This window comes from Cannabis sativa, chromosome 4 (assembly GCF_029168945.1).
Source record: "Cannabis sativa cultivar Pink pepper isolate KNU-18-1 chromosome 4, ASM2916894v1, whole genome shotgun sequence".
In the NCBI taxonomy this organism is placed as follows: domain Eukaryota; kingdom Viridiplantae; phylum Streptophyta; class Magnoliopsida; order Rosales; family Cannabaceae; genus Cannabis; species Cannabis sativa.
The window spans coordinates 40,956,543-41,028,631 of record NC_083604.1 but is presented as its reverse complement, the minus strand read 5'-3'; the positions used below and the strand labels follow the sequence as shown (position 1 = coordinate 41,028,631).

At 33.5% G+C, this 72,089-nt stretch overlaps 3 protein-coding genes and 1 non-coding gene across 5 annotated transcripts; 3 read left to right on the top strand and 1 right to left on the bottom strand.

Annotated features, from left to right (window-relative positions):
• The first annotated feature begins 37,917 nt into the window (after positions 1–37,917).
• TRNAL-AAG (transfer RNA leucine (anticodon AAG)) lies at positions 37,918–37,998 on the top strand. The gene has a single exon. It is a non-coding gene; the product is annotated as a tRNA-Leu (tRNA).
• Positions 37,999–38,022: 24 nt separating this feature from the next.
• LOC115713039 (uncharacterized) lies at positions 38,023–41,252 on the top strand. Of its 2 annotated transcripts, none has more exons than XM_030641513.2 (10): positions 38,023–38,316; positions 38,669–38,764; positions 38,969–39,043; positions 39,399–39,467; positions 39,635–39,711; positions 39,875–39,963; positions 40,133–40,262; positions 40,450–40,540; positions 40,731–40,796; positions 40,942–41,252. In XM_030641513.2, the coding sequence occupies exons 1-10, from the start codon at positions 38,131–38,133 to the stop codon at positions 41,059–41,061; spliced, it is 999 nt and encodes a 332-aa protein (XP_030497373.1). In that variant the 5' UTR covers positions 38,023–38,130; the 3' UTR covers positions 41,062–41,252. The 2 variants fall into 2 exon arrangements, with proteins under 2 accessions (XP_030497373.1, XP_030497374.1); XM_030641514.2 differs by having other exon boundaries at positions 38,062–38,316; positions 40,175–40,262.
• A 108-nt stretch (positions 41,253–41,360) lies between these two features.
• LOC115713038 (4-alpha-glucanotransferase, chloroplastic/amyloplastic) lies at positions 41,361–51,177 on the bottom strand. Its single transcript, XM_030641512.2, has 16 exons — positions 50,602–51,177; positions 50,151–50,213; positions 49,834–49,922; positions 49,676–49,736; positions 48,877–48,955; positions 48,591–48,727; positions 48,327–48,485; positions 48,138–48,214; positions 47,624–47,763; positions 47,511–47,542; positions 47,358–47,432; positions 42,889–42,961; positions 42,703–42,791; positions 42,370–42,414; positions 42,143–42,295; positions 41,361–41,735 (listed from the first exon to the last, which is right to left on the bottom strand). Exons 1-16 carry the CDS (start codon positions 50,962–50,964, stop codon positions 41,631–41,633), a joined length of 1,740 nt encoding a protein of 579 aa, XP_030497372.2. The 5' UTR covers positions 50,965–51,177; the 3' UTR covers positions 41,361–41,630.
• Positions 51,178–60,353: 9,176 nt separating this feature from the next.
• On the top strand, positions 60,354–61,943 carry LOC115713465 (uncharacterized). Its single transcript, XM_061113039.1, has 2 exons — positions 60,354–61,676; positions 61,784–61,943. The coding sequence occupies exon 1, from the start codon at positions 60,978–60,980 to the stop codon at positions 61,620–61,622; it is 645 nt and encodes a 214-aa protein (XP_060969022.1). The 5' UTR covers positions 60,354–60,977; the 3' UTR covers positions 61,623–61,676; positions 61,784–61,943.
• The last annotated feature ends 10,146 nt before the right edge of the window (positions 61,944–72,089 follow it).

The following is a 72,089-nucleotide window of genomic DNA, read 5'->3' as shown; positions in this document are numbered from 1 at the left end:
CCACTTAATGATTAGAGTAGTGCCCACACACAGAAAGTGATACCTCAATCATAGTGAGGAAGATCGTGAAAAAAGACATTCAACAAGAAGGAGTTTCAGCACTAAAGAAGGAGAGAAAGAGATCCAGGTTCAGATCTTGATAATACTCTGCGACAGAAAAGATACAAGGGTTAGAGATTTGAATGGAATGAGTCATATTATTCTGCTGTACCCAATGTAAGGTTTCTCATACTTTATATGTGTTTATTTCATAATCGTTTTAGAAGTTCATATTTAGGGTGTTAATCAACATACTTGTGAGTAGATCTAAGATCCTGGTAAAATAATTTCCAACATTCTATTTATATGAGGAAATCTCATATATTTCTAATGCGACTAGGAAGCCATTGAAAAATCATCTTCTTTTTGATTTTTTTTTTTGGAAAACTCCCAGATCATAGAAAATCTCAACGAGAAGGAAAAAATGAAGGTCTCGTGTGAAAAAGTGATGCCAAAATGGTGGTTTTGCATGAAACGAGTTTTGTTTGTGTTGGAAAGTCAGCATGACACTTGTGTTTTACTAACTTGGGGGGAGGGGGGCAAATGTTTACTCGTTAATTTGGCTCGGTTACATAAAAAACCACTTTTCACACGTGGCACGAAGGAAACAACCCTGGGGCCTTACCTCCTAAGACTAGGATGGTCAGCTTGGCTAAATGAAACTGTATCGGTACGCGCTGGTTGACATCACGGGGTTCCTAGGTAGCCACCAACATCTAGTGAAGTCGTTTCTGATAAGCCACGATTTTGATAAGCCATGAATTTGAGGATGTCACGTGGAAATACTATAGCTTAACCTAGGTCCAGTGCTCATGCTAGGCGCCCAGGTTGACATAATGCACCATCTCGCATCAGTTTTGGTTCTTAGCAACCTCTTATGGGCGATATGATTAGCCATTTCCCTTTGATACATGAGAGATATGCCCTAATGGGGGCCCTGAGCACTTTGAAGCCCTAATGGGGGCCCTAGTTGACATCTAGTCGATATGGGCACACAACAGCTAGGGTTTAGGTTTCCAGGGAACTCCTTGGACCCCGATTCCTCAAATCCATGAAGGAATTATGCCAAGACATGATATTTCATCAACGACAGCCAAAAAGAGCCCATTCCCAACTATGGGCGCCTAGGTTGACATATCAACTTGGGAACTGATTTCATTTCACCAAGTAACACACGTGGAAATTTGACATTAAACCTAGGGCTTAGTCCTCTGTCCATCAAATGCTAATTTCGTCCTGGGCATCTACCTTATTTTGCCATAAAAATAAGATTTGGATGCTTCCATGTTAGGTTATTTTTAGTATTAAATTTAGGTTAACTTTAGCATATTTTTTTTATTTAGTTTAAATCATGTTTGGAGCATTTTCACGCTTTTTATCTTTTAATTTTGCAGATTTAAAATAGATGAAGAGTTGAAAAATATCAATAGAAAAAGATAGAATATCGCATAAAAGATATCCCGGTGGAAAAATATCAAATTCAAACCCAGAAGAGACACGGGCCGCGGAATATGGATGCAGAGGAGACACGGGCCGCGACATGGCTTTAGCATGCCACTGCCCGCCTACGTGAAAAATCAAAAGGAAGTATCCCAAAAGGCCACACGGGCCGCGGCATGGCTTTAGCATGCCGCTGTTGGATATATTTTACCAGGATCTAGATTTACTAACAAGTATGTTTCATTAACATCCTAATATGAATTCTAAAACAATGAAATAGACACATATAAAGTTTAGGAAACCTTACATTGGGTGCAGCAGAATATAATGACTCCTTCCGTTCAGATATCTAGCCCTTGATTCCTTTCTGTAGCAGAGCATTATCAATATCTGAACCTGGATCTCTTTCTCTCCTTCCTTTGATACTGATTCTCCTTCTTGTTGGTTGATTTTCCATAGTCTTACACACTATGATTGAGATACCACTTGATGTGTGTGGGCACTCACTCATTCACTCAAGGATTTCGAAAATTTTGAGAAGAAAAGAGAAGGGAAGAGGTTCGGTCTATAGAGAAAAGATAGAGGCTCAGTTTTCATCTGACAAAAGTTCAAGTGTGAATGAGAGCCATCACTATCTATTTATAGGTAACCACCTAGGTTTAGGTTAGAATTATTTGGCATTAAAATAATGAAAAAATAAATGATAAAACCCATAAAGTGTGGCCGGCCATGGGCTTGGATAATGGGCCTCACTTATGTAATTTTGCTGTTTTATCATTTCTGCATCTCATTTTCTCAAAAATGCCAATTTTCAAATTCAACCATTTAAATGTCAATTCTAATTATTTAATAACTAAAAATTAATTATTAAATAATATTGTCATTTAATATATTTATTAATTAGACATATAAAGTCTCTTAATTAATAAATAAACCTAGAATCTCTTTTCTTTACAATTTCGCCCTTGCTTAGTGAAAATTCATAAAGTAGACATAGTCTAACTTTAGAATTATAATTGATTAATCAAAATCAATTAACTGAGTCTTACAAGCAGTATGGTCTCAACTAGTATGGGGACCATGGGTCTATATATCCGAGCTTCCAATAAGCAGATCAAGAATTTATATCTTAAATTCACTGACTTATTAATTCTTCGTTGAATCCACGCATAGAACTTAGAATTGCACTCTCAGTATATAGAACGCTCTATATGTTCCACGATATAGACACGTCATTAGTTATCCATTGTTATAACCCTAATGTGATCAATAATCCTCTATATAGATGATTTACACTGTAAAAGGATTAAATTACCGTGACACCCTACAATGTATTTTATCCTTAAAACACTTAACTCTCTATAAATGATATTTCAGCTAAGTGAAATGAGATCTCCACCATTTATTTTCGTTTGGTTAAGCTCGAAGGAAATCATCCTTTACTTTCTATTCGCCAGATAGAAGCTATAGATTCCATATTTATGTTAGCGCGCCCACTCAATTGCACTACCGTGTTCCCAAAATGTACGTATCACCCTGACCCAAAAGTAGGCTTAACTAACAAATCAAAGAACACGAATAACACTCTTGAGATTGAACCTAATCATATCAGGATTAAGATCATTTGATCTAGGATCAACAAGTGATATTGAATTGAATAGATATTACGGTAAATTCTAATATATCTAATCAAAGTTCAATATCGGTCCCTTCCGATGTATACTCCATACATCCGATGCTGGTAAACCTTGCCAATGTCCTGGAAAGGACATAACACTTATCCAAGGTGTAAGAATACCTATCGCTGATTATACCATGTCAGTCTAAATCCAGTGTTCTGACAAATTAGGGAATAAACTTTCGAACATATAATTAAGATTATATTCCACTGAGTTGACAACACTATAATCATTAACAAATTGATATGTTCTGCAATTAAATAGAATTCATACATTATGTACATATAATCATGAAATAAATCATGTGAACCATGCCACATTAAATGTTATTAATGATCTATATTAATAAGTAAATCTAATTATATTGAAATGAGTTTTATTTATGGCATAAAACCCAACAAACTCCCACTTGCACTAATATAAAACAAAATGTGCATTTCAAATAATCTCAACACCTTGATATATAAATCAAGTGTAGTAGTAGTAAACTCCTCGTAATAGGATCTGAAAGGTTGAATTAAACACAACCTTTTCTCCACCATTACTCTTCCTTAATCACAAAATCATTGATAATGTGAAATTCCTCTCTATATGTCGACTCTTTTGGGATACTGGATTCTATACCTTTGGCAACTACTTTTGGTTATTCAGGAAGTAACCCTAGTAGTTAAGGCAGGTTGGAACGGTGCCACAGTTGTATAGAACTTTCCTTAGACTGAATAAGTACCTTTGCTGCAACTTTAACATTCAGTCCCTTTCTGGTAGACCTAGAGACTTCAGATAGGTTTTTACACTTCTCCAAAATCACTATTCCACCCCCAGAGTAATCACCATCTTATCAGCAGACTTTCTAACACAAAGGCAATTCTTGAAATCTGATGTGGTGTAGTCTAAGAGTTTTAAACACACCCTTATAGACTAACATATAGTTCCTCTTCTTAATCTTAAGATTTACTTGATTGTCTTCCAATGTTTTTCTCCTGGATTAATCTGATACCTACTCATTACTCCCACTCAACAGCAGGTGTCTGGTCTAAGGCATACTAAAGCATATCTGAGACCTCTCACTGTTGATTTAAGATATTCTTTCATGGCTTTATCTTTTCTGGAATAGTTGATACTTTTCCTTAAATAAATAAAATCTATGCCTAGAAGTCGAGAGGCTTCTATAGATTGCCATTAGAAAGAAAATGCTTCAGCATCTTACTAAAGTAAGTTGCTTGCATTGGAGTAAGTAATTACCAGGTTTACCATAAGCCCTAGGTTTAGATAAACTCAAACCTATAATACTAGGAACAGGAAGTTTTGTTAAGTCCATTGAATAGACTTATTAACAAAATTTCCTTTTATGTTCTTGTAATAGAAAAATTTAGGTTACTCCATGTGAATGGATTAAACCATAGTTCTATTGGCTTTTCTTCTTAGTTTCTTATCTTGGCAATCCATTACTTGTTTAAACTCACAATGGATTTTAATCACTAGTGTCTTCCAAGAAGGTGAGTTCCTAGAAACTCTCCCACTACGACAAGGTACTGTGAATTATGTCTAAGAAAACTAAATGGTATTAACCTCTTCGGTTGTTACAAGACAACAAAGGCAGTGGGATCATCATATGTCAAATAAAATGATAGAACACTTTTGGAATCAAGAAAAATATCTCCTTTATTTTCTACTTTATTTTCAGACTTAATCATTTTCTTAGAAAAGTAGTATTTGTTTAAACAAACACTTTCTTATCTATTGACTATGGGATGGTCCACCCCTAATCACTTAGAATAGCTAACAAACCATGGTTAACAGTTCTAGCTTTTCTTAAGATTTTGATTAGTGTTGGAATTTATTTTACCAGGATCTTAAATCTACTCACAAGTATGTTTATTAACATCCTAAATATGAACTTTCTAAAACGATTTAATAAACACGTATAAAGTTTAAGAAACCTTACATTGGGTGCAGCGGAATTAAATGACTCCTTCCGTTCAGATCTCTAACCCTTGTATCCTTTCTGTAGCAGAGTATTATCAAGATCTGAACCTGGATCTCTTTCTCTGAATCCTTGATGCTGAAACTCATTTGCTGATGATCTTTCTTAACGATCTTCCTCACTATGATTGAGGTATTGCTTGCTGTGTGTGGGCACTACTCTAATCACTAAGGTAATTTCGAAATATGAAGGAAGAAGAGAGAGAGAGAGTGGCGGCCAAGGTAGAGAGAGAAAGGCTCAGGTTTTCTGATTCAGAAGTGTAATTTTCCTGAAGCCTTCACTACCTATTTATAGCATTCCACTAGGGTTAGGTTTGAATTATTTTGGCATTAAAATAATGAAAATATCAGTTTGAAATACCTACAAAAGTGGCCGGCCATGGTTGATGGATTTGGGCCTTGCTTTTTTGCAATTTTGCAATTTTAACACTTTTGTATCTGATTTTCTCAAAAATGCCAATTTTCTAATTCAACCATTTAAATACCAATTCTAACTATTTAATAACTATAAATAATTATTAAATAATATTGTCATTTATCATATTTATTAATTGAACCATACAAAGTATCATAATTAACAAATATGCCCCTAATAACTCTTTCTTTACAATTTCGCCCTTACTTAGTGAAAATTTCACAAATAGACATAGTCTAATTTGAGAATTATAATTGATTAATCAAAACCAATTACATGAGTCTTACAAACAATATTATCTCAACTAGTGCGGGCACCATGGGTCTATATAACCGAGCTTCCAATAAGTAGATCAAGAATTTAGCACTAAAATTCACTAACTTATTAATTCTTCGTTGAATCCACGCATAGAACTTAGAATTGCACTCTCAGTATATAGAATGCTCTATATGTTCCACCATATAGACGCATCATTAGTTATCCATTGTTATAATCCTAATTTGATCAATGATCCTCTATATGGATGATCTACACTGTAAAGGGATTAGATTACCGTAACACCCTACTATGTATTTTATCCTTAAAACACTTGACCCCGTATAAATGATATTTCAGCTTATGTGAAATGAGTACTCCACCATTTATGTTCGTTTGGTCAAGCTCGAAGGAGATCATCCTTTGCTTACTATTCGCCAGATAGAAGCTATAGATTCCATGTTTATGCTAGCGCTCCCACTCAATTGCACTACCGTGTTCCCAAAATGTACGTATCACCCTGACCTAAAAGTGGGCTTAACTAACAAATCAAAGAACACGAATAGCCTTTCAAGATTGAGCCTAATCATAACAGGATTAAGAACATTTGATCTAGGATCAACTTAGCGATATTGACTTGAATAGATTTTACGGTAAGTTTAATTAAATCTAAGTCAAAGTTCAATATCGGTCCCTTCCGATGCATACTCCATGCATCCAACCTGAGCTTTACTTTAACCAATGTTCTGGAAAGAACATAGAATTTCTCCAAATGTAAGTAAACTCTTGTTGTAGATTATCATATCAGTAAAACCCTGTGTCTGATAAATCTAGGAAACTTTATTCACATAGTCATGTTTACTTTCCAATGTGATGACAACACAATAAACAGGATCAAGTATGTGAAAAGGGTTTAAGATGAATTTATAAATCAAATAGACAAGCAATTGATAAAGTGAACCAAAACATACACAAATGAATGAAAAATACTTCTGTTTCTTTATTGATGTTGAATAAAATAGATTACATTGAAATGGAGTTTTATTTAGGGCATAAAACCTAACAATTAGGTCATCCATGAATCTAGTAATGATTTACATTAAGTATACAACCATTACATCATTCTGAAATTGTATTACCATAGAAGGACTTAGGCAACGACTAGTAACTAATCATCAATATGCAAAACGAAATTTCTGGGGAGGTAAGTTTGGATATAATTCAAAAATCAAATTAATGATCTTTGAACTGCATATCTACTAACTATTTCTCCACCCCTATCAGTTCGCAAGATCTTTAACCAATTACCATTGCTAGAAATTCATGAAATTTTTCAAACATTTCAAATTCTTTTGCATAAGGTAAAATCTAGAGTGATCGTTTTAAGAATACAACGAAAACTCATATCCACTCCTCAATGTACATCCATCTGCGAATGAGATGAACTTACTTTCAGTGAATAGAGGCATATTAACTCTCTGCAGAGAATGATCTTGTCAAAACCACTATGAACAAGATACAAATGCCATAGACTAATAAAAATGTGCTTGTGTCTTTTGATGACTTAGATTTAGTTACATCAAAGAGTTCTTAGAATATTGCAAGTGGATCCTGGTCACAAAATACTAAACCCATATTCCATACAGTTTGAATCCATTGATAGAAAATGGTTATTAAACACTTGTGAAAGTATAACTGTATTGTATCCTGGAATTAGAAATATAAGAAAATTTCTGTTTGGAATCTAAAATTAAAGTCAAAGACTTAAATTTATACCAAATATAATGATTAATTCTTTCTTGGACCACCACTATTAATTTAAACTCTAAGTCAGATTTGCCCATACAAGTAGGAGATTTCTAAGATTGAGGACTTATATCATTGTGGAATAGAATTTCGGGATTATAATCAAATGCGTCATTTAATTTCTGAAGAGAAAAAATAGAATGACATGAAATGATATATAGACCATTCATCCAATGATATGTTATTGAGCTAATTCGAAATGAATAAGCTAAGAGGAATTAGGATAATTTCGTTTATAAATAAGAATTCAACGATGCTTCGATTAGCGAGAGTCAAAGTAATCTTATTTATACAATCTTCTTATTTCATATTGTAAAAATACTACTCTAAGGTGTCATCAATTGATGAACAGCTAGATGTTGCATATACAATATTTATCTTTCGAGATCTAACACTATTATGTATGTCTAATGGTGAAAATCCATTAGGGATTTATCTCATTAGATAAACAAACCAAGTTAGACCAACAATGAAGATTCGAAATTAAACTACAATTTAATAACAGAAAATAACATGGTTCAATATAAATTCATACACAATTCAGAAATTATTAAACATATAGCAAGTAGGAATGACAAGTGAAAATACTAAAACATACAATCCTAAATAATTTTCAAGGTCTTCAACAAACTGATATCAGTGTCCCGTTTAGGCGAGAGTCAAAGCTACCATCCATTGAATAGAGTTGTCAGCTCATCTAAAATGTTAAACATTCTAGCAACCTTTTATTCGATCAAGATTGGAATCCAGCGTTGTCCCGTTTAGGCGAGAGTCAAGGCTATTCTATCTTATGAGCTTCCACCATTGTTTCATATTTTGTAAAGTCAAATACAGTCGCCACCATTAGGGTGATCCATACCATATAAAACACTTACAAAGCTACTTATCTTTCGAGATTAAACGGTGCGAACTTGCTAATGAACATTCCTCCATTAAGGAGGATTACTCACTAAAACAAACGCTATGTAAAACCAACAATGGAGATCGAATGTCCTAATAATAAAGCTCATTATTTAAAGTGTATTTTCTTCTAATATTTACTTTAATCTATTTATTTTAAATAAATATATTTATTTAATTAAAATTTCCAATTTAGAATGAAAAATTCTAAATATAAATTTTGATTTAATATTTATAAATTTTACTTAGATGGATATGAAAATAACATGAATTATTTCCATCTTAGTAATAAATTCCAATAAATATTTAGAAAAATATTCAATTTAAGTTGTTACAAAATTAATTTAAATTAATTTACCACTCAAATTTAATTTTCTATAAAAATATATATTGCATTTCGAAAAATTGAAGTATTTAAGAATACAATTTTCGAAATTACTTGTTAAAATAAAATAAAAAATAAAAATGGAAAAATTATTCTAATTTAATATTGGCCCAAAATTAATTAATAAAATTAATTTACAACAAAAAATATAATTTTCCTATTTAATTGAATATATAAAAAAAAAATCAAATATTTAAGTATGATGATGAAAATCAATTAAATATTAATTTTCTATTTAATTAAATACACTAGAAAAATACTTCAAGCAAAAACAGATAATATCTATCTAGACTTTCATGGACTAATTAATTCATTTTCTAATTAAATATATATTTTATTTCATTTATTTTTATTAACCATTAAATGAAAAAATCATTGATTTAAGGTGGTCCAAAATTAAAATAAATAATTTAAAACTTTAATCTATTTTTCAAATAAAATTCGAAATTAATGCATTTAAGAAATGCAATTTCGAAATTGTGGAAAAAGATTAATAAAATAAAATAAAATATATTTTGAAAATTATTCAAATTTAAGTTATATGAAATAAGATTTCAAACTTAAAATAATTTTCAATTTTAATTAAATAACATGAAAATAATAATATTTAAGTATCATGGTGAAAATCAACTTAAATATTTAAATTTTCAATTTAATTAAATATATTAAATTCAAGAAATAAATAATTAAGTATAGCGAAGACTTAATTATTAATTCTAATTTAATACTAGGAAAAATATACTTAACTTAGATTGTACCAAAATTAATTATTAAACAATTAATTTCACAATCTATGATATTTTCCTAATTAAATATTAGAAAAAATAACTAGTACTAGAAATAACTATCTAGAATAATTTCATTTACTAAGTGTTTTTCTAAAATTAACTTTAAAATATTAAATGAAAAAATAAATTTCATATATTTTAAAAGTTAATTATGTTGCTAATTCAATTTTAATTAGGTTAGACTAATATAATAAACCTAATACAATTATTTAAATAAGGCAAATGAGCCTTCACAATTGGGGTAGTTCATGTGAGGGGGAGCTGGGTTCAGTATGTCGTACCCACTTCTATTGGCCCCCAACTCTCACACAAGGCCCAAAAGAGAGGAATTTAACCTTTAAATAAACAATTGTTATTCATTGAATAAGCCCAAATCTAATTGAGCCTAAATAAATTTACTTATGTCAAAATTTATTTTAGCAACCTAGTCCATTTACTTAGTAAAACTTAAATGGACTTCCTATATGCATCTAAGCCCAATAGCAAACATATAGGCTCACACAGGTCAAAAGATTTGGATGGGCCCTATCATGTTACTAGGTTTACACAGATGAAAGAAATTGCAAAATTTACCTGTTACAAATTATTTATAAGATGTATATTGGACTATGATTAAAATCAGATCATTGGATCTGTCAACAAGTTAATCATAACAATTTAGATCAAATAAATAATAGGTTTGTAAAAAACAATTTGAATACATAATAATATAATCAAACAATACAAACAATTAACTGATCTGGAATATCTGGAAAGTAAGCTAAAATATCTCAATTTTAAAATTTAAAATTAAATTTTAAAATAAATATCTTAACTAGAATTCAAATTTAGGTTGTTAGAGAATATTTGAAAAAATTCAAAATTCAACAAACTCCTAAATTTCTTAAATTCTAACTAAAAATAAAAAATATCTAACCAATTTTTTAAATATCAAGTTTATTCAAAATTTAAATTTATTTAAAATTTCTAATAAGATAATATAATAAAATATCTTGAATTTTAAATTTAGATATTCCATTATTATATTTTGAGTCTTATAATTTAATAAATTTAAATATTACATAAATAAACTAATTGAAAAATAAGATATTTTATATGGTTAGAATATTTAAAAAATAATAAAATAATAAGTTTGAAAAATTTATGATTTGAAACCCTAAAATATCTATTCAAACTAAACTAACCAATTTTTCAAATCTTTATGTTATTTTTGCCAAAATATAATTTTATTAAAAAATGTCTAATAAGATAAAATATTAAACCTAACCTTATAATTTTAATTAATAAAATATATTTTGAAAATAACAAATTTGAAAAACATATGATATGGTTAGCAAAATTTTGAAATTAGAACAAGATTATTTTTAAAAGATAATATTTTAATATCAAAGTAAGATCATTTAAAATTTAATAAAAAAAATATATGATCTTATAATTAAAATAAATAAAATAATCTAAAATTTCAAAAATAACCATAAGGCTACTTTGTGAGAAATCAAATTTTCAAAATTCAAAGCCTACTAATATCAGAAACTAATTTTAATTAATTAAAAAATTAATAAAAATTAATTTTATTCTGAAAATTAGATTTTTAATTGAAAATTTAGATTCTACACAAAATTCTAACAAAATTTGGCTTTTGTTTCAATGAAAAACGATTTTTTAATCAAAAGTTGTGACGAAAACAAGTTTGAAGCCCCCTGCGCGCGCGGAATGGGGAGTATGGCCCAGGAACGACATTTGACCAAGGATCTTGGGCGTGAGCTGCCCTTCAGACAGCAGCGTGTCCGAGCGAGCCTGTGCCCATGCGCGCGCGCGTGTGTTTCAAATCCTGATATTTTCGTTCAAATTCAAAAAATCATAACTAATTCATAAAAAATCCAAATTAAGTTCTGTAAAAGCCTAAATTTATTAAATTTTTGTCTACTTTCTAGAAAAAATAATTCCAGATCGAAATAAAAAATATTTCAGTAATATATATTACGCTTTCTAAACTTTCATCAAATAAGCACATAAACCACATGAAAACATCCAAATCAACACAAATCATCGTTTTAATTCATATTTCATGAAAGTAAATCATTACCATGGCTCTAAGGCCAGTTGTTGGATATATTTTACCAGGATCTAGATTTACTAACAAGTATGTTTCATTAACATCCTAATATGAATTCTAAAACAATGAAATAAACACATATAAAGTTTAGGAAACCTTACATTGGGTGCAGCGGAATATAATGACTCCTTCTGTTCCGATATCTAGCCCTTGATTCCTTTCTGTAGCAGAGCATTATCAATATCTGAACCTGGATCTCTTTCTCTCCTTCCTTTGATGCTGATTCTCCTTCTTGTTGGTTGATTTTCCATAGTCTTACACACTATGATTGAGATACCACTTGATGTGTGTGGGCACTCACTCATTCACTCAAGGATTTCGAAAATTTAGAGAAGAAAAGAGAAGGGAAGAGGTTCGGTCTAGAGAAAAGATAGAGGCTCAGTTTTCATCTGACAGAAGTTAAGTGTGAATGAGAGCCATCACTATCTATTTATAGGTAACCACCTAGGTTTAGGTTAGAATTATTTGGCATTAAAATAATGAAAAAATAAATGATAAACCCATAAAGTGTGGCCGGCCATGGGCTTGGATAATGGGCCTCACTTATGCAATTTTACTGTTTTATCATTTCTGCATCTCATTTTCTCACAAATGCCAATTTTCAAATTCAACCATTTAAATGCCAATTCTAATTATTTAATAACTAAAAATTAATTATTAAATAATAGTATCATTTAATATATTTATTAATTAGACATATAAAGTCTCTTAATTAATAAATAAACCTAGAATCTCTTTTCTTTACAATTTCGCCCTTGCTTAGTGAAAATTCATAAAGTAGACATAGTCTAACTTTAGAATTATAATTGATTAATCAAAATCAATTAACTGAGTCTTACAAGCAGTATGGTCTCAACTAGTATGGGGACCATGGGTCTATATATCCGAGCTTCCAATAAGCAGATCAAGAATTTATATCGTAAATTCACTGACTTATTAATTCTTCGTTGAATCCACGCATAGAACTTAGAATTGCACTCTCAGTATATAGAGCGCTCTATATGTTCCACGATATAGACACGTCATTAGTTATCCATTGTTATTGTTGGGTTTTATGCCCTAAATAAAACTCATTTTAATATAATCAGATTTACTTATTAATATAGATCAGAAATAACATTTAAGGTTGCATGGTTCACATGATTTATTTCATGATTATATGTACATAATGTATAAATTCATCTGAAACCCTTTTCACATACTTGATCCTGTTTATTGTGCTGTCAACACATTGGAAAGTAAACATGACTATGTGAATAAAGTTTCCTAGATTTATCAGACATGGGGTTTTACTGATATGATAATCTACAACAGAGTTTACTTGCATTTGGAGAAGTGCTATGTTCTTTCCAGAGCATTGGTTAAAGTAAAGCTCAGGTTGGATGCATGGAGTATGCATCGGAAGGGACCGATATTGAACTTTGACTTAGATTTATTAAACTTATCGTAATATCTATTCAAGTCAATATCGCCTAGTTGATCATAGATCAAATGATCTTAATCCTGATATGATTAGGCTTAATCTTGAAAGGCTATTCGTGTTCTTTGATTTGTTAGTTAAGCCTACTTTTAGGTCAGGGTGATACGTACATTTTGGGAACACGGTAGTGCAATTGAGTGGGAGCGCTAACATAAACAAGGAATCTATAGCTTCTATCTGGCGAATAGTAAGCAAAGGATGATCTCCTTCGAGCTTGACCAAACGAACATAAATGGTGGAGTACTCATTTCACATAAGTTGAAATATCATTTATACGGGGTCAAGTGTTTTAAGGATAAAATACATAGTAGGGTGTTACGGTAATCTAATCCCTTTACAGTGTAGATCATTCATATAGAGGATCATTGATCACATTAGGATTATAATAATGGATAACTAATGATGTGTCTATATGGTAGAACATATAGAGCATTCTATATACTGAGAGTGCAATTCTAAGTTCTATGCGTGGATTCAACGAAAAATTAATAAGTTAGTGAATTTTAGTAATAAATTCTTGATCTACTTATTGGAAGCTCGGTTATATAGACCCATGGTCCCCGCACTAGTTGAGATAATATTTCTTGTAAGACTCATGTAATTAGTTTTGATTAATCAATTATAATTCTCAAATTAGACTATGTCTATTTGTGAAATTTTCACTAAGTAAGGGCGAAATTATAAAGAAAGAGTTTATAGGGGCATATTTGTTAATTATGATACTTTGTATGGTTCAATTAATAAATATGATAAATGACAATATTATTTAATAATTATTTATAGTTATTAAATAGTTAGAATTGGCATTTAAATGGTTGAATTAGAAAATTGGCGTTTTTGAGAAAATCAAATGCAAAAAAGATAAAACTGCAAAATTGCAAAAAGTGAGGCCTAAATCCACTAAGCATGGCCAGCCACTTTTATAGGCAATTTAAACTGATATTTTCATTATTTTAATGCCAAATAATTCAAACCTAACCCTAGTGGAATGCTATAAATAGATAGTGAAGGCTTCAGGAAAAACACACTTTTCTTCTGACACTTCTGATTCAGAAAAAACTGAGTCTTCTCTCTCCCTATCTTTGGCCGAACCCACTCTCTCTCTCTCTTCCTCTTCAATTTCGAAAATCCTTAGTGTATGAGTAGTGCCCACGCACAGCAAGTGATACCTCAATCATAGTGAGGAAGATCGTGAAGAAAGACTTTCAGCAAGAAGGAGGTTTCAGCATCAAAGATTTAGAGAAAGAGATCCAGGTTCAGATATTGATAATGCTCTGCTACAAAAAGGAATCAAGGGCTAGATATCTGAACGGAAGGAGTCGTTATATTCCGCTGCACCCAATGTAAGGTTTCTTTAAACTTTATATGTGTTTATTTCATCGTTTTAGAAAGTTCATATTTAGGGTGTTAATCAACATACTTGTGAGTAGATCTAAGATCCTGGTAAAATAATATCCAACAGTTATAACCCTAATGTGATCAATGATCCTCTATATAGATGATTTACACTGTAAAGGGATTAAATTACCGTAACACCCTACAATGTATTTTATCCTTAAAACACTTAACCCTGTATAAATGATATTTCAGCTAAGTGAAATGAGATCTCCACCATTTATTTTCGTTTGGTTAAGCTCGAAGGAAATCATCCTTTACTTTCTATTCGCCAGATAGAAGCTATAGGTTCCATATTTATGTTAGCGCTCCCACTCAATTGCACTACCGTGTTCCCAAAATGTACGTATCACCCTTACCCAAAAGTAGGCTTAACTAACAAATCAAAGAACACGAATAACACTCTTGAGATTGAACCTAATCATATCAGGATTAAGATCATTTGATCTAGGATCAACAGGTGATATTGAATTGAATAGATATTACGGTAAATTCTAATATATCTAATCAAAGTTCAATATCGGTCCCTTCCGATGTATACTCCATACATCCGATGATGGTAAACTTTGCCAATGTCCTGGAAATGACATAACACTTATCCAAGGTGTAAGAATACCTATCGCTGATTATACCATGTCAGTCTAAATCCAGTGTTCTGACAAATCAGGGAATAAACTTTCGAACATATAATTAAGATTATATTCCACTGTGTTGACAACACTATAATCATTAACAAATTGATATGTTCTGGACTTAAATAGAATTCATACATTATGTACATATAAATCATGTGAACCATGCAACATTAAATGTTATTTCTGATCTATATTAATAAGTAAATCTGATTATATTGAAATGAGTTTTATTTAGGGCATAAAACCCAGCAGCCGCGGCCCGCCTCTATTTCTGCACCAAAAATATCTCGTTCTAGAGGTTTCCCAAAATTAAAATCCGAATATGAATTTAAACATGTGCATTTTATCTATCTTTTTAGCCCCTCAATGCCTATATAAAGGGAAGAAGAGAGTTTATTTCATCAAGCAATTCAGAGGGAAAAAGGAGTACGAATTTTAGAGACCAAAGTCAATACTGGAGGCATTCTACAGAGGGTTTTCAGCATTATTTTATTCTCTATCTTCTTCTCTTTCTTAAAGTTAATATGTGTGATTTTGCTTCCATGAACATGTGTAGCTAAACACTTGATTAGGGTTAGAAGGATATTGTTTGATATTGCTGTATGGTATTAATATGATTTATTTTCCCCCAGTTTCTATGTATTCTATTTCATTCGTGCTTAATTACTTTTAATTGCCTGATCACCAATTAACTGTCTATGATTTTGATGTGAGATCTGAAAAGTGAGTGTCAATTATGCTATAGTGAAATAGAACTGAATTTTGATATAAGACGAGAGTACCTATGTGGTTTAGATAGCTTATAGGGTTTCTGTGTTTAATGCATGTTGATTGAGATTTATATATCTGAGAAGATTATAAATTACCTTAGTAAACTTGCTATTGCATAGAAATTTATAATAGGGAGATAATCATATTAGGTCATAATCAATAGAAACAATTGAAGTCGAAGCCCTAATTTTTATTGACTATTAATTTTCTTATTAGTTTAATCGCTTACTCTTTCACTGTTTTTATTATTTTCTAGTTTTAATCTTTGCTTAATTTTTATTCAATCAAATAGAAGTAAAAGTTTAATTTTAAAGTACTTAACTACAATCCTTGTGGGATCGACCTCACTCTTGCTGAGTTTACTACTTGTTAACGATACGTACACTTGCATGTGCAAAATATCACAACAGTCATGCATAATTTATTATTTCGCCTCAAATAGCAAGTAAGCAAGTTCTAGAATTTTTCAAGCAACTTTCCACATGTCCCAATTAGCATACATAAACCAATTCAATTACTAGAAAATTACCTAATATGTTTCCATGTTCTTTCAAGTATGAAATTGAAATTAGTCAAGAATGTAATGTCACCAAGCACAGGGATTTTTCAAAAAATAAATGAACTTTTCAAACTATGCTATTCACCGACTTTCACATGACTCACATTTAGCAAATTCACTCAAAAAATGAAAAAATTAGAAATTAAAACGTAAAACTAAAACCAAAATAAAATTGAAGTTCACCCCCCCCCCCAAACTAAAGTGACACATTGTCCCCAATGTGACATTAAAGAAAGAATAAAGAGAACTTACATGAGCGCCACTTCAGTATGGCGGTGGAGGTTGTGGTGGCTGGTATGGCTGCCATGGTGGGAGCTGCGAGAAATGGTCGGGAGCATGGGGGTCCATTGTCCACAATGAGAAGGTAGAATTCAACTCTTGGACTTGCCTTTGAGCAAAATCATGTTGCTGCTAAAGATATGAGTTGTAATAAGCAGCTTGGGCCTGGTGGGCCTGGACAAGGTACTAGTTAGACTGAACAAGATAATGATTTTGCCTGATGAGGTGATCCAGTCTATCGTAAGTGTCCTGTGTGCGGGAGTCTAGTGGTGGCTCAGGCAGGGGAATAGGCGGCACTGGTTCACTGGTACCAGCACCTGCTGGGTCCTCCTCCTCGACATCGGCATCACCCTTTTGGCATTTTCTTGCGTCTTCTGGAGGCTCTAATGATGCAAGGGGAAAGTCATAGTAGATCCGGCGTAAGATGGTCTGCATGGGTGCTTTTAAGATGTCTCCTTCAATCATAGGCACACCCTGTTGCGAGCATAATGCGATAATTAAGGCACTGTGTACTAGACCTGCTGTTGTCTTGATCTCAGAGAAATGGTTGATGTTTCTCAAGATAACCCAGACAATGTCGAATGTCATTCTGGCCATGACAGCATAAACTATGACACAACGCCCGTAGTCTAATGATGAAGTATGTGACGTCGGCATTATTCTGGCGTTAACAAAATATGTCCAGGCTCTGGCTTTCGAGTTAAGTTGCGGCCAGTAGAGGAACTTTTGGTTTGTGTTTCCTTCAACCTAAGAGTTCCCTCTTGCCCCAACTCTTGTGCAATGGCGTCATCAGTGAGGATCTCCCTATTTAGTTCGATCGTTCTTTCATCTTGATCCTCTCTCAATGTAGGAAGGCTAAATGAGTTGTTTATAGCTTCCACAGTGACTGACACATTCACTCCCCGAACATAGACTGTGTTGTTGTCCCCTCTGTATGGGTAATTTGCAAAAAAATCACACACTATATTCTGATTAGCATCCCCCACGTGCTCTGCAACACATAATCTCTGCCATTGCCTTCGGGCAATCTCTCCTCTGATGAGTTCATACCACTGGTCCCGCTCAAAAGGTGCATCTTGAAATTCAAAACCCCTCTCCCGAATTACACTCCTGTTTATCAATTTCTCATATCGTTTCGCAGCTAGGTGATTCAAAAACCTAGTGAGTTGTTGAGAATGATCTTCTTGAAGATTAGGAGTATGTGATGATGAAACTTGCATGTTGCGGTTGGCTCGTGTGATAGTCAGTAGTCCCGTGATCTGTAAGGGGAAACACCGGGTAAGCTGTGCAATCCCACACCGCCAGGGGAAGGTCAAGTGGGATGATTCTGACACTGTGTAGGTATGAGACTACACAGTTGAAGAGAGTTTAAATGGATTGATTGGTACTACCTATGTCAACAAGGTGCATCTTGTTTTTCGGTAGCCCATTTCGAAAGAACTTCACAGTTAAGCGTGCTTAGCCTGAAGCAATTTCAAGGATGGGTGACCTCCTGGGAAGTTTTTCCAAGAAGCGTGTGAGTGAGGACAAAGCACGCTGAAAACACTCGTGTTGGTCTGTAGGGTCAGTCATCAGTCCATGAAGCAGTCAGAGTGACGAACTCGTGTATAAGAGCCATTAGTCCGTGGGTGTAAGGACCCAATGGAGGCTTGAAGCGGGGACGTTACAGCTCGGGTTTTGGTTCTTTTAGTTTCCATACCAATCAACTAGCCAAAATTCTAATTTTTAGTGTAAAAAAAATTGGGCAGCACCTCCCCTATATTTAGTTTAAATCATGTTTGGAGCATTTTCACGCTTTTTATCTTTTAATTTTGCAAATTTAAAATAGAGGAAGAGTTGGAAAATATCAATAGAAAAAGATATAATATCGCATAAAAGATATGCCAGTGGAAAAATATCAAATTCAAATCCAGAAAAAGATAAAATCAAGTGGAATATGGATTCATAGGAGACACGGGCCGCGACATGGCTTTAGCATGCCACAACCCGCCTACGTAAAAAATCAAAAGGAAGTATCCCAGAAGGCCACACGGGTCGCGGCATGGCTTTAACATGCCGTAGCCCGCCTCTATTTCTGTAGCAAAAATATCTCATTCTGGAGGTTTCCCAAAATTTAAATCCCAATTGGAATTTAAACATGTGCGTTTTATCTATCTTTTTAGGCCCTCAATGCCTATATAAAGGGAAGAAGAGAGTTGATTTCATCAAGCAATTCAGAGGGAAAAAGGAGTACGAATTTCAGAGACCAAAGTCAATACTGGAGGCATTCTACAGAGGGTTTTCAGCATTATTTTATTCTCTATCTTCTTTTCTTTCTTAAAGTTAATATGTGTGATTTTGCTTCCATGAACATGTGTAGCTAAACACTTGATTAGGGTTAGATGGATATTGTTTGATATTGCTTTATGGTATTAATATGATTTATTTTTCCCCAATTTCTATGTATTCTATTTCATTCGTGCTTAATTACTTTTGATTGCCTGATCCCCATTTATTGTCTATGATTTTGATGCGAGATCTGAGAAGTGAGTGTCAATTGTGCTATAGTGAAATAGAACTGAATTTCGATATAAGACGAGAGTACCTATATGGTTTAGATAGCTTATAGGGTTTTCGTGTTTAATGCCCGTTGCATGTTAAATTTATCACGAGAGTAGAAAGTTTGCATGTGATTGAGATTTATATATCTGAGAAGACTATAAATTACCTTAGTAAACCTGCTATTGCATAGAAATTGATAATAGGGAGATAATCATATTAGGCCATAATCAATAGAAACAATTGAAGTCGAAGCCCTAATTTTTATTAACTATTAATTTCCTTATTAGTTTAATTGCTTACTCTTTCACTGTTTTTATTATTTTCTAGTTTTAATCTTTGCTTAATTTTTATTCAATCAAATAGAAGTAAAAGTTTATTTTAACGTACTTAACTACAATCCTTGTGGGATCGACCTCACTCTTGGTGAGTTTACTACTTGTTAACGATACGTACACTTGCATGTACAAAATATCACAACATTCCACAAGTCAATATATTATTTACATGTGTCACATGCAAGTCCATCGACACCCATGTGCACTAGTGATCCCCTGATTCTCACCTGGTCATCACAAGTAATTCACCAGGCATCACCTGTGCACATCATTTAAAATTACCAAGAGAACTTTCACTGGAGTCAAAGAATGAATTAAGGATAGCTATCAAGTTATTCAAGCATCTCAAAATATGCCTATATTGTAATACTCGGTAAAAATATACATATATTTTAAATTTTATTTGTTTTACAATTTGTGTGAGAATAAGTATTTTATTTATTTCCACTAATAGTGAATAGAGATAATTTCTTAGAATAGTATTGACACATTTCTAAACATAGTTGAAATTATAGTAAGTGTCAAGGTAAAATTATGGTGTTTTTACGAATTAGGATAATTACCCGATTAAAGTCCAATACGAAAGTCTATTAGAGTTTTATAAATTATTTAGTGGATTTAATTTATTGTATGAGTGCATTAAATAACATTTATAATGGAATTAATGTTAAAAAAAATTTGTAGGTTTGGATAACTTCGCAGGATTAAAAACTGTTTTAGTAAAATGATCATATCTAGAGTTTTAGAGCTCCGATTGAGGTGATTCTAGTGGCGTTGGAAAGATAATTCAAAGATCTATAAATTTTGTAGAAATAGTTATATCATAATTCGGAAGTTTTCTAGGTGAAAACTGAGCCTAAATTTACAAGATAGAGGGCTTATTTTTAAAATTTAAAAATTAGATATTTGTTGATTTAATAATATTTTAGCATTTTATTATATATTATTATTTTTAGTTAACCTAAACCTATTAGAATACGGTATCTCATAATCTTCAGTACATATTTTTTATCAAACCCTAAACTATCATAGTTTTAGTTTTCCTTTCCAAACCAATTAGTCAAAGCCTCATTCTTCTTCATGGTTGCTCCTCTCAAACCTTCCACACTTCTTATTTTTCTACCTTCATTCTTAAAGTTTTGGATTTATAATCAAGGCTTGCGGGCTTGAGACATCAAATAGAAAGTTGTGAAGAGGTATGAAATATTTTCTTGCTCAATAATGTTAAATGTTATCTAGGGTTCGGAACTATTATATTTTTCATTCTTAGAAAAAATAAGTTTTAGTAAAGTGATGATATCTCTCTTGATATTGATCCGTTTTTAGAGATTTTTGTATCATTGGAAAGCTTACTCGATGATCTAAATTTTTATCAAGAAACTATTCACCAATTCGGTGTTCTTCTATGTCGAAAATTATCATCTTTCTGCTATTGTTGTAATTCGTTTTCTTTATATTTCTAGAAAAAGTACTTTCACTTAAAATACAATAACTCTCTCAATTCTCATCCATTTTTAATGATCTATTATTCGATTTTCCATAAGTTTTATGAATAAACGTTTTGTTAATTCGAAGTCATACTATGTCAAAAAGTTAGTTTTCTTCAATATCATGTGATTCGTTTCTAGAATCTTATTCTTGCAAAACTGTTTTGGTAAAATTGTAATATCTCTTTGAATATAATTCCAATTTCAAAGATTTTGGTACCATTGGAAAGAGAATTTAATTTCCTAAAACTTTGGTGAAGATGTTATCTTTTAGTTCTAAACCATTCAATGTCAAAAGTTTGTATTTTTGCTAAGTTGTGTAATTCGTTACTCCATATTCCTTCTCAGAAATAGTTTCAATAAAACAAGCATAACTCCCTCGGTTTTAATCCATTTTTAATGATCTTTATATCATTGTAAAGATAATAAAATTTCCTATAATTTTTATGAAGATAACTTTCGCTGAATTAGTATAGTTGTTGGTCAAAAATAGTGATCTTTCTTCTGTACTGTAAGAGTACGAATTTTAATATTAGGGCCTTGAACCATGTGTTGTTATAGGTAGTAGTGACGAGATAACAAGTCTTAAGAAGCGGGATTTGAGGATCTTGTCCTCAACAAGAAAATTCATTGAGGTGCTTGGAGTAGCAAGAAGGTGTTCTTAACAACTGAGGTAAGAAGAGTGGACATCTGTGCACAGGGTGTATGTTGAAGCATACAACTGTATTATGGGTTTTTATTTGCATGTTTTATTCTATGGTAGATTGTTGTTTTATGCTAATGTTATTAGTGTGTGATAGTGAAAAGGCTTTGACTGTTTGTGTGAGAACAGCACTTATAGGATAGGTTTTTTGCTGCTGGTGTGAGCATAGCACTACAGGATATATTTTTGGCTGCTTGTATGGGTTTACCTGCAGGTTATTCTATCATGGGTGAGTACAACTTGTGATAAGGGATTGCCCTATTGGATGCCGAGTGTGAGAACAGCACAAGGCAGGGCAAGTTACACTTCATGTCTGATCAACATGAGTGGGAGTAGATTATCGTATGTGAGGACAATGTGCGATAAGATACTATGTGTTATGTGTGTGAGTATAGCATGCATTAAGATTACACTGTGATATGATGTTATATTATATGTGAGAATAATATGTGATATGACATGTTGTTATATGTATGCAAGTATGGTATGAATTGATTTGATGTTGTGATATTGTTATACTTATGACTATGTTATCTAGTTGGGGGGGTTATGTCCTACATAGCTCTTCTTACTGGGCGTTAACTCACGAGTACTCTGTGTGCAGGTAAAGACAACTAAACAGTGAGGATGACGAGCTCGAGGCGTGGATTACATGTTAGGGGATTGTCACGATGTTTTGGTTTAAAAATATTTTATTAAAGATTATGATTCAAATAGTTTTTGTAAAGCTTTATATTTTAAGGTTATGAATAAATAAATGTTTTGTTTTAAAAATAATGAGATCTCATGCTTAGTTATTTTTATTAAAGAAGTCTTTTATTGTCTTTATCTTAAATGGTTTTAAACGGACTAGCTAGTGTGACCTTTCGAGAAATCGGGGCGTTACATATATCCTAAGAAATCAAGTTTTAGGCACCCAAGTTGACGTTTAATGTCAACGTGAGTGCCTAATGGTCGACTTGACCTCGTAGTCATTTTTTGTAGTGCACACCGCTCAGTAAAATAGCCATAACTCACTCAATTTTTATCCAAGTAATGTGATTCAAGTTGCATATGAAAGCTCTTTTCAATACCTAAGTGTATTAGACCCTTGCAAACGTTTATTTTTAATTCGAGCCCAAATTTGACTCACATGCTAGTGCAAAATTTTCTAGCAAATTTTGTGCAATTCTTTTTATTATTTTATTGTAATTTAATTGGACCTCCTTCCGTATAAAAGGAGAGCTCTCCTACCTCATTTTACACATTCCTCATTCTCTCTAAAAGGTTAAAGCTTCTATCTCTTCACATTTTCTTTCTTAAATTTGTAAAGTGAAAGGAGACTTATTCATTTTTTCTCGAGTTTTCTTCTTAGGCAATTAGCTTTTGTGATAATAAAAGCTCCAAGTAAACATAATTTCATTACCGTTGTGTCAAGGGGAGTTAACTTTTATAATCTTTGTGGTCTCCTTTATTTTTCAGTTCATAAATTTATTGGCCGCTACAACTTATTAGATGGTGTGGAGTTGATCGCTTTTCAACGTCAATATATACTTTAATATTAAGAAAGCATGAGCGTTGGTATCTTTATTTGGGTATGATTTCAAGTTTTGTATTTTTCTACTTTGGTCAGATTATTGTATAAGTTTATATTTTTTTTATTTTTTATTTTTTGCTAAATTTTTAGTTAAATATAATTGATAATGTCATTAGAATATTGTATTGTCTTTTTATAATTATGTATACATATATAGATATTGCGTATTATGTTGATTAAAAAATTTGTTTTAGAAATTTTTATATCAATTAGTTCCTAGGTTATTAATTATTTAGTATGTTAAATGTGTTATTTTAATGTAATTTGAAATGAAAATTTTAATTTTAGAATATGTATAAATAAGAAAATTGTGTATATGAATTATTTAATTATTATAAAGTTGTGTGGCTTAAATCTTTAGTTGTTCAAACATGCATATATTGATGATCATGAGATAATTCAGATATATTTTAGTTGTAATGTGTATATATGTTAATTATTATTTATTTTATAAAATTTTGAACTAAAGAATTTTGTATAGGATATTTAAATTAATGGTTAGAATGTATGACAAGTTTTCTTTGAAAAAATTATAATATATATTGAGTGTATATTAAATTTTTAGTTTGTAATCTTAATTTATTATCTTGTTTAATTTTGAAATGAAAAGTTTAGTTAGAAATTGCAAAATAATGGTTATGTTTACTCAAAAATTTGACCCAGTAATATAGACACCACTTTTAACACATGGCAAGAAGGAAACAACCATGAGATCCTACCTCTCAAGACTAGAGTGGTTAACTTGGGCATTGGACAATGTGTCAGTGCCCTAGTTGACATCAGGGAGAACCCAGGTAGGCACCAAGATCTAGCGAAGTTGATTATGGTGCTATCATTCAACAAAGTTCAAGCAAATAGGTCTCACTGATCCTAAAATGATGAACAATGAAGCCGAGGATTTCATGTGGAGATCCTAGGACTCATCCTAAATGTTGTACTAGAGTTGAGTGCCTAGGTCGACATCTTGTGCATCGTCTCGCATCAGTTTTGGTTCCTAGCAACTTTCTATGGGCGATCTACTTAGCCATTTCCCAGGGATACATGAGAGACATGCCCTAGTCGAGTTTCAGATTTTTGAGTTAACTATACGAGAAAGGACACCTAGGCAGTATGAAGGCCTAATGGGCACCCAGTGTAAAGCCCTGATTAAAGGAATGCCACGTGTTTTGATTACATTGCGCTAATTCCGTTAATCAGGATCTAATAAGCCAAGTTAATAAAAAAATTAACTTAAATAACAAAATAACTTGTAATAATAACATCAATCCTAATTGTAATGCCTTGATTAATGGACGTCATGTGCTAATTGCATTAATCGAGGTCTAATAAGCCAAGTGAATAAAAAATAACTTAACTTAAATAATAAAACAGGTTGTAATAATAATAAAAATCTTTAATTCAAAATAAAATAATTGAATTACATGTCCGGGATCCCGTAAAATTCTTTTCAAAATATTACAAGTTGTTACATATAGGCTGACCTAAGCGGTAAAATGAGATTTCTAAACAATCTCCCCCATATAGGACCCAACCCTTGTGTTCTAGGTTGGCCAGAACATGTACAATTCACCAACAAAACCCTTGAACTCATGGTCAGTCTGACACTGCTTTACCCTTGTCTATACAATAGAGCACCCGTGAGCCAAGGTCCAGCAAGAAAGCACAATTAAACCCAAATATAACATATAGCATGCATATCACACTTAATGTTATTGCATAGATAACTGTGGTACCACATTAATATAACACGCCATTGCGCTTATGATGATGCCATCGCATCCTAAGTCTATATTGTATAGACAATACGTGTTATTCCACATGTCTGTTTACTATATAAGGTCTTATTAAGGTTTATCTTGATTTTGATTACCGAGTCTAATCTTATTATTTCTTAACAACACAACTCTCCACATACATTAAACTAGTTATGCCTTATTCACATAACCATTTACATATACTCAATTAATTCATGTATTGCCTTTATAGTTACAGAAGCTTTAGGGAAATAACCCTAACTCATATTTTTAACTAAGGATTTCACATAACATACAAGTGTGCCACCGCACTATACTCTATGTGAAAGGTTCACTTTCTTACCAAAATTCCAAAGTATGAGGATAATTTTCAGTCCACAGGTGATCCCAAGCAAGTGTCGGTATTTCTAATCACAATCTCGGGTTTATACAAAAAAGGGTTAATCTTAAAATCACATTTAAAAAATATTCATATTTAGGACTCCAACTCTAGACCAAATAATAGAGCTCGTAATGAGCTTTCCAACAATATAAAGAACGTCCAAAATGAAGATTAGAATCAAAAGTTATGGCCAAAATAAATTTTGAAAATCGAGGTCAAAAATGAATTATCGACGCGATGTCGCCAAGTTGAATCCTTACAGGGAGCATCCCCTGTTTTCAGTCAAGGCCTCACCGCGGCGACCTTAACCCTGACTGCGCTGATTGGGCCTGCAAAACCCAAAAACTTAGTTTTTTTACCACATTGAAAATACACCCATTCAAATCAAACTCCACACCTATTACAAAATTGCTTCCCAAATCCAATAAAGAGCATAATAAGTAAAGTTCGTATCAACATATACATGCCAAAAACACATATAACACTATATTCAAAATCATAAAATTCATGTTATCAATCTCAAAGAACAAACCAAGTAATATTTCATGCTCAAACTCACTAAATTGACATCAAAAGAAAATGACCTAACCTAAGTTTTGCAAACCTTAAATAACATACAATCTCTAGTCTATCATCCATGAATTTATCTCCATAAATTCATGTCAAGAGCATCATATACCCATATCATGCAAGCTTCAAAATTTATAAATGAAATTACAAATTAAAAGTAATCAAGATTAATTCAACTACCTCAAATACTTAGGCCAAGCTTTAAACACCAAGACCCACTTTAATTTTGCAACAATCAACCTCAAAAATCACAAGAACTTTCAAAGATTGAATAGAGAGATAAAGAGAGTGTGTGAGGGAGGGTTTCAAAACCCAAAAAATGGTGTTTTGATTTTAATTTTTCTAAAATAACAAGGATATCATTTACTAACTATTGGTCAAATGTTCATTTTGCCCTCAAGGCTAAAAATCAACACAATTAACAAACAAGAGAATTTATGTCCTTTCACATCAAACATATATATCTCATGTTATTTTTATAACCACATAATTCATAAATTTCGGTCCTTGAACCTTGTTTGAGCTAAAATACCTGATTATAACCATGCTGCGTTAACTTGTCGAAATTCACCTATAACACAATAAAAAGAACATACTACATAATAATATAGTCCATTAGCAAAATATATAATAAAATTATCATTTTACCCCTTTTAGGTCAAAATTACAAAAAATACCTCTAACACACAAATGGGGTCTTAAATTTAAATATTCTCATATAATATCATATGATTGATTATATTATAATATAATCCTACATTTATTCTTAATTAAGACTAGCGAGATAAACAATCAACGTAGAAGGTCCATGTCAGGATACACGGCGTATACTACAGAACAACAATTGTAAGTTGGAAAGGGTAGATAATGAGTTCTTTAAGATCTTACAACTTATTGACCTACATACTCGTGAGTATGTTGAAAGACTAAGGTAAATACACACGATATAACTCATCTCAGAATTATCACATTATGACAGTGCCTCGTATTTGCCTATCTCAATATTACATAAAGATGCGAGAAGTACTTCTCAAATTATACTTAGGCGCAAAAAGTTATTTTTAAAGTAAAGCATCCTAAGATGATCATTTGTGTTGCGAGATGAAGAAGAATAGTCAGCATAGCCGCTTATAGATAAAGACAATAGCAGTGAGAGCAGTTATTTATTTTTTCCCATGTGATGTAAATATGAAATGTTGGGATTATCCACGTTTCATGAACGGTTATGTAATGACCGCTCTAGTAATATGGATTAGAAAAGGCAATTAGTACTAATTTTTATTATTTTATTATTATTTGTGAATTAATTTTAAATGTGGACCCCAATATTTAGAAATAAATATTAGAGTTATAATTTCTCAATTCCGGAGATTTTATTAAACTCTAGGGGTATTATTTAGTTTATATGTGAAATATGTTAATTTTGTAATTTTTGCTCGGCGACAACGGAAAATGCGATGGATGGCTAGATTGATCACATGGGTAAGTTTAGAACCCTATTTCATAGTGGGAGGGATTGAGCGGGGTTATGGAAATTGACCATTTTACCCCTAGCTTTAAAAATACCCTAGTTTTAAGTCTAAGGGCATTTTAGACATTTTGTTTAATGGTGGATTAGGTGGCTGCCATGAGTGTGTGACACCTAGCACATTACTTTTCAGCAAGATTTAATTAGAAACCCTTTGAGAAATTAAGAGATAAAGAAGAAAAATTGGAAAATTGGATTATCTCTTGAACTCTCTCTCTCTTGCTTTCGGCTGGGACAAACCAAGGACCAAAACCAGAATTTTCATCTTGTTTTTCTGGGATTTAGCAAGGAATCAAGGAGGATTTAACCAAGGTAACTTTAGTTGCTCTCTAGTTATGTTTTTTCTCAAATTTTGCTTAGTTTCAAGAGGTGATTTGTTAGGTTAGTGGCTGTAGGTTTAGAAATGATTTGGGTTTAGTTGTTATGCTCAATATTGATTGATTTAAGGTTCTAGCTGCTGGTTTTGATGCTTGATAATGATTCTAAGCAAGCTTGAGTTTTGAAACTCAAGCTTTGAGCTTTAATGGCATAATTTGATTTGTTGGTTTGTTCTGTGATTTATTGGTTGGAAATGGATGTTTATGCATTGTATAGGTATACTGGAGAGTTTGGTAAAGTTTGGGGTTGAATTGAATTAAGGGGAATAATTTTTGGTTCCCGGCGGCGGAATGAATTTCGGTTACGGGAGGCCAAGCACTCAACCTGGTCGACCGGTTGGTGACCCAGAACCGGATTGCCGGTTGGGAACCGTGCACCGTTGGGGAATTTCCAGAACCCTAGTTTTTGCCAATTTTGAGATATTTAGGGTATTGCCATGAGGTTTATCGATAGGGAAACTTTTAGTTTCAAGTTTAAGTCCCGAAAAGTGATTTAGCGAGTCACTCATCTGTGTTGCAATTATTGTGATTAGGGCATCCATCTAGCACGTGAATTCCGTTCAGGTCGGCCAGCACACTTGAATTCGGAAAATAGGTAAGAACTGTGTATAATGTATGATGTGATTATCTGAATGTGTGTATATGTGTTTATATATGCATGCTTGAATTATGTTAAGCACTACCAACACTTGTATGAATAAGTTATAGAGTGTATTGGTATAGTGATTGTTGTGATTGTGAGTATGATACAATGATACCAACACAAGCATGGGAAAATGCTAAGGTGTGTGGTACATCACTCAGTGTTACTCAGTGATCGGGATAAACCCTACCAACACTCGTATAGTGAGGTACGATGTGTATGTGGTATAGTGGTTGTACCCTGGTATTGAACGTTCATACTCATCTGTTAAGCTCTGTAAATAGGTGTATGGGCGCCTATTTACAGGTCGGAAATTATATGGTATGTTATATGCATTTCTTACTGAGTCTGTTGACTCACAGTTTCTGCTTCCATGTGTAGGTAAAGGAAAGGCGAAGGCTGAACAAGAATGAACCTGAGCTCGGGTGAGATTGTACATGTCAAGCGGCGCGACCTAGAGTGTTCGGTCTCGGGACATCTGGAAGTTATATTTTGAAAGTCGCCGTGCGACCTGAAAATTATGTATTTTGAAATGTAAAGCTTAATCATTAAATTTTACAAAGTTTGAAATCGGGATCCCGGAATTTGTAAATATTATATTATATTACAAGTTTAATATTTAAAGCAAAAAGTTTTAATTTGACACGTTTTTTGAGAAATTTCTTTGATTAGCAAAGATTGCACAATAATTGAAAAAGCAATGTAGCGTGCCTTAGCATTAGGGCATTACAATTTTGGTATCAGAGCCGCCAGGTTTGTCTACCGAAGCTTGTTATGACATGTACAATCTTCATCAGAGAAAGCTCGGTTCACGGTTCAGTAAGCCGTACTTGTTTAGTATTTTAAATGAATGTGAAAGCATGTTAGGAAGCATATTAGATTTAAATTAAATATATTTTCTTAAAAAGAAAAGAAAGTGTGTTGCCTTTAAGTTATTAAGAGCGGTGTTAATTTTGATCGCTGTCTAACCTGCCTGGCTTATGGATTCGCAGGCTAAGTCCTATTAAATGGACGCCCCGCGAAATACAAGAAGTCAGGGTGGCATGGTTGAGACCGGAGGCGGTCAGGGGAATCCTCAAAATCCTCGTGGTCGCGGCCGTGGCCGTGGCAGAGCTCAGGGTGGTCGCCCTGTAAATCCACCTCAAGCTCCTCCTGATTGGGAGCAAAGATTTGCTGAGATGCAAGATAGAATCCGCCAGCAAGATGAAGAGATCCAAAGGTTGAGGCAGCAGGGTCCTCCTGCCGTGCCTCCTCAAGTGGTTCAGGCTGTTGCAGTTCCTGCGGTGCCAGCAGAACAACCTGTTGTTGGCAACCGTATGGAACCGTTGTACGAAAGATTTCGAAAACAGGCACCTCCAGTGTTTCTGGGAGGCCCTGATGTGATGAAGGCCGAGCAGTGGCTTTCAATGATTGAATGCATCCTTAATTTTATGGGAGTGGTTGGAAATGACTGGGTGACCTGTGCCACTTTCCAGTTTCAGGAAGATGCTCTCGTGTGGTGGGAGTTGATAACCCTCACTCGGGACGTCACGCTGATGACCTGGGAAGAATTTAAGGAGTTATTTAACTCCAAGTATTACAACGAAGCAGTCCGCAGTGCAAAGCGGAAAGAGTTCACTGATCTAGTTCAGACTGAGGGAATGTCAGTCACTGAATACACGACGAAGTTTGATCGGTTGGCTAAGTTGGCAGCAGGAATTGTGCCCACTGACTTCAGTAAGAAAGAGAAATATTTAGCGGGTTTGAGTGCAAAGATCCGGCATGATCTGGTTATTACCACTACTGAAGCAACCACGTATGCAGATATGGTTGAGAAGGCTTTGAGAGCCGAGGGTGCAGTGAAATTTCTTCAGGAGCCCCGGGTGACTCCGAGTGTCGGTGGAACCCCCACTGTTCCTACTCCTGTTTATGGTAGGGATGGTGGTGACTCCACCACTGAGCAGAAAAGAAAAGTTGTTCCAGCTTCTGGTGGCTCGGGGCAAAGCAAGCGGTTCCGTGGGAACCAAGGCAGAGGTGGACGCCAAGGTTACTCTTATCCTGAGTGTCCAAGGTGCAAGAAACATCATCCGGGAGAATGTAACCGGAAGACATGCTTCCTGTGTGGCATGGTGGGGCATTTCAAGAAAGATTGCCCCCAGGCAAAGAAAGAGGAGCCGAAAGCTGAGGTGAAACCGGTTCCTGCTCGTGTGTTTGCCATTACCCAAGGCGATCTTTGCCGGCCGGTCCTTCATTGTGACAGGTCAGCTTCCCGTCAACAACTTGTTATTTACAGTATTATTTGACTCGGGAGCTACACGTTCATATGTGGCTACAAGAGTGATTGATCTTTTGGGTAGGCCTTGTGATATTTTAGAAAGAGGGTTTGGAACCCTAATGCCTAGCGGGGAATTGGTTATCTCTAATAGGCGCATTAGGTCTATGCCGATTAGGATCGAAGATAGGGAATTGAGTACTGACCTCATAGAATTGAAATTAACTGAGTTTGATATTATACTGGGAATGGATTTTCTATCCAAGTATTCGGCCAGTATAGATTGTAGGCGTAAAATGGTGACTTTTCAGCCGGAAGGTGAAGATCCATTTTTTTATGTTGGATCGGTTCAGGGGTCTCGGATCCCGGTTATTTCTGTGCTGAGAGCTAGGGATTTACTATGCAATGGTTGTGTAGGATTTCTAGCGGTAGTATTTGACTCCAGCAGACCTGAAACATTTGGGCCTGAGGTAGTCCGGGTGGTGAAAGATTTTCTTGATGTGTTTCCCAAGGAGTTGCCGGGATTGCCGCCACAGCGAGAGATTGACTTTGTAATTGATTTGGCACCTGGAGTCGAACCTGTTTCTAAAGCTCCATATAGGATGGCTCCAACAGAACTCAAGGAGCTTAAGTTACAACTTCAGGGAATGCTTGACATTGGGTTTATTCGACCCAGTGTGTCGCCCTGGGGAGCTCCGGTTCTCTTTGTGAAAAAGAAAGATGGTTCCCTCAGAATGTGTATTGATTATCGGGAACTAAACAAGCTGACGATTAAGAACAAGTACCCGTTGCCCAGGATCGATGATCTGTTCGATCAGCTTCAGGGAAAGACAGTGTTTTCTAAGATTGATTTACGGTCTGGTTATCATCAACTCAGAATTCGAGAGGAGGACATACCGAAGACTGCTTTTAGAACCAGATATGGGCACTATGAGTTTCTGGTAATGTCGTTCGGATTGAATAATGCTCCTGCGGCCTTTATGGATCTCATGAATAGGGTGTTCAAGGATTTCCTCGATAACTGCGTTATAGTGTTTATCGATGACATTCTTGTATACTCTCAGTCAGAAGAGGAGCACGAGCATCATCTTCAAATGGTGTTACAGCGACTTAGGGATCATAAGTTGTATGCCAAGTTCAAAAAGTGTAAATTCTGGTTGTCCGAGGTGTCCTTTCTGGGTCATATTGTTGGGAAGAATGGAATTATGGTCGATCCAAACAAGGTAGAATTAGTGAAGAATTGGCCGAGGCCCAAGTCTGTGACGGAAGTTCGAAGTTTTCTCAGGTTAGCAGGGTATTATCGACGTTTCGTCGAAGGATTTTCTAAACTTTCTATGCCCCTAACCGAATTGACTAAGAAAAATCAGAGATTTGTGTCGTCAGATAAGTGTGAAACAAGCTTTCAGGAATTGAAGCAGCGTTTGATAACAGCTCCGGTGTTAGCTTTGCCATCAGATCAAGAGAAATTCGTTGTTTATTGTGATGCATCCAGACAGGGTCTGGTGTGTTCTGATGCAAGCTGACAGGGTCATAGCTTATGCCTCTCGTCAATTGAAGGATTATGAGCAGCGTTACCCAACTCATGATTTAGAGCTCGCTGCTGTGGTTTTTGCTTTAAAGATATGGCGACATTATCTTTACGGTGAAAAGTGTGAAGTTTATACTGATCATAAAAGTCTTAAATACTTTTTCACCCAGAAAGATTTGAATATGAGGTAGAGAAGGTGGTTGGAGTTAGTTAAAGACTACGATTGTGAAATACTGTATCACCCCGGGAAAGCCAATGTTGTGGCCGATGCTCTAAGCAGAAAGGGTCCCGGGCAAGTGTGTACTACGGTTATGATAGCCCCTCAACTAGCCTCGGAAATGATTAGTGCAGGAATTGAGTTCGTGGTCGGGAGATTACATAATTTAACACTCCAATCTGATCTGTTGGAGAGAATCAGAAAGGCACAACTGGAAGATCCCGAGCTAGTTAAAGTTTGAGATGAAGTAGTGGCTGGTCGGCCTAGAGGCTTTTCAGTCTCGAGCAGTGGAATGTTGTTATTTAAAGCTCGAGTTTGTGTTCCTAGTGTTGATGAGCTTAAGAAAGAAATACTGGATGAAGCTCACACCACGCCTTATTCGTTGCATCCGGGAACCACCAAGATGTATCAGGATTTGAAACCCTACTTCTAGTGGTATGGGATGAAAAGAGATGTGGTGGATTATGTGTCCAAGTGCTTAACCTGCCAGCAAATTAAAGCTGAACATCAGAGGCCGGCAGGGTTATTGCAACCTTTAGTCCTTCCAGAATGGAAGTGGGAGGACATTGCAATGGACTTCGTAACTGGATTGCCTAGAACTACGGGGATGTATGATTCTGTATGGGTTATTGTGGACAGATTCACAAAGTCAGCTCACTTTCTACCAGTGAAAGTTACATATTCAGTGGATCAGTATGCTGAATTGTATGTGAAGGAGATAGTTCGTCTCCACGGGGCCCCTAAATCTATTGTGTCAGATAGGGATCCAAAGTTCACATCAAAGTTTTGGGTGAGTCTTCAGAAGGCTATGGGTACCAAGTTAAAGTTTAGTACAACCTTTCACCCTCAGACTGATGGTCAGTCGGAAAGAACTATCTAGATTTTAGAAGACCTACTGCGAGCCTGTGTCATGGACTTTGAGGGTTCATGGAGTAAGTACTTGCCTTTAATTGAATTCTCCTACAACAACAGCTACCAAAGTACAATAGGGATGGCCCCCTATGAGATGTTATATGGTAGAAAATGTCGTTCTCCTATTCATTGGGACGAGACAGGAGAAAGGAAGTACCTGGGTCCAGAATTAGTGCAGAGGACCAATGAAGCTATTGATAAGATCAAGGCTCGGATGCTTGCTTCTCAAAGTAGGCAGAAAAGTTATGCTGATCCGAAGCGCAGAGATGTTACATTTCAGGCAGGGGAACATGTTTTCCTGCGGGTTTCACCAATGAAGGGTATTAGGCGCTTCGGGAAGAAGGGTAAGTTAAGCCCTAGGTTCATTGGGCCATTTCAGATACTCGAGAAGGTGGGGCAGGTAGCGTATCGGCTAGCCTTACCACCAGCATTATCAGTTGTTCATGACGTATTTCACATCTCTATGTTAAGGAAATACGTGTCAGACCCGACTCATGTCTTGAGTTATGAAGCCCTTGAACTACAACCAGACTTATCCTATGAAGAGCAACCTGTTCAGATTTTGGATAGAAAAGAAAAAGTTCTTCGCAACAAGACTATTGCACTGGTTAAGGTGCTCTGGAGGAACAGTATGGTGGAAGAAGCCACCTGGGAATTGGAGTCAGATATGAGGACTCAACATCCAGAGCTATTCAGGTTAGATTTCGGGGACGAAATCCTATTAACGGGGGGATAATTGTAATGACCGCTCTAGTAATGTGGATTAGAAAAGGCAATTAGCACTAATTTTTATTATTTTATTATTATTTGTGAATTAATTTTAAATGTGGACCCCAATATTTAGAAATAAATGATAGAGTTATAATTTCTCAATTCCAGAGATTTTATTAAACTCTAGGGGTATTATTTAGTTTATATGTGAAATATGTTAATTTTGTAATTTTTGCTCGGCGACAACGGAAAATGCGATGGATGGCTAGATTGATCACATGGGTAAGTTTAGAACCCTATTTCATAGTGGGAAATAATTTAGAGAAAATAAATTATCGGGATTGAGCGGGGTTATGGAAATTGACCATTTTACCCCTAGCTTTAGAAATACCCTAGTTTTAAGTCTAAGGGCATTTTAGACATTTTGTTTAATGGTGGATTAGGTGGCTGCCATGAGTGTGTGACACCTAGCACATTACTTTTCAGCAAGATTTAATTAGAAACCCTTTGAGAAATTAAGAGATAAAGAAGAAAAATTGGAAAATTGGATTATCTCTTGAACTCTCTCTCTCTTGCTTTCGGCTGGGACAAACCAAGGACCAAAACCAGAATTTTCGTCTTGTTTTTCTGGGATTTAGCAAGGAATCAAGGAGGATTTAACCAAGGTAACTTTAGTTGCTCTCTAGTTATGTTTTTTCTCAAATTTTGCTTAGTTTCAAGAGGTGATTTGTTAGGTTAGTGGCTGTTAGGTTTAGAAATGATTTGGGTTTAGTTGTTATGCTCAATATTAATTGATTTAAGGTTCTAGCTACTGGTTTTGATGCTTGATAATGATTCTAAGCAAGCTTGAGTTTTGAAACTCAAGCTTTGAGCTTTAATGGCATAATTTGATTTGTTGGTTTGTTCTGTGATTTATTGGTTGGAAATGGATGTTTATGCATTGTATAGGTATACTGGAGAGTTTGGTAAAGTTTGGGGTTGAATTGAATTAAGGGGGATAATTTTTGGTTCCCAGCAGCAGAACCGGAATTCCGGTTCTGGGAGGCCAGTACCAACCGGTCGACCGGTTGGTGACCCAGAACCGGATTGCCGGTTGGGAACCGGTCTGCCTGTTGGGGGAATTTCCAAAACCCTAGTTTTGGCCAATTTTGAGATATTTAGGGTATTGCCATGAGGTTTATCGATAAGGAAACTTTTAGTTTCAAGTTTAAGTCCCGGAAAGTGATTTAGCGAGTCACTCATCTGTGTTGCAATTATTGTGATTAGGGCATCCATCTAGCACGTGAATTCCGTTCAGGTCGGCCAGCACACTTGAATTCGGAAAACAGGTAAGAACTGTGTATAATGTATGATGTGATTATCTGAATGTGTGTATATGTGTTTATATATGCATGCTTGAATTATGTTAAGCACTACCAACACTTGTATGAATAAGTTATAGAGTGTATTGGTATAGTGATTGTTGTGATTGTGAGTACGATACAGTGATACCAACACAAGCATGGGAAAACGCTAAGGTGTGTGGTACATCACTCAGTGTTACTCAGTGATCAGGATAAACCCTACCAACACTCGTACAGTGAGGTACGATGTGTATGTGGTATAGTGGTTGTACCCTGGTATTGAACGTTCATAATCATCTGTTAAGCTCTGTAAATAGGTGTATGGGCACCTATTTACAGGTCGGAAATTATATGGTATGTTATATGCATTTCTTACTGAGTCTGTTGACTCACAGTTTCTGCTTCCATGTGTAGGTAAAGGAAAGGCGAAGGCTGAACAAGAATGAACCTGAGCTCGGGTGAGATTGTACATGTCAAGCGGCGCGACCTGGAGTGTTCGGTCTCGGGACATCTGGAAGTTGTATTTTGAAAGTCGTCGTGCGACCTGAAAATTATGTATTTTGAAATGTAAAGCTTAATCATTAAATTTTACAAAGTTTGAAATCGGGATCCCGGAATTTGTAAATATTATATTATATTACAAGTTTAATATTTAAAGCAAAAAGTTTTAATTTGACACGTTTTTCGAGAAATTTCTTTGATTAGCAAAGATTGCACAATAATTGAAAAAGCACTGTAGCGTGCCTTAGCATTAGGGCGTTACAGGTTACAAGAATAAGATTTCCAGAGAATAACTGACATCCTAAAACATGTATAAATTGAGACAGAACCTAAGAAAAAAGAGGATGGCCAATTTCAGAAATAGAGAGAATTATACAAAAATTATATCTTGTATTCTGTAAACACTTTGTGAAATCATAGAAATAAGATAGACTCGTGAAGTATAAATAGTTAACTTTAAAATCGTTAAAAACTTTCTTACTATTTATATTCATTATTATTCTAGAGTTTATTTATTACATTAAAGCGCATTTATTGGTTAACAAAATTTTGCATTAACAATTATAAAATATATATTTTGTAATTTGTATTATAAGTAAAATATAAAAGATAATTATACAAAAAAATTTGTAATTATTTATGAAAAATACTAAGCACATAAAAATATTAATAAAATATAATAATGTGAGCTAGACATTGCACACGTCTAGCCTAATGTTGTAAGTTCGTGCAGGTCGTGCCGGCCCGACCCATATTTATTCGTATTTTTTAAAAAATAGATCGTGGCGTGCGATGCCACAGAAAAATATGAGTTGTACCATGTCGTGCCAATATTTTTAAACGGTACGTAGGCCCGATATTTTTGTGTCGTGCTCGGATTCGTGTCATGTTTTGCTCATGTCAGATCGTATTTCTTAAACAAGCTAGCTTGTTTTCATATTCGGGCTTGAATTCGTGCTTTACTTTTTCATATTTTTTTCTTCATAATTACAAACGTATATGTATATTTTATAGCTTTAGTTATATTTATATAACTTTTTAATAATATTTTACATAATATCATATACAAAAATTATTAGCATCTTTAGAATTTAAATATTTACTTATAAATGCTCAAAATTTTATCTCACACTCTATAATAAATTAATATATGATCTTAATTTTTTATGTTTTAATAATTTTAATTATAGAATTATATTCAGTAATATATTTAAGTTTTATTATTATCTTAATTTATTTATAATTGATAAATGCATATCTTATTACTATCAATAAATTATAAGAATTTTAATATGATGTGTCGTATTTTTCAAGCTTGTCGCATGTCGTGCCTTCTGGGCTAGTCTATTCATGCTTACGTGTTATGTTTTTCATGCTTCTCGTGTCGTGTCGTATCGTACCTAAGGACATATTTTTCCGTGTCGTGTTGTGCCCATATATAACATCGTGTCGTATCATGCTTAAGCCCGTATATTTTCTTACCTAGTCGTGCTCGTACCCATTTTCGTGTTGTGTCAAAAATCCTGGCCCATATCTAGCCACCGATATAGTGTAATTTGTGATATTATTATATTTAGGTGGATAGTAATCATTACGGTGATATTAAAATTATAGTAAGAGCTATAACATCAACGTTGAGATGGCCGAGTTGGTCTAAGGCGCCAGATTAAGGTTCTGGTCCGAAAGGGCGTGGGTTCAAATCCCACTCTCAACATTCTATTACATCTTTTTTCAGGCACATTAATTAATAGATAAATTAATAGTGGCGCCAAACCTTATCAGTTAGCAAGTTATTGTTTTTGGTAGTTATATAATCAATACAACAAACAACACAATATCTTCTCCAATGGCTTCTCTATCAAACCTGGGCTATGCTTTCCATGGCCGTGCTCTAACCACCCATTTTCATCGCCCAAAACGCAACTCTTATAACCTCCTCCTTCCGCATCATCCATGGCGTCTCACTCTCAGAGCTTCTTACTCCGCTGTCCCAAGCGTCGACCTCAAGACTCTCGAATCTGCCATTGCAAAGGTTCTTACTTACTCTATTTTATTTTTTATTTTCAACAAAATCACTTAATAAAAATGATTTATTCCTATATCCAACGCCCAATTTTGATTTGGGTTTTGTATTCATAACTTGGGAAGTTTAGGAAAACACAAGGCAGCTAATTTGCAAAACATAAAATAAGTTGGGTGCCCAAAAGACTAATGACATTACACTAGCCTTGTTTCAGCTCTTTATCTTTTTGTTTTTTTGTTTTTTTTTGGTATATATTATTGCTTCTCTTATGTTGAAAATTTGCTGTTATGTGACTTTTAGGAACTACATTTGACGATATATATATTTATATATAAAAAATATTTATATATAATGTTTGTAGAAAGATAGCACAAGTGTTAAAGAGGCACTTGATCAGCTGAGTGAGCTTGGATGGGCACAAAAATGGAGTTCTCAGCCATATGTCTCACGTCGTACGGTCAGTCTTCATTAAAAAGTATGAAATTCTGGGAAAGTGCTTACTCAAACATTAGCAACTTCTACAAACCCATGCATATACATATAAAATTACATATACATTAATTAATGTAATAATCAATTCAATTGCAAGAGGCTTGATCATTCATAATTCAAATCATATGTTACTTTGATTGGAAACTAAACGGTTAGATTGTGTCCCCAGACATCTCTCAGGGAGCTGACTTCTCTAGGAATTAAAAACGCTGAAAATCTTGCAATCCCCAGCGTTAGAAATGATGTAAGTGCCTGCCAAACTTTTTCTTTAGCTCTTGTTTTATTATGGTACCATTATTCTTTTGGTTTTGCGTTTTTAAAATAAAATGAAATGAGATATTTGGGATGAGCTTTCTGGTTTTTGTCATCAATGGAGCTTTTCAATGTGATTTTGAAAAGGCTCAAAGATCCTATTGTAGTCTCTTATTAATATAGTCTAAACTCAACTACCTGAATGAAGTATCAATGTTGCATTTTGTTCTAGATTTATTCATATGATTGAATTTGAAACTAAAGATACTTTCAAGTGCAATTGGTAATAAAGCATATATGTATTAAAACAACTGTTTTATGTATTTTGATATCTTTCAGTAATACAGGCGGCTTTCCTTTTCACAGTGGTGGGGACAACTGGTTTCTTAGGTGTTCTTGCTGGCCAACTTCCTGGGGTAAATATAGAGAATACTTTTTTTCTCTTTTTTATCTATGTCTAAAGATTACTTGTATGTTTGGATTGCATCTTAACTACACATTAGACAGTTTGAATCATAATCTATATCCTGTTACTGATCTGATTTTCGGCTACTATCTATGTTTCGGGTTCCTATCCCTGCAGGATTGGGGCTTCTTTGTGCCATACTTGATTGGGAGTATCTCTTTAATAGTTCTGGCTGTGGGTAGCATATCCCCTGGGTAAGAAACGCAATTCTAAATTGCCTATGATAGCTTTATGATTAGTTGATCTGTTGATGCTGTAAAATGTGCTATACTCAAGTATATACAGTACACACATCATCTCTCCACAACTTGCCTATGATATCTTCTTAAATAACTGTTTTGCCTGCAAAATATTTAGGCTTCTTCAAGCTGCCATCAATGGCTTCTCAACCTTCTTTCCAGATTATCAAGAGAGGATTGCTAGACATGAAGCAGCTCATTTTTTAGGTAATTCACATTGAAATTCATATGTCTAACAAAGATATGCATGATCTCAATCCACATGTTAAGTTCCTTATACTAACAAATTATTCTTACTAGTACTATCACTATATATGTATTGCACTCGGATAAGGCATTTTTGTTTCTTAATAAAAACAGTTATTTGATGATTTAGTTGGTTATTTGCTGGGCCTACCAATTCTGGGGTATTCTCTAGATATCGGGAAAGAACATGTCAATCTCATTGATGAAAGGCTTGAAAAGCTTATATACAGTGGGCAGCTAGATGCCAAGGAACTAGACAGGTATCATTTCATATAAATATGTAGTTACGCAATTCATAGTAGGAGAAGACAATTACCAGCAAGAAAGTGAGAAAAGAAACAAACCAAAACAAAAAATCCAAGTCTACCATTCTCTAGAGTTACACGCCTATACTTTTTTTATCAATTACCAGTTCTGGAGCTAGATTAACTGTATTATCTTTTCTAGGTTGGCAGTGGTGGCAATGGCTGGACTCGCAGCAGAGGGCCTTAAATATGATAAAGTGATTGGACAATCTGCTGATCTTTTCACTCTTCAGGTCATAACCCTCACTTGGTCTATTTCTTTTTTCTTCTCTCTCGCTCTCTCTCTCTCTCTCTCTCTCTCTCTCTCTCTCTCTCTCTCTCTCTCTCTCTCTCTCTCTCTCTCTCTCTCTCTCTCTCTCTCTCATTTTGTTAGCATAACTTGAGCTACAATCTCAAACCCACGTCTTTTCTTTTGATCTCAAGAGATTTATCAACAGAAGCAAACCACAAATAAGCAAAGACCAGCAACAGAATCTTACTAGATGGGCTGTAAGTTCCTCACAATTTATTTTTCATGCAATTCATAAAGTGAGAATTTCTTCTCTTTCACTTTCAATAGTCTGTATTAGATGACAAATATGGCAGCCAATTTTAATCATAGTTGAATAAGTTTAGATGGCTTATTATACTGCAGGTTTTGTTTGCTGCCACCCTTTTGAAAAATAACAAGGATTTGCATGAGGCCCTTATAACCAAAATGACACAGAATGCCACTATATTGGAGTGCATTGAAGCGATTGAGAAGGCTTCTTAATTTTTGAAACAAACTATTCCAAGTGGAGACATCAGATTTGCATCCTAATTCCATGTTAATTATTATTCTTATTGTGTAGCTACAAGGATTTGAAAGAATTTGAACTCGTCTGGCCACTAGGCCACAAAATTTTTTCCCTGTATAAAAACGCTAAATTTAAATATTTATCCAATTCTAGTATTTCTGTTCTATTTGATCATAGAGCTTATTTTTCATTTCCACAAACTCAATCATAGACTATTTACTCATTCATTCTACAAATTAGTACCCAGGTAGGAAATAATTGATAGGATTTTGAATTGGGTCTATAATAGACTATCTACTCATACATAATATTCATAGTGGAACAATAAGTACATCAACAACAGACAAACAAATAAAGAGGACCATTTTATTTTACTGAAAACTGGCTTCACACGAATCACCATAATTAACATACTCACTTCTGGTCTGTTAAGTTTATTTAACAACAATTCAAGGACAGTACCTCATACAAATATTTTTTATGATGCTACTCTGCCAAAAACTAAACCTTGGCTATAAGGACGAAGAATTCCCAGTTGCTCGACTTAGAGTCTTCCATACAATGACAGCATACCCCTCAGTGCAGAGGCTTCATCCTCCAACTTATCGAAGCTTGTGGAACTCGGTATCCTCCAACTCCAGTTACCAAACTGTGCAATAAAATGTTCTAGTTAAAAATCCTCCCTAAAAGTGTTGGAGTGGTAAGAGAGAAAATATAAAAGATTACTTCTAACAATAGGTATGGTGGCCCATCCCTCAGAGCTTTCTCATGTACATGGTAAAAAGGTTAAAACAGGATAAGGATAATACAATTACACTAAAGCATATAAAGTAATAAATAAAATTGTTTTTTTTTTCAAGTATGTAGAATACAAAAACTAAATTGAGGCAATCAAAAGTAGAGAGTGTGTATTAAATGATATGCAATTATTTCAATCATGCAATCTATTATATCAGGAGCAGGAGTAGATAAAATCGTATTATACTACAGCATTTTCAGGAGCTATCTTCCAATTATCTTTTTATCTGCATTTTCCAACTGAAAATAATTTTTTACCTGAGTTGCTGGAATGTTCATCCTTGAAGAATTCCCCAGCCTAAGAATATCCTGCATGGGTATTATAGTTGTTTGGGCCACTGAAGATAATGCTGCTCTGATGAGTTCCCATGAGATATCATCTTCATTCGTAATTGAAAGATACTTCCGCACCTAAGATCACAAATTCACTTAATTACACGTGGAAATTAAATGTTAAAAGGGAATGTAAGATCAATATCACCTACATTAGATTTCTCTACTTCCGGCAAAACATTCCACCAACCACAGATCTGCAATACAAGCAAGTCTCAATTAGCAGGGTCTCTTTAACATCTTAATATAAGCTGCCCAGCTCATGGAAATGAAAAAACATTTCTACCCTAAACTGCAAAATACCAATCTTCTAACCCCTAGAGAGAGAGAGAAACCCAACTGATCCAAGTAGCAGACTATAACTAAGAAAAGATTCAAGGTTTTAATTATATTGTACAGTATGATGTCTATATCAAATTTACCTATAACTCAAAAGATAAACTGATAAAATGATTAAACAAAAAGCATGAATGGAAGGACTTTACTGTGTCATTGTCATGAGTTCCAGTGTACACAACTTGATTCCTCTCATGATTATGGGGTAAATGAGGATTAGCAGCATCACTTCCAAAACCTGGACCAAGAAAGTATAATGTAGTACATGCTCAAAGTGTGAACATTAATGTTTGTTCAATAGCGAACAGTATAGTAAACTGGCAATGACTTAATACCAAATTGGAGGACCGCCATTCCAGGTGCTCCAATGGAATTCCTAAGTTCAATCACATCCTCAGTTATAACACCCTGTCAAGTAAGAGCAAATCATGAGAAAATGCATCCAACCTTAAGCAAATGAGGAAATATCTTCAAACTCTTATTCACAAGAAGAATGAGTATAAATATATATATACAAATCAAACCCTAGATCTGTTAGAATAAAGAGAATGCAATAAATATATATACAGTTGGGAGGATAAATAAAATATAAATACTAATGACTAACTTGATTTCCTACACTCCCCCTCAAGCTAGATGATATAAATATTCCTAGTTTGGAGCTTCACTAAAATTAGGATGACGGAGAGCTTTGATTAAGATGTCAGCTGCTTGTTGCCTTGAGGGAACATGCTTCAAGGCGATGGTCTTGTTTTCAATTTTCTCACTTATGAAACAATGGTCAATTTCAACATGTTTGGTCCTATCATGATGGGCTGGATTCTTTGCAGTTGCTATGGCTAATTGATTATCATAGAGATCATCAATTGAGCCTTCATGCCCAATTCTGAGTTCAGCAAGAAGACGTTTCAGTCACATTCCTTCACAAATTCATCAGCTAAGGAACGAAACTTTGTTCCGCACCGCTAGGAGCTACCACTTATTGTTTCTTGTCGTGCCAAGATACAAGATTTCCCCAAATGTATGAGCAGTACCCAGAAGTAGATCTTCGATCAAAAAGGGAACCAACCCAATCAGCATCAGTTATAGATTTTATGATCCTTATGGAGGGTTTACTTGAACATTAGGCTGGTAATCCCTTGAGATACTTGAGAATCTGGTAGACAACATCTATGTGTTCCTTAGAGGAATTATTGAGAAATTGACTAACAGCACTAACAGCAAAGCTTATATCAGGCCGAGTGTGAGTTAGGTAAATCAACTTTCCCACGTGATGTTGGTACCTTCCTTGATCAACTTTTATTCCGTCTGTTTGAACTCCAAGTTTGGTAATATTAGGGTCCATCGGTGTGTCAACTGGCTTGCACCTGATCATCCCTGATTCTTGTAAGAGGTTGAGGATATACTTTCGCTGAGTGATTGAGATGCCAAGTCTCTATCTTGCTACTTCCATCCCTAGGAAGTACCTTAATTGCCCTAGGTCCTTAATCTCAAATTCATTGGAAAGGAGCTGCTTGAGATGAGTAATTTTTCTTCATGAAATTTCTTGTAACCACAATATCATCAACATAAACAATTGACGTCGATAGTTTTTCACCAGCTGAGTGTTTTATAAACAAAGTGTGATCTAATTGGAATTGAGTGTAGTCATCTCCCTTCAGAACTTTCATAAACCTGTCAAACCAGGCTCGAGAGGATTGCTTGAGGATGTAGAAGGATTTCTTGAGTTTGCACACCTTTCCCTTTGTGAATATGTCCTCAAATCCTAGAGGGATATCTATGTATACTTCTTCAACTAGGTCACCGTTAATAAATGCATTCTTTACGTCAAGCTGGAAAAAAGGCCGATCATTATTCACTGCAATAGACAAAAGAACTCGAATAGTGTTTAACTTAGCAATAGGAGCAAACGTCTCCTGATATTCAATGCCATAGGATTAGGTGAATCATTTGGCCACTAAGTGAGCCTTGAACTTTCAATGCTTCCATCTGCCTTATAGTTGATAGAAAAAATCCATTTGCACCCAATTGTGCGTTTTCCAAGTGATAAATCCGTGATGATCCATTTTTTATTCTTTTCAGGTGCTCTAAGCTCTTGGACTGAATTGGGAATCTGAACTTGGTCCAAGGAGGTGATAAAGGCTCTATATGTAGGAGATAAGCTTGAGTAACTTAGATAGTTGTGAATGGGAAGTTGAGTGCAAGAGCATACCCCTTTTTTGTGAGCAATGGGTATGCTCAGATCACCTGTCATATTTTCTTCTATAATAGATTATGGTCTAGTCTCGTCAACGAAGAATGGGATCGAATCATAATCTTGACCTTGCTGAGTTCACGTGGTAGCTTGTTCAATGCTTGGGAGTTGCTTCTTTCTCCTTGAGTAAACATGGATTTCTTTGCTTGGGATATGGACAGGAGGACTTTGATGAGGATTTCTTGGCTCATTTGGCTCAATTGAACAATTTGGAGTGTGAGAAACATGGATTTATTTGCTTGGGATATGGATAGAAGGACTTGAAGAGATTGGAAGAAGATTTCTTGGCTCATTTGGCTCAATTGAAAGATTTAGAGTATGAGAAACGGAAGGAGTTCGTATTATTACTGAAAAAATTTGTGTTTTGTGAAGAAGTACTTGAGGAGAATTAGATGAATGTCAATGAGAGAAACAAAGTCCCAATTTTGCAGTTCTTGACTCTGGTTCTCCCCCTGAATTGTAGAATTGGTGTAGTAAGGTTGTTCTTCAAAGAAAGTGACTTCCATAGAGTGGAACACCTTTTTAGAAACAAGGCAATAGCATTTGTAACTCTTCTTACTGGATGGGCAACCAAGAAGGATACATTTGGTGGCGCGAGCATAAGTTTGCTTCGGTTTGAGGAAAGAACATGGGGAAATGCAAAACAACCAAAGACACAAAGGGAAATTTGAGATAGAAGATGAAAGTAAGGATATGATTCGAAGAAGATTTCCAGTGGAGTTTTGAACTTTAAGACTCTTCATGGCATTTTGTGTATGAGATAAGTAGTAGTGAGGATTGTTCACCCCAAAATCTTTCTGGAACATGTTATGAAAAAAGTAAAGATCGAGCTACCTCAAGCAAATGACGATTTTTACATTCGGCCACACCATTTTGTTATGGTGTGTGTGTCAACACAATAACTTTGATGAATAATCTTATTTGATTGTAAACACGGTCCATGAACAGAATTGTAAACACCATTTTGTCACGAGCATTGTCAGTTTTTAACACCTGAATATTCGTTGAAATTGGTTTTGGATCATTTTGTATAAGTTTTGAAGATATGACTTGTTTTAGACTTTTCTTTCATAAGAAATGTCCAACTGAGCTATGATCATCAATTAGTAACAAGAACCAACTTGCCCCACTTATATTTTGAATTTTGGATGGTTCCCAGATATCTTGGTGAATGAGTGAGAAGGGGTGCGAGGGTTGATGAGATCTTGGGACAAATGAGTGACGAGAGTGTATAGAAAATTGACAAATATCACACCTGAGACTGAGGGTTTACATTGACAAAAAAGGATGGGAGTAAGTGTTTGAGATACACGAAAATTTGGATGACCTAGACGATAATGCCATAACATGATAGCAATGATTTTATTGGACTGATTTGAGGAAAGAGATTGACCTTGGGAGAAACAACAGCGATTTCTATGGTTAGACATGGGGTTTTTGATTTTTAGTAGATACAAGCCCTTACTGAACTCAACATAGCCAATTATCTTTCCCGATTCCACATCCTGAAAAACACAAAGTAAACTTAGCTTCACAATTAGGATCTCTACTCCATTTGCTTACTGAGAGTAAATTACAATCAAGCTAGGGAAAGTAAAGGACAGAATTTAAGACAAGACTTGGTGAGATTGTTATGGTTCCGATTTTGTCAATTCTCGAACATGAACCATCTGCTATGCGAACACTCTTTTCATTAGAGCACTTGCTTAAAAAGGAAAATAGTGATCTATCACCTGTCATATGGTCAGAAGCACCAAAATCCACAATCCAAGGGGATGAGAGGTTTAATAACCTGAAGTGAATGTGTAGCATTGTCTTGCAACTAAAAGAGATGGCTTTTAAGGAGATTTGTTTTGCCATAGAGAAAGACAGTGAGAACCATTGATGAAGTGAACGGAGAGAGACGACACTAGAATAACATCGTCAGAGACGAAGAAGAACCACTAATGAAGCAAAGCGAGAGAGACACCGCAGAAAAACATTGCCGAAGACAGCCACGTGCATACATGCTGGTGCATGGAGAAGGCGACAGCAGTTGAAGGTGGCGCGTGGAACCCATGCGAACTCATATGGGTGCCAAATTTCTGAGCTTTGCCTATCGGAGGTAGGACAAACTCCCTAGGTCGAAGGTGAGAATTAAAAACTCCTCTAAATTAGTTTTTTAGGATAGAGCCTCCAAAGTACCAAACCCTAATTTTTGAGAAAGGGCTGAGAAAAGAAAATAACTTTTTAGGAGCCTCAAATGCTTTGGTACCATGAAGCAAATGAAGGAAATATTTTCTAATTCTTATTCACAAGAAGAATGAGTATATATATACAAATCAAACCCTAGATCTCCTAGCATTAAGAGAATGCAATAAATTTTATATACAGTTGAGAAGATAAATAAAATATAAAGACTAATTACTAGCTTGATTTCCTACACAACCAAAAGAAAAATTACTCAAAGTAGTTTTGGAAGACCCATATATGTAACTGAGGACAAGTATGAGAAAGACACAGCTATCCAATGAAAAAATGAACTTTCTCTGTCCAATCGAATAAGCATACCAAATCTTCAGCTATTATATTAATCTTTCCAACTGCTCCAGAAATCGCATCAAACAGAGATTTACCAGGTCCTGCCTACTGACAAAAATAATCAGAATTAGATAATGGGAAAATTTAGTAGAAACCATGACTAGCTCTGAGAAAGAAGCTGACCTTCCATCGTCCAACCATTGCAATTTTTGCCTCTGCGAGCATATAAATATTAGTGAAAGAACAACATAAATACAACAAACAAAAGGCCAGACCAAATATATTGAGAGCCTAACCAGAAGGAACGGCCCAGAAACCAGCAAATCCCCTGAAGTGGTCTATCCTGAATTCATCATATAGATCCTGAGCACGGCGTAAGCGACGTATCCACCATGAAAATCCATCTTTCTCCATGGCTTTCCAATTATAAAGAGGGCTTTGAGTTAAAATTATTTAATTAGCAATCTGTATAGCAAGCCGGCAGCAACAATATCAAGTATTTTTCTTTAATTATTTAATAATCCCGAGTTGGTTCTGGATAATTCATACACGTATAACTCATATATAAAAGCTAGATGGAATTTAAATCAATGCCTTTCTTAAGATTACTTTACAATCTCGAAGTGAAGTATATGTCCATAGTAAAACTTAGGACATGCACACAAAGGTTAGAATAGACAACAATCTAAATTACATACACTTCAGATGAGTATGCACATTTAAATTTGGCTTTCCAATTTTAAAGAATTTAACCACAAACCATTTCTAAGAATTCATGTATATTCTTGGTAAGTGTCTAGAATAATGTACCTGTCCCACAGCTGACCAGTTTCACTGAAGGCATCAGGAGGAACACCACTAACTAGAAGAGGAAACCCCTTTCTGTTCTGCAAGACAGATATGCGGTACCTATTTGACTTAGTATATGATACTTTACCATGATTTTGATTATGACACTGCATGCTACACACCATCATCATCAACTTACAAACTACTTACAAGCAAAAATTGTTTCCTATTGGCCCAAACGTCAGCACTATGATAACCAACATAAATGGGCATATCTCCCATAATGCTAATTCCCTTACTCTGAGCATACTTCCGAACTTTCTGCCATTGCCTTTGGAATAAGAATTGTTGAGCAATGAATACATCAATCTGTAAAAGTCAGATGCTTGAGCTAGTAGCAAACAAATTTCAAGCATCAATAAAGTAAAGAAATATAAACCTGTAAAAAAAAATCAAGAGTCATCCTAATCTTACAAAATTCTTTTCATTCTGGTAGATGTCCTCCAAGGCTGTAAGATGGCGGTTTTTTAAAGGTTCAGGCCACAGATACCAACTAAAAGTATTTTGGATGTTGTCAATTGCAGCAAAGTAAGCTGCATCTTCAAGCCAGCCTGCAATATTAACAAACAAAGGTCAATGTCGACGTAAGAATAGTAGATAACTTAAAAGATGAGCGAATAAGATTCTACATCTATGCAAGTGCATTCTTGGAGTTAGAAGGTAAAATGAGATAAAGGATACTAAAATGTAAAAATCTTACTTGATATATCAGGATCATTACGAAAATCTTCAAGCTGATTTTTAAGATCGCCTTCGCTCTGAATAAGTCTCTCAGCAGCCTAAGAAAACACAGTATACAGTGAATTTCTTAATCTAATAATCAGTTACTAAACTAAAGGGTGTGGTGCAAACAAATAAGCTCCCAAACAAGAAATGAAATACTAAAACTCCTATACTCTTAGTTGATGTGCGATTATGATAGACATTCCCTCACCAAGTCAATAGCAGTAAGTAATAGCAGGGACTTAGTTAGAAAATTAGTTAGAGGGTTATGTTAAGAGTGTGGCTGGGGATTATGCTACACCATAAGGAATAGAATAAACAGAGGGAGGGCGTTCATTTGTCGGTTGTGGAGAAATTAGTAAGGGCTGTAACCCTTTGTGGGAGAGATTACAATTCTGGTCTATTATTTCCCTAATGTTTGTGCTATTGAGATAGATTTGTGCAGGGGTTCCTATCAGATTACATAAGTAGGCAGTGGTATTACATTAAGAAACTCTAACCATCTTGAACCTCCTTGCCCCCACAATCAATTAACACAGAAAGTCAACTGACGATGGAACAAAAGTTTCTAAGTAAAACAAGTCCTTATTGTGACAGGCTCCAATCTCCTAATTAATCTGGAAGCATCACTTAGAAAAGATCATCTCAAAACATTGATAATATATACAATCAGACAGAAACTGGCCAATTTTATAATAACAATTAAACTTATTCATTCAGGGAACTTCGTGACTTCCGCAAGAAATATAATATAAGATGTTTGAGTTATAGCTGACCTTTGTAATTAAAGATTCCTTCATCTCAGCCACAGTTATAAAGTTCACACGTGCAACCTCACTGCATGAATGAGTGCATAATTTTAGTAAGAGAAATGCATATGGAAACATATTGTTCTAATTGTAACAGGGTCAAGAAAATAATTAAAAATTCTCACACTGGTTTTGGTAGCTCATCGCTTTTTAACAAGCCATCCTTAACAAGCTCTTCAAGAGATATCAAGAGAGTGTTGCCACAATTTGCATCCTGAATATTGATCATCAAAGACAATCATCCACAAGTGTGCAGTGCAACAGATACAAAAGGACTAGTACAACCCAAACACCAAAGGATTTTTAAGAACAATTTGGAGTCTTCTAGAGTAGGTTAGCTTGGTCAATATTGGTGAATTTCAAAATTGTTAGAATTTTCAGTTTGCCAAACGAATCAATCTCATGTTTTAAAGAAGAAGCCAATTACAACACTTCATGTTACCTGGCCTGAGTAAGGGGACCCCTCTTCGTTCGCCCTCCTCCCTGGAGGAACAAGAGGAAGAACCTGAAACAAGAATATACATTTAACCATAAACGAACAACCAAACTCCAAAAATATTAAACTAAGAGTGAGCTTTATCCATAAGGGAAAAAAAGGAAATCATTATTTCAAGGAACCAATCACGGCATAACGTCTATAATGTCCAACTACAGTTACATTAAACCAATATCTCAGCAACGAAATAGTGTTGTCTGTTAAGATGGAAATTGAAAATTCAGTTGCTTTCGTTACAGTTCAAGCTCATATAAAGCACTTGAGTCTCGAACAAAATCCGATTTCTGCTTAAACAGTTTTTTTTTTTTCGGAAAACTGCTTAAACAGTTAAACATAACATAAAACTAGTAAATGTTCTCGGCAGCCAAACAGATTAGTATGAAGGAAGTTCACACACCTGCCAAACGGAGCAACCAGCTTGGTGAAGCCAGTCAATAAAACGAAATGCCTCATCTCCAAGATCGCCAATTCCGTGAGGTCCATGAAACGAGGTCGGGTGGAGCAACACACCAGCTCTTCTGCGAACGCTAGGATCCGGCTTGGGAAAGCGTTCGCCATAATCCAAAGGCAGGTCCTCCCCAACGCCGGGAAGCACCGAAACGGTGTCGTTCTTGAATTGACAACGGAGCAAGGGAATTCTTGGTCGGAGGTGCAAACGAGATAATGGAGACGTAGCGGGGGGTGAAGAGAGAGGTGAATTGTAGGTTTTGGAAGCGGAGAGGAGAGAGAAAGACGGGGAGAATGAGAGTGAGATGGCCATTGTTGAAGTATGAGAGAGAGAGTTATTAGAGTTGCAGTAATCCTCCTGCTACCTACCAGTGGCAGTGGAGCAGGAGGAGGAGAAATACACGTGATGCGGGCGCTGAGGTGGCGAGTTTAATGGCTTCTACTCGATCTCAATCACATGTCGTTTTCCTTTTTTTTTTTTTGTTCAAATGACAAAAAGTTTTGTAATGCAAATTTATCACAAGATAAATATTATGTCAATTTTAACATACCACTTAAATAATAATTTGTGGTATAAATAGTTAAGTTTAATTTTCAATTATAAATAAATACTTTAAATTTAATTTTTTTATAATAATACTTAAGTTATAATTCTACAACTAGAATTTTTGTTAGTAAGTATTAAGTAAATTGTTAAGTGATAATTTTCGATTAGTCTAAGTCATTAAATTTTTTTTTTTTTAAAAAAAGATAATTTAAATATACCAATAAAAAAATAACATGTGAATAATGACTTAATATTTAACGATTAGGTACTTAAAGAATTTCAAAAATATAACTTAGGTATTACTACCGCCAAAAATTAAACTTAAGTACTTATTTGTAACTGTGAGTTAAACTTAGGTATTTATACCGTAAATTACTCTTATTTGTTTTATTAAAACACAGTATTTTTGTAATTTTAAAACTTTAAAAATAATATTTTTGAAATTTTAATACAGTAAAAAATGTTAAAAAAATGTATGATAGTAAAAATACAAAAATAACAACAACAAAAAAAGTATTTTTGTAAAAACTCTTTAAAAATAATGATAAGAAAACATTAATACGAGTGCAATAGAAAAATACCGTGGTTGTTAATAGATTGGATAAAATAGTATGTTTAATTTGAGAAATAGTTGTTAATACTATGTTTTGTGTGATGAAATAGTTGTTTAATTTGAGAAAGTGATAATGATATAATTATTTCAAATTTTTGGGTGAATACTGTTAAAAAATTCAACCGTTGCAATGTGAGTGATACATGGAGGAATCGATTCATCCCAATACATATCAAAAGAAAATGAGAAACTCATGCAATTAGGACTTGCTAATTTAGCTCTCTATTATATTGTTGATGAACACGTTTGGGGTCGGTTTCGCTTCCTCTATTGATTGTTTCATCTTGGCTGATTTATAACGTCTTTCATGAAATCTTTTCTTTCCAAAATAATAATAAAGATATGCATTTGGGATCATAATGAGTACATTCACTGAGTAGTGTATGTCTGCTTATTGATAAAAAAAAAATAAAAATATAAATGAACGGTTTGTTTTTTTTGTCAAAGTGGTGTGCTCTTAACTTTTTGCGCAAGTATTTAGCTGACCTAATTATAGACGAGGTTGAAAATAAATGATAATCAGATTCAATAGCTCTCTTAATCTTTATATTTTGATTCCCCACTTGTAACATATTTTGATTTTTATTACACTAGGCTACTAGCCATATAAGTTTGCTATATTCCAAATTATACTCCTATCCTACATATTTTAGTGTAAGAAAACTCTCTACTCTTTTGTACAATTAATTAATAATTATCAAGTAAAAAAAAAGACCAGTTAACAATATTACTAAATATTTTTTTTATTAAATCCATATGGCTAATTACAAAAAGATGCACTCGTTTTTTTTTTAAATACCCTTTTAACATAATATATGTGAAAATAATCATACATGGAAGAGTGTAAAAATTAATTAATATTAATGCTTCCTTTCCTCATTTCCACCTCCATCTGTGTTACTAATTTTTCTTTTTATGATAATAATCATAGTGAAATGTGCAAAATCAATTTGGTTGATGTATCCAACATTCAATTAATTTAATATTCACAGAATTTTCACACTATTCTATCTGCATTAATGGTCAACACATGTATGCATTTTGGGTCGCACCCTTTCAAATGTAAGTATAGTCTTGTTCGTGAGGGACTATAAATACATATATATGCAATATCAATTAAGTAGTAGCAGAGCAGTATATACAGATAAAATTTCCCAAGCAAATTATATAACAGAAGAGAAAGGGGAGTATATAAGAAAATGATTGGAGAACAATCAGTTGCTTTGATATATGTTGCGAAGGTTAGCAATGGGTTATCAGGTAATCATAACAGAGCAAATATAACAATGTTTACAAAGGCAGCAGGGGTTTATGATGTGCAATTAGGGTCAAAGGGAATTATCACAATCAAAGTGGAACCACACATGAATGTTGAGCTGAGTGAACTTGTGGTTGTAGCTGATGGTGTTCAAGCTTCCATTCTAGTCTCTAAAGATATCAAGATTTTGTTTGCTGCTAGTGAAGATGAATTCCTTGCAAGGAAGAAGCGTATGTGCCAACATTATCAACTCAACCTCAACTCTCAAACAACAAATTGTCCCCCTTAATATATATATAAATATATATATATATATGTCTATCTCAGACTTCTTCTTTCTCCATGTACTAGTCTATTATATTGGTGTATGTGTATGCATTATTATCTTCTTATAAATATGATTGAGCTCCCTCTGTTTTCATGTTATATTTTTGTGTAAGCATTATTATCTTTTTATAAATATGCATACAATTTTTTTAACAAAAAAACACACATTAATATACACTTTTATCTTTCATAATATTCCATTTTATATCTTTATATATAAAATGTAATTATCTAATAATTTTTGTTGGTTTAACAAAATACTTTAAGAATATAAAAATATTCTGTTTAATTTAACGGTGTTAGTAAAATTAGTTTTATAAATATATATAAATATAAATATTATTTATTTTAGATTAATTTAAATATATATAAATATTAATATTATTTGTTTTAGGTTAATTGAACTTATACTAATTTTAGATTAATTTAAATATACATAAATATTAGAGAAATTACCCCATACACTATTTTTTAATTTTTTTTTTTTTTTTCAAATTTACGGTTTGGATTTCTAAGGTGATTTCTCTGTGATTTTTATGTGGGTTGACGTTATACGAATTTTGGTTGCGATTTAGGTTGTTCCATTAGTTGCAATAGGAGTTTTTATGTAGAATTCTATAAAAATACAAAAAAATTATTCTAAAGTGTAAAAATGAAAAAGTTCCTAAATATTAATATATTATTACAATATTATTTTTTTATTATTATTTTTAATATTGAGAGTATGTTTAATTTTATTTTTTAAAATTTTATATTCATTTTCCTTAAATTTTTAAAATTTTAAATATTATTTTTTTTAAAAAAAATAAAGAATTAACAAAAGATATCCTTTAATTTATAAAATTTTAAAAATATATATATAATAAAAATAAAAATTAAAAATATAACTAATTATATGTATAATACACGTAACAAAAGCTTAATATATATAAACATATATTACTTTTATTAAAACATTAATTATGTTATTTATTATTGTTTTGAAAAATACATTAATAAAGAGATGTGAATATTGAATTGGATTGGTAAGTGTATTCAATCGGCACAAATCTAAATTTTAAAATATTCAATTCCATCAAACTCATATAAGTAGGAAATAATATACACACTTTTAAGTATTCTTAATTAAATTCTTATAAAAAAAAATTAATAAATCTTAATTTTTTTTTTTTGACGCGGTGAACAGAGTCACATATGATTAACAATATTACAAACCACAATCAGCGGTGGAACCTCCTCGAGCCAGGATAGCTCATCGTCTAACCGAATGGCATATTTTGTCAAACCATGAGTTGCAGAATTCTATTTGCGAGCCACATGGGACAAAACTGCCCCCAGAAATTTAGACAATAAAGCTATAACTCCTTCAAACAACTCCCCGTCACATTAAAAAAAATACATTCCCATTATAATAATTGTCATCAGAGGTAACGAAACTGAAAAGATATAATAACACCAAACTAAAAAATACATTTATATTAGAATGACAATCTTCAAAATAAAAATCAAAATACAAACTTAAAATTTAACACACAACCCAAATTACACACTCAACATTACTAACAAACTAAAAAACAACAAAATTTCTAAGTATAACTAGCCAAAGCCAAAGGTATTACCTTTTGGCTAGTAACAACAAACTAACACCCTAATTTAAAACTGTTGAAAATCAATATCAAACGTATTATATTTAAAATTAAACTTATCGAAAAAATTTCTGTAATTGTAGGCCCTCCACAAAACAACCTTCAAAATAACAAAAATAAAACTCTATTTTTTTTTGATGAAATATCAACTTCATTAAATTAACATTCTGAGTACAAAATATCCAGAATAGCAACTGGAGCATTAGACACAGAAATATTACAACCAGATAAGTACCGTGACATTCTAGCTACAACATGTGCTAGACGGTTTGCTGATCGTTTAACAAAACAGATTTTTATTAAAGGCATAGAAAACAAAAGGGAACGACAGTCTTGAGCTAGATTTCCAAAAATGGAACAAAGAGGCAAAGAGCTACGAATAGCTTGAATAGAGACTAGACTGTCAGATTCCAGAACCACATGTTGCCAACCGTTTCGTTTGATCCAACTTAGAGCCTCTTTGATACCCATGATCTCAACAACTTCTGGAGTGAAGGCACCATTAGAGCAGTGAGCTGTAGCATCAATAAGGGACCCTGAGTTGTTTCTGGCAACCATTCCATAACCATATTGAAAAAGATAATGTGAAAGAAACAATGGTAGACTATTCAGGACTTAAAAAGACTTAAAATACTTATCTCTTAAAATTGAAAAGCCCAAAATAAATCACTTCTCTTGTCCATTGGCCATATCACAAAACTACTCTAAACAAATAGGAATAAGCCATAATAAATGGCACAAATGCCATACAAGGCACAAAAACCGTAAAAGGCATCAAAACCATCAAAAAATAGTGCAAAAACAAGTATGGTCTTATTAGCACATATACTTTAAACATATAATAATACTATTTAAATAGCTAGTAAAAAGAAACAAAACAAATATTTATATATAAATACATAAATAAATACTTATATAAATAATAAATAGGAATAATAAAAAGTATTAAAAATACTTTATCATATTTGTATAACAAAATAAAAAATTTTAAATTAATAATGATGAGTATAACTAAAAATCGTTATTAAAATAAATTAAAAATAAATAATATAATTAATAATATAAAAGTATGAAAGATTAATGCTAAAAGTAAATAAAATGATAATAAATACACATAGTAAAGGTTTTAACGAAAAAAAAATGGCAAGCAATTAAAAACCAAAAAGAAATTGAGAATAAAATTAAAAACTAAACCCCAATCAAAAGCGTTGAGATTTGGTTTTTTCTTGCAAGAAAAAACTAAATAAATATGGTAAGAATAAATAATATAATTAATAAGATCATTAATATAAGGAAAATACGTAAATACAGAACGCAAATCACGGATGCGTGTGTGTTGGAGGTCCTGGGTTCATAGGAGGGTGCGTGTGTGTTGGAGGTCCTGGGTTCGAGTCTCAGGTTATGCAATGTAATATATAAACGCTTAAATCAAAAAAAAAAAAAAAAAAAAAAAGAACGCAAATCACGGGTATGAACATCGCCGCAGTTAATGTCAATCTCAACTACCAATAGCATCTCTGCCCTCCGCATGATGTGAGCTACCTTCCTCGGTCATTGTCGTCGTTGCTAACTCTGATCCTCCATAACAAAAATCAATTTCTGAGTCTCTGACACCTATCAACATTCCATTTACGCTTGCTGCCCCGACTCTAGGCAACCACCAGGAGGTGTCATCTCCTTCCAAAGGCAACTAGGAAACTATCTCCTTCAGACGCCCCAAGAAAATCGAAATAACAAACCAAGGATATCTCCAACTCGGAGAACAAACTCATCCACAAGAATGGGTTGTTTTTATGCACATTAACACCTATCCAATTCCAAAACCAGTAATAATATAGATTGAGGAAGCTAAAGAAGCATCAAACAATTAATATATAAAATCAAACAAATATTAAATGTTTAAGGGAATACATACCAGTACTAATTTCTTTCTTACTGAGAAATAAATTATTAATGATAATAACATCGATTGAGGAAGCCATCAGTTGGTAGCAATAATACTAACTAGTGGATCATCAGTGAATCAACTATGGACAATAGTGATCAGCGGCACGATCGGAGATCAGAACCAAAGTATTTTTATGACTAGAAAGGTGACGCCGAAGAAACACACAACAAAAGAAATTGCTGCTAAGATCGAAGCAGCCACAACCAACCGCAGCAGCGGCAAAGGCAGGGCTAGTCGATCGCTCCGGCATCGAAAAGGGTGGTCACGCTAAGATCCAGTGCCCACTCTGTAAGACGACTGCACCCCACTGGCAATGACAACCCCAGTGGATGCCTCCCCACAAATATTTTAATATATCGGATGGAAAGATAGAGAGATCGATGACTATAATAAATCCTAATTAATTTAGATTGAATCATACAAATTAGTTTAGACTAAATATTTTTTTGAAGCACTCTTACTAATAATAGACACTTAAGTGGTGTTTAATTGAAGGTAATAAGATATTAAAATAAAATTGATGGAGTGACCTTTTCAATTTCCATAATTTTAGTAGAATGACTATTCCATTATTAAATAGAAGGAAACATCATTATAATGCAACATGAAAAAAAATATATATAATAATTTTTTTATGAATTTTTTTGTGCATTTTACATTTGATTTTATTCTATTCCTATTTCTATTCTCATTCTCATTCATATTCATATGTTTTCATTCCTTTCAACAAATATGTACGTAATGGAATAAAATTGAATCAATTTTTATTCTATTTATTTCTTTAGCTGTATTTTAGAATGTTGAAAATGTCATTCTAATAGAATAATTATTTTTTATAATTTTAGTAGAGTGATTATTTCAATTAGAAATAGAAGGAAAGTCTATTATAATAAAAAATAAGAAAAAGCTTAATTAATTTTTTTATCAATTTCTTTTATGTATTTTAAATTACATTCTATTTTATTCATCTTCTTATTTTTATTATCATTCCTATTTTATAATTTTCATTCCTCTCAACTGACAAAATTAAGTCAAAATTGTTAGCCAAATATATGATAAAAGTTTAGAAATAAGATTGATTGATTGACAATAATACTGTAATTATGTCACATATTATGAGAGAATTTTGAAACATGCACACATTTTTTTTAAAAAAATATATAAAATATACACAATCTTACAAAAATACAAATTAATACACTAATTTAATTTTTTTTTAAAAAAACAAAATTATTTTTATAGATAACATTTATAAGATTTATAAGTTTATCAAAGTGATTCCACAACTTAAATTATTTTGAAATTTAAATGCTATAATTATAGTTTTTAGGGATAATGTTTAGAGTAATTTACGACATAAATACTTAAGTTTAATTCTCAATTGCAAATAAATACCTAAATTTAATTTTTAGCGGTAATAATACCTAAGTTATAATTCTGGAACTTATGTAGGTATCTAACTGTTAAGTGTTAAGTAAATTGCCACGTGGCAATCCCTGATTGGTTTAAGTCATTAAATCTTTATTTAAAAAAATAATTTAAATATACAAATAAGAAAATAACACTTAACCTAATATTTAACAATCAGGTACCTACAAAGTTTCCGAAATATAAATTAGGTATTATTACTGTCAAAAATTAAATTTAAGTATTTATTTACAATCGGAAGTTAAACTAAGTATTTATGCTGTAAATTACTCTAATATTTATATTCATTTGTGTGCGGAAAGTAGATTCAAAACGTTTGACAAAAAAATTAGTGTAAATTAGTGGCAGAGCCAACATTTATGTTAGTAGGGTAAACAAATATTAATTTTATTGGATAAAAAATTATAAAATGAAATTAAAAAAATGTAAAGACATGAATGAAAAATATAAATTTTATAGAGATACACATGAAAAATTTGTGAAAATAAAAATAAAAAGCATAAATTTTATAAGGACAAAAATACTAAAAATTAATTTTATGGAGGTATATTTGAAAATATTAAAAAAATTATATATAAAAAAGTAATTTACTAAAACTTGAGTGGGGTCATGTGTCCCCAGAGGACCCCATGTGGCTTTGCCACTGTTTCAAATAGGAGTTACAAAATTTAAAATATTTTGACCTAGAAGCACCAAGTGACATTTTTCCCGGTGTTAAGGGAATGAATCTATTGTTGGAAATATTTTACCAGGATCTAGATTTACTACCATGTATGTTTCATTAACATCCTAATATGAATTCTAAAACAATGAAATAAACACATATAAAGTTTAGGATGTTAGAATTTATTGGGGTCACAATTGTATATATAAAATGTGTGTTGGGTCATCAAATAAATAAGTCAAATTTATGTAGTCTATTTTGGAATAAAGTTTATGACTTAAGGGCATGATTGTTATGATTTTAATTTGTGGATACCATAAGGACAATTTCTATATTGATGAGGGGCCAAATAGAAATAGTCAATAAATATTACCAACAGGTTTGTCTGTTGGTAATATAACGGGTAATTGTCCCCATTTGCATCGTATCTTTTCACTCTTGTATCCCCATCACCAAGAGAAAAAATTTCAGAGAAAGGTTTGATGCAAATTGGAAGATCATACCAATTAAAGATCATTACAAAATCGATTCTATGGACTCCGGTACGCTTCCGCTATTCCTTAATCCTATTGTTTGATTCTCATGAAGTAATTAGGGCTATATACAGATTTACAGTATTTTTAACATATGGTATCAAGAGCTGCCCTAAATTAGTTCTTGAGAATTTATGGTAATATTGATCTTCCATTAAATTATTCTTTTTGTAATTAGTATATTCCTTTTGCAATTAGTATTCGGTTCGGTATAACTGTACTGTCGAATATATATATATCCATTCATATATATATGTTGGTTTGTCCATTTGGGATTATATCTTTTCGATTATAATCGTACAATGTTGAGTGTATATATTTTTCTTATTTCTCTGTAATTTATCACATATGGTTATTATCTATATGCGGTTTCAGTCACTTTTAATTGTTTTGTTTCTGGTATTTAGTGATATATATATTTGCTTATGCCATTAAATGTTTGCTTTGTATATATATGCGATGATATATCTTTACGATTGAAAATTTTGGTATATAAATGACAGTTTTATATATACTGCCATGTTACAGTATTTGGTCCACGTTTTAGTTTTTCAATCAATCGCATATATATATATATATGTATAATACAGTATTTTCAATTCATACATATGCGATTAATGTATATATGTTTCTATTTTGATTTTTTGCTTTTACTGATGCGAGTATGCATCGATGTCATGCATTAGAAAATGCATTATGTTCTGATTTTTTTTTCTTTCTTTCTTTAGTTTTATTATTATTATTATTTTATTAAAATATATAATAATTTTAAAGTAATAATACTAATAATTCAGTAACAATTAAATTCAAATTTTAATTTATAATTTATTAAGGATGTCTAATATTTAGTTAAATTAATTGAAACAAAATATCACCAAAGTGATCTCTTTTGTGTAGATTAATTTAATAAAAATATTATGATAATTGTGTGTATGTGATTCATAAATTTATTAACTAACCCAAAGGTGAGTTAATATTTAGTTGAATTTCATGCATGTTTGTAGTGATAAATGTGTGACAATTATAAGGTATTTTGTGTGAATAATATGTTAGTCCAAAGATTGCATATTATTTGACATAATTTATTGTCAATGTTTGATCACTACAACAAGAGTACCGCTTACAATTAATATTACTGTCCAAAGACTTAATATTAATGTTGTGTTTGGTATCTTGAGATGGGATTAACCATTATTTGAATTTATTGTTTTATTTGGATTCTTATATGAGCATGTTATTTATGTAATTGTATTGTTCTTTTCAGCTGTTGCTAGTGTATCTGCTAACCTTAATTCGGTACCGGTCCTTAATGGTAATAACTTTAAGGACTGGAAGGAGAATATTTTTATTGTTCTTGGCTGCATGGATCTTGACCTTGCATTAAGGATGGATCGTCCTGCTTCTCTTACGGATACCAGTACCTCCGAGCAAAGGAGGATATATGAGAAGTGGGACCGTTCAAACCGCATGAGTCTTATGATCATTAAGCGCGGCATAGCTGAGGCTTTTAGGGATGCGGTGTCCGAGGAGGTCACCGATGCCACAACTTTTCTGGCTGAAATTGAGAAGCGCTTTGCAAAAAGCGATAAGGCGGAAACAAGTACTCTTTTAAAGAAACTTATTTCCATGAAGTTTAAGGGCAAGGAAAACACAAGGGAGTACATTATGGAAATGTCTCACCTTGCTTCAAAGTTGAAGGCACTAAAGCTTGAGCTTTCAGATGACTTGCTTGTGCATTTAGTGCTTATCTCTCTTCCTCCACAATTCAGTCAATTCAAGGTCAGTTACAACTGCCAAAGGGAGAAGTGGACTCTTAATGAGCTCATTTCATTTTGTGTTCAAGAGGAAGAAAGACTGAAGCAAGAGAAGACTGAAGTGCTCACTTGGCAAGCACCTCTAAAGATAAGGGCAAGAAAAGAAAGAATGAGGCTGCTAAGGATAAAGGTCCTGCACATAACAAACAAACTCAAACCAACAGTGATGATGGTTGTTTCTTTTGCAACATGAAAGGACACATGAAGAAGGAATGTGCTAAGTATATTGCATGGCGAGCAAAGAAAGGTACATTTCTTACTTTGGTCTGTTCTGAGGTAAATTTAGCTTCGGTACCAAGAAACACTTGGTGGTTAGATTCTGGTGCTACTACTAACATCAGTGTTTCTATGCAGGGTTGCCTGAGTTACCGAAAGCCAAATGATGCTGAAAGAAGCATTTATGTGGGAGATGGCAAGTTGGTAAATGTGGAAGCAATAGGGTATTTTAGGTTGTTGTTAAGTACTGGTTACTATTTGGACTTAATAGATACTTTTGTTGTACCGTTTTTTAGACGGAATTTGGTTTCTGTTTCTTGTTTGGACAAATTGGGTTATTGTTGTTCATTTGGAAACAATTGCTTTAGTTTATCTATTAATTCAAATACTGTTGGAACTGGTTCACTTATGGTTTATGACAACTTATATTTGCTTGACACTGTTGCTTCTTATAATGAAACCTTGAATGTGGAATCACGTGGTACTAAGCGTAAAATGGATAATGAAAAATCAAGTTCCTTATGGCACAAACGGTTAGGTCACATCTCTAGAAATAGAGTTGAGCGACTTGTGTCTGATGAAATTTTAGATTCAATTGATTTTTCAGACTTTGATGTTTGCATTGAATGCATCAAAGGCAAACAGACCAAAACAAAGAAATTGGGTGCGAAAAGAGCTACCGATGTCTTAGAGTTGATACATACAGATATTTGTGGGTCATTTACTACACCTTCTTGGAATGGTCAACAATATTTTGTATCATTCATAGATGATTACTCAAGATATGCGTACCTATTTCTACTTCATGAAAAGTCTCAAGTGTTGGACGTGTTCAAATCTTTTAAGGCTGAAGTTGAGAATCAACTTAGCAAAAGAATAAAGAAAGTGAGGTCTGACCGTGGTGGTGAGTACTATGGCAGATATGACGGATCAGGTGAACAACGTCCAGGACCTTTTGCCAGATATCTAGAGGAGTGTGGCATTGTCCCACAGTACACTATGCCAGGATCTCCTAGCATGAATGGTGTTGCTGAAAGACGAAACCGTACTCTTAAAGATATGGTAAGGAGTATGATCAGTCATTCAACCTTACCAGAATCACTCTAGGGAGAGGCACTTAAGACAGCAGCCTACATTTTGAATAGGGTACCAACTAAAGCAGCTGCAAAAACACCTTATGAGCTTTGGACAGGGCGAAAGCCTAGTCTTAAGCACTTTCATGTTTGGGGATGTCCAGCTGAGGCTAGCCCTTATAGGCCAAATGAAAGGAAGCTGGAACCCAAAACTGTGAGCAGCTACTTTATTGGATATTCTGAACGATCTAGGGGTTTCAAGTTTTATGATCCCAAAGTAAAGAATATATTTGAAACGGGAACTGCAAAGTTTTTTGAGGATATTGAGTTTGGGGGGAGAAATACAGTTAAGGACTTTATTTTTGAGGAGGGTTTAGAATCACCCACTTCTCTTGAAGATGAGTTGATTCCTATTCCAATAGTTGTTTTTTGACAATATTCAGGATTCCATTCCTAATATTGATCAAGTTTTAGATCAAGAGCAACCAAACATAGTCAATCAAACCCCAGAGGTACAAACTCAAAAACCTCAAGAACAAGTGCCTTTGCGACGATCCACTAGAGAAAGAAGAAATGCTATTAATCCAGATGAATACATAGTGTATCTTCAAAAACATGAGGATGGCATTGGAATGATGGAAGATGATCCAATCAACTTTCATCAGGCCATGAAAAGTTCTAACTCTCAAAAGTGGAATGATGCCATGAATGAAGAGAATAAGTCTATGCAAGACAATAAAGTTTGGGAAGTTGTCCCATTACCAGAAGGTGTAAAACCAATTGGTTATAAATGGATATTTAAAACCAAGAGGGATGAAAATAGTAATGTGGTGAGGTTTAAGGCACGTCTTGTAGCAAAAGGCTATACTCAGAAAGAAGGCATTGATTATAAAGACACTTTCTCTCCAGTTTCATCGAAAGACTCTTTTAGGATAATAATGGCACTTGTTGCTCACTTTGATCTTGAGTTACATCAGATGGATGTTAAAACAGCGTTTCTCAATGGAGACATTGATGAGACAATTTATATGGAGCAACCAGAAAACTTTGTGGTTGGTGACCCAAAGAAAATGGTTTGCAAATTAAAAAAAATCCATCTATGGACTCAAGCAAGCTTCCCGTCAATGGTACCACAAATTTCATCAAGTGGTTCTCTTATTTGGTTTTGAGATGAATGCTGTTGATGATTGTGTGTATCATAAGTTTAGTGGGAGTAAGTGTATATTTCTGGTTCTATATGTCGATGACATATTGCTTGCCACTAATGATATAGGGTTATTGCACGAAAACAAGAGATTTCTATCGAAGCATTTTGAGATGAAAGATCTTGGTGATGCCTCTTTTGTTTTAGGAATTCAAATACATCGAGACCGTTCTCGGGGTATTCTTGGATTATCACAAAAGAGCTATATCGATAAAGTACTCAAATGGTTTGGCATGCAAGATTGTAGACCATGTGATACCCATGTCGTTAAAGGAGACAAATTTTGTCTTAAACAATGCCCTAAAGGAAGCCTTGAAATTCAAGAAATACAAAAGATTCCCTACGCTTCGGCTGTTGGGAGTCTAATGTATGCTCAAGTTTGTACGCGTCCGGATATAGCGTACATTGTTGGAGTGTTAGGCAGATACTTAAGCAATCCAGGAATTGATCACTGAAAAGCAGCCAAAAAGGTTATGAGATATTTGAAGAGAACAAGAGAGTACATGCTCACATATAAGAGGTCAGATCACTTTGAGATCATTGGGTATTCTGACTCCGACTTTGCGGGATGCCAAGATAGTAGGAGATCTACTTCGGGCTACATATATCTATTAGGTGGTGGAGCTATATCATGGAGGAGTGCAAAACAAACACTCATAGCTTCATCCACCATGGCAGCAGAATTTGTTGCATGTTATGAGGCATCCAACCGTGGTATATGGCTGAGGAACTTTGTCACTGGGCTGCGCATTGTGGATGGAATTGAAAGACCACTTAAGTTATATTGTGACAATAAGTCAGCTGTATTGTATTCCAACAACAACAGGAGCTCGACGAAGTCAAAATACATTGACATCAAGTTCCTTGTTGTAAAAGAAAGGGTACAAAGTGGACAGATTTGTATAGAACACTTAGGTACAAACTCCATGATCGCAGACCCCCTTACTAAGGGTTTGCCACCCAAGGTCTTTCATGAGCACACTGCTCGAATGGGTGTTTTAGATTATGAGGATATCTAGATTCAGTGGGAGTTTGTCTTTAGAGTGTTTTATTTGTTTCATGAAACATGTGTATTTGGATATTTTTCTGATCAGAAATTATGTTATTAAGTTTATTTCACTTTGTACATTTAAGCTAAAGTTTTGATCTCCATAAAGTAAGGTAGGACCAATTGAAAATTGACATGAATAGATCACCATGCATGTAATTTTCATACCACATTATCATGATTGATCTATGTCATTTGGCTATGTTGATATATGTGACCATTGATGGGTTTAGTTGTGATTGATACAACGAAAATCGCTTTGATCCTATGTTGATATAGTTAATGGACGAGATTGCACATGCCTATGGTTATGATGACAAAGTTATGAGCTCAATAAGGTTAACACATTTATATGTATACATATGTGACCCAGTGGGAGATTGTTAGAATTTATTGGGGTCACAATTGTATATATAAAATGTGTGTTGGGTCATCAAATAAATAAGTCAAATTTATGTGGTCTATTTTGGAATAAAGTTTATGACTTAAGGGCATGATTGTTATGATTTTAATATGTGGATACCATAAGGACAATTTCTATATTGATGAGGGGCCAAATAGAAATAGTCAATAAATATTACCAACAGGTTTGTCTGTTGGTAATATAACGGGTAATGGTCCCCATTTGCATCGTATCTTTTCACTCTTGTATCCCCATCACCAAGAGAAAAAGTTTCAGAGAAAGGTTTGATGCAAATTGGAAGATCATACCAATTAAAGATCATTACAAAATCGATTCTATGGACTCCGGTACACTTCCGATATTCCTTAATCCTATTGTTTGATTCTCATGAATTAATTAGCGCTATATACAGATTTATAGTATTTCTAACATAGGATACGTTACATTGGGTGCAGCGGAATATAATGACTCCTTCCATTCAGATCTCTAGCCCTTGATTCCTTTCTGTAGCAGAGCATTATCAAGATCTGAATCTGGATCTCTTTCTCTCCTTCCTTTGATGCTGATTCTCCACAGTCTTACACACTATGATTGAGATACCACTTGATGTGTGTGGGCACTACTCTATCACTCAAGGAATTTCGAAATTGAAGAGAGGAAAAGAGAGAGAGGGTGGCGCATGGCTTTTTCTAAAAGGAACAATATGCAAAGTCATGAGTTTCCTGAAGCCAATACTTTCTATTTATAGAATGCCTTCTAGGTTTAGGTTAGAATTGTATGGCATTAAAATAATGAAAAAATAAAATGGTAAACCTTATGCATAGTGGGCGGCCATATAAGGAAATTGGCCTCACTTTGTAACTTTCCCATTTTATTATTTTTCATTCCCATTTTCTCAAAAATGCTAATTTTCCAAATTAACCTTTTAAATGCCAATTCTAATTATTTAATAACTTAAAAAATAATTATTAAATAATATTTCCATTTAATATATTTATTAATTTAGACATATAAAGTATCTTAATTAATAAATAAACCTAGAATCTCTTTTCTTTACAATATCGCCCTTGCTTAGTGAAAATTCATAAACTAGACATAGTCTAACTTTAGAATTATAATTGATTAATCAAAATCAATAAACTGAGTCTTACAAGCAGTATGGTCTCAACTAGTATGGGGACCATGGGCCTATATTTCCGAGCTTCCAATAAGTCGAACCGAATTTACCAAGTAAATTCCCTAACTTATTAATTCCTTATTGAATCTACACTTAGAACTTGGAATTGCACTCTTAGTCATATAGAACGCTCTATATGTTCCACGATATAGATACGTCATTAGTTATCCATTGTTATAATCCTAATTTGATCAATGACCCTTTAATAGATGATCTACATTGAATAGGCACTAAATTACCGTTACACCTTCAATGTATTTTATCCTTAAAACACTTAGCTCCGTATAAATGATATTTCAGCAAAGTGAAATGAGATCTCCACCATTTATCTCTGTTTAGCCAAGCTCGAAGGATATCATCGTTTCACTTCTAAATTCCTATAGAAGTTATAGACTCCATATTTATGTTAGCGCCCCACTCAGTTATACTATCATGTTCCCAAAATGTACGTATCACCCTGACCCGAAAGTGGGCTTAACTAACAAATCAAAGAACATGTATAATACTCTTGAGATCGAACCTAATCATATCAGGATTAAGATCATTTGATCTAGGATCAACAGGTGATATTGAATTGAATAGATATTACGGTAAATTTTAATATATCTAATCAAAGTTCAATATCGGTCCCTTCCGATGTATACTCCATACATTTGCCAATGCCCTGGAAAGGACATAACACTTATCCAAGGTGTAAGAATACCTATCGCTGATTATCATGTCAGTCTAAATCTAGTGAACTGACAAATCAGGGAATAAACTTTCGTACATATAATTAAGATTATATTCCACTGTGCTAACAACACTATAATCATTAGCAAATTCATATGTTCTGGACTTAAATAGAATTTATACATTATATATATAATCATGAAATAAATCATGTGAACCATGCAACATAAAATGTTATTTCTGATCTTTATTAATAAGTAAATATGATTATATTGAAATGGATTTTATTTAGGGCACAAAACCCAACATCTATTATCTTAAAAATCACCCTGGGGACGTGGTATGAAATGGTGTGACATGTGTCAAGTATCAAAGATACTTGACAGAGGTCAGATAATCAAGAAGACTGCCCAAAAGATGTTGGGCAGGGTATATGCCAAACGAAGTCGTCCAAAATTAAACATATTCTTGACGGGGCATGCTAACCAAAATTCTGAACAACCAAGAAGGCACTTCCCGGATGAATATCCGACCAACAACCTCACGAGAGAAATGTCCAAATTCATTCTAATTGCCCAATCTCTGCATAATAGGTTAATCAAAATGCCTAAAAGAGTGGGATTTCTAAAAATCAATGGGAACTAAGGATATCAAGTTCATGTGATCTTGTTATTGTTGGGATTTTATGTTCTAAATAAAACTCATTTTAATATAATCATATTTACTAATTAATAGAAGATCAGAAATCATTTTATGTTACATGGTTCACATGATTACATTCATGATTATATGTTTAATGTATAAATTTTATTAAATCCTAAACATATAGTTATTCATGATTATAGTGTTGTCTACATAGTGAAAAATAATCATGATTATATACTTCAAAATACTTAGTCATATGATTTATCAGTGCATTAGATTTACACTGATGTGATAATCAGTGATAAAACTTACACTTGTATAAGTGGTATGTCCTTTTCAAGACATTAGTAAAGTATACTAGTATTGGATGTATGGAGTATACATCGGACTAGACCAATATAAATATTGGATAAAGATATCATAAACTTACCATTATATCTTTCTAAGTCAATATCACTTAATTGATCTTAGGTCAATAGATCTTAATCATGAGATGGTTAGGTTCTGGCTTAAGTGTATTATTCGTGTTCTTTGACTTATTTGTTAAAGTTAACCAAGTGGATCTTTCCAAAACTGACATCTTGGAAACATGGTAGTACAATTGAGTGGGAGCATTAATCATAGATATGAAATCTATAGCTTTTATAATTATTAGAAGTGAAACGATGATTTCCTTCGAGCTTAGCTTAACGCGATAAATGATTGAGCTCTCATTTTAGTAATTATACTAGTTTACTGAAATATCATTTACAAGTAGCTAAGCGTTTTAAGGATAAAATACATTAAAGGGTAGAATGGTAAATTTGTCCCTACGATGTAGATCATCTATAGAGGATCTTTGATTATTTAGATTGAAACAATGGGTAATTCAAAGCGTATCTATTTTTCGTATATAGAGTGTTCTATGTAATCAGGAGTACAATTTCGAATCTATAGTGGAGTCAAAAAGAAATAAGTTAAAAAATTTGCTTGGTAAACTTTGGATCTACTTATTGGAAGCTTGATTCAATAAGGTCATGGTCCCCACACTAATTGGGATAATATTATTTTGTAGTCTCAATTAATTAGTATTAATTAATTAATTAGATTCTAAATAAAACTATGTCTTGTTTGTGAAGTTTTCACTAAGCAAGGGCTTATTTGAGAAGAAAAGAGGATTTAGGATTTATTTATTAATTACGAGACTTTGTAAGGTCTAATTAATAAATAAATTAAATGACAATTTTATTTGATAATTAATTATACTTATTAAATAGATAGAATTGACATTTATAGATTTAGAATTAAAATATGAAATTTGTGAAAAGAAAGATGAGTTAAATAAAATAGTAAAATTAAAAATGAATAGGCCCATATATGGTTCAACCATAAGAGTTGATTAAAGCCAATTTTTTTAATTCCATTTAATTCCAAATCTAGCCCTAGAAGTCACCTTATAAATAGAATAAGATGACTCTTATTTTCTTAATTGACTTCAGACTATTTTGTGAGACAAAAATAGAAAACAAAGAGAGCCTCTTGAAATTTCAAAATTCCCTCTTCTTCTCCCTCAAATTTTCGAAGCCTATGGTGAATTGAGAGTATGCCCACTCATGTCAAAAGCAATACCTAGCATAGTGAGGAAGACTGTGTCTAACCAAATTGAAGGAAAAGAAGATCCAGGTTCAGATCTTGATAATGTTATGCTATAGACAGGAATGAAGGGCTAGAGATCTAAATGGAAGGAGTCATTATATTCTGCTGCCACCAATGTAAGGATTTCTTAATCTCTTATGTGTTTATTTTATTGTTTTAGGAAGTTTACATTTAGGATGTTAGATTATAAATTTCTAATCAAACATACATGTTAGTAAATCTAGATCTTGGTAAAACAAGTTCCAACAGTTATTTCCCAAATAAATACAACAAAAATGGGAGTAGACCATTACCGATTCAAGAGTCAAACCTTTATATATCTTGTGTCATTTATAGTTCTTTATTATTTTCATTACTCAAATACTAATATTATCTTTTTATTGACGATAAATAAGATTACATTGAAATTGAGTTTTATCTAGGGCATAAAACCCCAATACTCCCTTCCAAGAGGATTGGTGGGGGTCAGTTGTATGGGGTTTGTCACTTCTAGTGAGGTTGTTGCTCAACAGATAGTTTGATGGATTGCAGTTAATCGTTGAGATTTGTGGGATCGTTGTGGTGGTATAAGGAAGGGTCCAGATGTTGAATGATATCCATGGTTAGAGGTGTGCAGAAAGTCATCCAATCCAATCCCAACCGACTGATCTAATCCCATCCAACCCAATAGAATCGAATATCCAATCATAATTGGATCGGATCGGATGCAAATTTTAAAAATCCAATTGGATCGGATCGGATGATGGATGAGCCATCCGATCCAATGGATAACCGAACCGATCCAATCAAATATCATCCAATGTCCATCCAATTATATTTAATATTTATAATTTTATATATTTAATTATTTTGTTTTAAAAAAATATATTAATTATTAATAGGTTTTACTGTGCACCTGCACACATTGATTTAATATTTTATATAATATTTGCATTTGATGTATTGGACTTGTTTATTAAGACTTTTGCTTATTAAGTTAGATTTGTGTTATATTTTTATTATGGGATCATGAAAATTAGGTTGGATTTGGATTAAACTATTATTTATTATTGGATTATTAGGTTTTAAATTATATTTTTTCATATATTTTTTCTTTTTAATGAAATCAGCCTAAATAGTGGCTAAAATGAATTGGATTCATCCATTGGATCCATTGGATGGATCCAATCCAATCCAATAAAAAACCATTTAAAGCATCCAATGGATGGAACCGATCCAATCCAATACATCCACTGGATCGGATCGGATCGGATGACTCAATTCAATTGGATTGGATCGAATGGGTCCAAATCCATTGGATGCGATCCAATAAACACCCCTATCCATGGTTGAGTGCTTGAGTGTTGATCTGGGCCTGATGGGTTTCAATTTGTATGGTGGTGTTTCAATTTTTAATTTTACGTTTTTTTTTTTTTTTAGTTTTGATTTTATATGGTTTTTTCTAATTGAGAATATCCACCATCGTATTAGATTGATAGGGTTTATTAATGTCCTTATGTGAGATGCAGGTTTTGTCTACTATTGGTTTATTTGTATTTGGTCAATGGATTTAAATCACTTCTGCAAGGACGTCTTAGTCTCTCTTTGGTCGTCAAATCTGGGAGATTTTTAGATCTTTATATTGGCCTTTTATTATATGGTCCAATCTTATATGATTGAGCATTACAACATAATTGTGCATGTTATTTATTTATTTATTTTATTCATGATTTAAATAATTAGGTTGTTGTATCATAATTTGGTTTGGAAACCTAATGTACTTCACAATTTTTTGATGCTTCACCGATATATTATTGGATCAATTGTTAAACCCTAGCCTTCAATCCTTAATCATACTGATGTTGTCGCCGCTGCAATGTCGCTATCTCTCCGTCGACGTCGTCGTTGTTCCTGGTTCTAGTTCTTCGCCGTTGTTCTAGTTCTGGTTCTTCATCTCCATTTTCGATACCTCCATTGGCTCTCTCTTCTTGTATCTGAGGTAATATTACTCTTACATTTTATTTTCTTTAGATTTTGTGTTATTTTTCTAATTTTTGATCGAATTTTCTATGGATGATTTTGTGTTCTTTCTCTAATCTTCATTTCTTAATTTGGAGTCCCTGCTACCTCTCCGTCGACGTCACCACTTTTTCTGCTTCTCTTCTCCGTGGATGACACTTCAATAATTTTGGTTATTCATCTCTTCTCTGTAAGTTTCTCTCTCTGTATATATATCTTTATATATTAAAAGTGTCTATCTAACGGCATTTCTTGGTTTAACATTCTTGGTTTAACAGAATATACTTAAAAATAAAAGAATATTCTGTTAAATTTAACGATTAGGTTTGATCTCCCGTTAAAAAATAAACCCAATAATTAAACCCAAAAAATTAAACAATCTTTTAAATAAACAATCTTTTAAATATTAATAATCTCTTTTTAAATTAAAAAAATCATCTTAGCCACAAATCTCTCTAACAAATCTATCTTGGGAGAATATTAATAATTTTTTTTATTTATTTTTTAAAAAAGAAAAATATAGATAAAATATTTAGAAAAGATAATATAAAAGAAGATTGATTGTGTTGGCTTAGAGATTTTTGGGCTT

Bases quoted from the DNA above. Each gene is read 5' to 3' on its own strand.
- LOC115713039 (XM_030641513.2), top strand. From the start codon at position 38,131: ATGGCTTCTCTATCAAACCTGGGCTATGCTTTCCATGGCCGTGCTCTA. The intron at 39,044-39,398 runs GTAAGTGCCTGC...TCAGTAATACAG, and splicing joins TCCCCAGCGTTAGAAATGAT to GCGGCTTTCCTTTTCACAGT. The intron at 39,712-39,874 runs GTAAGAAACGCA...CAAAATATTTAG, and splicing joins GTGGGTAGCATATCCCCTGG to GCTTCTTCAAGCTGCCATCA.
- LOC115713465 (XM_061113039.1), top strand. From the start codon at position 60,978: ATGGATCTTGACCTTGCATTAAGGATGGATCGTCCTGCTTCTCTTACG.
- LOC115713038 (XM_030641512.2), bottom strand. From the start codon at position 50,964: ATGGCCATCTCACTCTCATTCTCCCCGTCTTTCTCTCTCCTCTCCGCT. The intron at 42,792-42,888 runs GTATTAAGTCAT...TTCTTGGTCCAG, and splicing joins AATGGCGGTCCTCCAATTTG to GTTTTGGAAGTGATGCTGCT. The intron at 41,736-42,142 runs GTAAAAAATTAT...TTTATTGCACAG, and splicing joins TGAACATTCCAGCAACTCAG to TTTGGTAACTGGAGTTGGAG.